Genomic DNA, 72,089 nt, shown 5'->3' with positions numbered 1-72,089 from the left:
AAACAAATTCCATTTATTTATATTAGCATTATAATCAAACATCTATATAGGGTTGCAAATGAATCACTACGCATTTTTACATGGATTACAACTAATTTTGAGGGTAGAATGATGGAAATACATGGTAAAAAGGTCTCAGGTTAGCACATTTTGCCTGAATATCTTTATAATTTTTGCCCGAATTTGATGTTTTGCTCCAGAACTAGTGGGAAGTTGCTCCCCATCCCCTGTCTCGTACACTTATGGCTGACCTGTTGTTCCATAGTTTAACGGCGGACGGAAAGAACTAATTTAAAAACAGTTTTGTTCAACAAAAATATGTGTGCAGATGATCTGCACTACGTGTATGATGAGGATTTATTTCAGCAGTTGTAATGTCAAGAAGGTGGGTAGCAGTTTATGACGTTTTCTCCTTTCTGATAACGGTAAGAATGAATGAATGAATGAATGAATGTTTAACGACACTCCAGCACGAAAAATACATCGGCTATTGGGTGTCAGACTATGGTAAAATGTAAGAAAAGTGTGATGATCATCATCAATATAAAAATTCAACAGTTAAATAAAAACACAGTGTAAAGGACTGTGTAAAAATACAAATATCACAGATATATATAATAAAAATTTTGAATAAAATTCAGTATCTCGAAGAAATTGTAATAAAAGTTCTGGATGGAATCGAAAGGATCCATCACATTTCTCTGACCAAATATATCTTTTCAAATTTCTTTCAAAAACTGACACTCCACCAAAATGTGTCGCACAGTCAGAGTACACTGACAGTGCTCACACTGAGGTGGAGGATCTTTCTTTAAGATAAAGGAATGGGTCAAGTGAGTATGATCAATGCGGGCACGACACAAGACTATTTCATCCTTCCTGCACTGTCTATAGGAGGACTGCCACTCTCCCAAGACTGGCTTGATAGCATGAAGCTTGTTCGCAACCTCACTGTCCCAATCACGTTGCCAAATCGAAAAGATAAATTGGTTGATTTTAGTTTTAAAATCAGTATACGGCACACCAACCCTGGCATGAGACAAATCCAAAGCAGACTTGGCAGCTGAATCTGCCTTTTCATTACCCCTGATGCCAACATGGCTGGGTACCCAACAAAATACAATGTCTTTATTGGCAATAGATAAAAAGACACACTTTCGTATCACCATCCCAATTAAGGGGATAACGGTAAGAAGCTAGTTTCCTTATATAATAGCTGATGGGATGTTCCCCGGACAGCACCACAAACTGTACGGAGTGCATCTAATTGGATAGTTTCAAGAGAATATGCCTGTTATGTACAATTATTATAGATAATGTCTGTGTAATCGAATTTGTTTTATATTTATGTTTATTTTACTTGCTTAATTATGTTTTTGGCACATATATTATACTTATTTCTGAAGCAGCTGCACCATCATTTTTTTTTTTTTTTGTAAGTAAACTTTACTTTTATTGGTGATAAATTAAAATGTGTTTATACTCCGTGTGTATCGATTACCGTTATTGCCCTTAATGGAACCAGACGTCTTGTTTTAGACATGAATATACAATTACATAATTACGAAAAAAAAGCGACATAAGACAAACGTGTAAATATACGTGTAACATGGTATTGCGTCTATACTAATTAGTAAAAGATGTAGTAATAGGTTAGGAATAAATAAAAAGGCGAAATAACAATTTCAGGATGGACACAGTTTAGAATTAATTAGCAAGTTCTCTACATTTGGTACACTGGACCAAATATCTTCCAAGATTGCGTAATTGAGTTACAATTGAAGACTTAAAAAGTGTAATCAGTTTAAATGCAAAAGTGTTTTCCTCAGTAATACTGCTTAATGTATGTAACACGCAGATCAGAATAGAATGGAATTTTCAAAATAAAGTAAAATTCGTCTTCAATACCATTAGTGTCACAGAGATGGGCAATACGTAGCCCAGTGACAAAGCGCTCGCTTGATGCGTGGTCAGTCTGGGATCGATACCCGTCTGTGGCCCCATTGTGCTATTTCTCGTTCCAGCCAGTGCACCACGACTGGTATATCAAAGGTCGTGGTATGTGGTATCATGTCTGCGGAATGGTGCACATAAAAGATTCCTTGCTACTAATGTATCCGGTTTCCTCTCTAAAACTATTTGTAAAAAATACGAAATGTTTAACATCCTGTAGCCGATGATTAATAAATCAATATGCTCTAATGGTGTCGTTAAACAAAACAAATTTCAACTTTTTAAACTTTGTCACACTGACTGCAGGTCGTAAGTTCACGTTAAATATTTCTATAACGACCAGTTTCAAAACAAAGGCTTTTTGTTAAATAATACTGGAGACAGTGATTATTAGTAAGTGCTTATAAATTAAACATTTCGAAGAAACTGAGAGTGTAGCATACATTTCTTGAATAAATCTATTTCTTGAATTGTAACATATGTGATAAATATTGCTTAATTAATGACATGTTATGTGTGCCATAATTATGAAGTATTTTCTTGTAGATCAGCCAACAGACGTGTTCACCAGTCTTGTGATCTTCAGTTTCTTGCTCGTGTCTGCGTTGGAAGGGTCTGTTCCTAAAAGATGTTGTTTGCCAGACGAGTGGTACTCCCACATGAGGAACTTAGTCCTCAGTTGTTTGCCAGACGAGTGGTACTCCCACATGGGGAACTTAGTCCTCAGTTGTTCGCCAGACGAGTGGTACTCCCGCATGGGGAACTTAGTCCTCAGTTGTTCGCCAGACGAGTGGTACTCCCGCATGGGGAACTTAGTCCTCAGTTGTTTGCCAGACGAGTGGTACTCCCACATGAGGAACTTAGTCCTCAGTTGTTCGCCAGACGAGTGGTACTCCCGCATGGGGAACTTAGTCCTCAGTTGTTTGCCAGACGAGCGGTACTGCCACATGGGGAACTTAGTCCTCAGTTGTTCGCCAGACGAGTGGTACTCCCACATGGGGAACTTAGTCCTCAGTTGTTTGCCAGACGAGTGGTACTCCCACATGAGGAACTTAGTCCTCAGTTGTTCGCCAGACGAGTGGTACTCCCACATGAGGAACTTAGTCCTCAGTTGTTTGCCAGACGAGTGGTACTCCCACATGGGGAACTTAGTCCTCAGTTGTTCGCCAGACGAGTGGTACTCCCGCATGGGGAACTTAGTCCTCAGTTGTTTGCCAGACGAGTGGTACTCCCACATGAGGAACTTAGTCCTCAGTTGTTCGCCAGACGAGTGGTACTCCCGCATGGGGAACTTAGTCCTCAGTTGTTTGCCAGACGAGTGGTACTCCCACATGAGGAACTTAGTCCTCAGTTGTTCGCCAGACGAGTGGTACTCCCGCATGGGGAACTTAGTCCTCAGTTGTTCGCCAGACGAGTGGTACTCCCGCATGGGGAACTTAGTCCTCAGTTGTTTGCCAGACGAGTGGTACTCCCGCATGGGGAACTTAGTCCTCAGTTGTTTGCCAGACGAGTGGTACTCCCACATGAGGAACTTAGTCCTCAGTTGTTCGCCAGACGAGTGGTACTCCCGCATGGGGAACTTAGTCCTCAGTTGTTCGCCAGACGAGTGGTACTCCCACATGAGGAACTTAGTCCTCAGTTGTTCGCCAGACGAGTGGTACTCCCGCATGGGGAACTTAGTCCTCAGTTGTTCGCCAGACGAGTGGTACTCCCGCATGGGGAACTTAGTCCTCAGTTGTTTGCCAGACGAGTGGTACTCCCGCATGGGGAACTTAGTCCTCAGTTGTTTGCCAGACGAGTGGTACTCCCGCATGGGGAACTTAGTCCTCAGTTGTTTGCCAGACGAGTGGTACTCCCACATGCGGAACTTAGTCCTCAGTTGTTTGCCAGACGAGTGGTACTCCCACATGCGGAACTTAGTCCTCAGTTGTTTGCCAGACGAGTGGTACTCCCACATGAGGAACTTAGTCCTCAGTTGTTCGCCAGACGAGTGGTACTCCCGCATGGGGAACTTAGTCCTCAGTTGTTTGCCAGACGAGTGGTACTCCCGCATGGGGAACTTAGTCCTCAGTTGTTTGCCAGACGAGTGGTACTCCCGCATGGGGAACTTAGTCCTCAGTTGTTCGCCAGACGAGTGGTACTCCCGCATGGGGAACTTAGTCCTCAGTTGTTTGCCAGACGAGTGGTACTCCCGCATGGGGAACTTAGTCCTCAGTTGTTTGCCAGACGAGTGGTACTCCCGCATGGGGAACTTAGTCCTCAGTTGTTTGCCAGACGAGTGGTACTCCCGCATGGGGAACTTAGTCCTCAGTTGTTTGCCAGACGAGTGGTACTCCCACATGAGGAACTTAGTCCTCAGTTGTTCGCCAGACGAGTGGTACTCCCGCATGGGGAACTTAGTCCTCAGTTGTTTGCCAGACGAGTGGTACTCCCACATGAGGAACTTAGTCCTCAGTTGTTCGCCAGACGAGTGGTACTCCCGCATGGGGAACTTAGTCCTCAGTTGTTTGCCAGACGAGTGGTACTCCCACATGAGGAACTTAGTCCTCAGTTGTTCGCCAGACGAGTGGTACTCCCGCATGGGGAACTTAGTCCTCAGTTGTTTGCCAGACGAGTGGTACTCCCACATGAGGAACTTAGTCCTCAGTTGTTCGCCAGACGAGTGGTACTCCCGCATGGGGAACTTAGTCCTCAGTTGTTTGCCAGACGAGTGGTACTCCCACATGAGGAACTTAGTCCTCAGTTGTTCGCCAGACGAGTGGTACTCCCGCATGGGGAACTTAGTCCTCAGTTGTTTGCCAGACGAGTGGTACTCCCGCATGGGGAACTTAGTCCTCAGTTGTTTGCCAGACGAGTGGTACTCCCGCATGGGGAACTTAGTCCTCATCAGTAAAGGAATCCTAGTATGTTGCGAGTCTAATAACCATCAGGAAAGAAGGACATGTTTTAATTTAACGACGCACTCGACACATTTTATTTACGGTTATATGGCGTCGGACATATGGTTAAGGACCACACAGATATTAAGAGAGGAAACCCGCTGTCACCACTTCATGGTTTCGATCAGCAGCAAGGGATCTTTTATATGCAGCATCACACCGACAAGATAACACATACCACGGCCTTTGATATACCAGTCGTGGTGCACTGGCTGGAGCAAGAAATAGCCTAATGGGTCCACCGACTCGAATCGATCCCAGACCGACTGCGCATCAAGCGAGCGCTTTACCACAGGGCTACGTCCCGCCCCAATAACATTAGGTGATTATGATGTGCTAATGTTCACCAAACTCGACTCTAGATGTCAGTCTCACAGTGGGATGGAACGTAGCCCAGTGGTAAACGACCCAATAACATTAGGTGATTATGATGTGCTAATGTTCACCAAATTCGACTCTAGATGTCAGTCTCACAGTGGGATGGAACGTAGCCCAGTGGTAAACGACCCAATAACATTAGGTGATTATGATGTGTTAATGTTCACCAAACTCGACTCTAGATGTCAGTCTCACAGTGGGATGGAACGTAGCCCAGTGGTAAACGACCCAATAACATTAGGTGATTATGATGTGCTAATGTTCACCACACTCGACTCTAGATGTCAGTCTCACAGTGGGATGGAACGTAGCCCAGTGGTAAACGACCCAATAACATTAGGTGATTATGATGTGCTAATGTTCACCAAACTCGACTCTAGATGTCAGTCTCACAGTGGGATGGAACGTAGCCCAGTGGTAAACGACCCAATAACATTAGGTGATTATGATGTGCTAATGTTCACCAAACTCGACTCTAGATGTCAGTCTCACAGTGGGATGGAACGTAGCCCAGTGGTAAACGACCCAATAACATTAGGTGATTATGATGTGCTAATGTTCACCAAACTCGACTCTAGATGTCAGTCTCACAGTGGGATGGAACGTAGCCCAGTGGTAAACGACCCAATAACATTAGGTGATTATGATGTGCTAATGTTCACCAAACTCGACTCTAGATGTCAGTCTCACAGTGGGATGGAACGTAGCCCAGTGGTAAACGACCCAATAACATTAGGTGATTATGATGTGCTAATGTTCACCAAACTCGACTCTAGATATCAGTCTCACAGTGGGATGGAACGTAGCCCAGTGGTAAACGACTCGCCTGGTGCGCGACTGGTTATAAGATTAATCCTCTTCGGTGGGCCCATTGGGGTTCTTTGTTTTTTCATCCGGTCAGTGTGCGACAACTGGTGTAACAAAAGCCGTGAATTGTATTGCACTGTCTGTGGATTTCTGCATATAAAACATTCCTTGCTGCTAATAGGAAAATCTTTCGATGATCCATTCCAAAAAACGTCAAAGTTATTTCAAGAAATTTGCGCAATCCTTTTACTTTTTGACTTAATCCTACGGGATATTCACTTCAATAGCACCACAAATGTCCCCGTGTGACAGAACATGCTCTTAATTTGTTTTCGCCTGTGGCGATATTAATTGTTTTAGAGGGCCGTGTGCAGTTCCAATATGCACTTAAGCCCAGGTGGGCACTTTGTTACGTAATACCTCCGCTGCGCGACGGTGGTCGAGCTGTCCAATACACACCCAACCCAGGTGTGGAGGCCATGTGGCCAGTAGTTACGTAATAACTCCGGTAGTGCTGTTTATGACCAGGTGATTGCTCGCGGAATGGCGACAACCAGTCTGGTCTTCTAAGAGAAAAATGCGTCTCTGGGAGTTGGGGAAATATCTCATGATACGTGAGGTACTGCGTCGTGCCACCATGCGATATTCAGGTTTTATGATAAATAGCTAGGGTTTTAGAGATATCGGGGAGAACCATAGGAAGGCTCCCAGGGATCGTTGTCCGTCCGGACTGGTAAATATTTTATTTCTGCTCTGTGTATAACCTTGATGTGATTGGTGTGACTTTAAATATTTTAATACTGTATTATACCAATATTATTTAGACGGTGCTGCCGGTAATCTGACGCAGTAACCTGTAGGCTCACTGTCTAATATATATAAAGCTTAACCAGTCATCCTAGAGGACCTAGGTAAACTGTAGGTTATTGTCTTTATTGGGATAGGTACCAGTATTAATTCTGTGTTACAAGGTTACTGAGTGAGTAGTTAAGGGTTAATTAAAAATTAACCAGTTAGGAATAGAGTTGTAATTCCTTTATTAATTAAGTTCCCCTGGCAGCGTTTCTCAATTATCACACGTTACTGAATGAGTAGTAAGGGTTAATTAAAAATAACCAGTTAGGAATAGAGTTGTAATTCCTTTATTAATTCAGTTCCCCTGGAAGCGTTTCTCAATTATCACACGTGTGGGTGTTGTGTCACGGTGAAGTGATTAGAATATTGTGTAAACTAGACACCTAGAGATTAACTAATTAAGTGATCAGTTCTGGGTTGTTATTATTTGTTGTTGTTAATTAACTACTGCGGCAGTACATTTGTCAGCGTAGGTTAATACAAATTCCAAAGTGTATTGTGTTTTTGGTGTGTTTTCTAGTGAACTAAACGTGCTATATTATACATACTTTATATAAGATCGTATCTCTGATCATACCTAGAGACGAGCCACTAGGGTATAACTGCCCGTTACAGAGAGATCTAATAGATATACAGTTAGGAGAGATATTTGGATAATCGTGTTTCATTCAGTTACGGGTATTATAGGATCCCCGTGACACACCGTCTGCTACCAACCCAGGTCGGGCTGCTGGTGCTCTCTTGCTCTCTTGGTTCCCTCCTACAGCAACCCCAATCCTTTTCCTGTCCTGGACGGAGGAGCCGGCTAAAGTCGACAACTGCGCCCTTGACAGGCGTGCACTGCAGCTTGATCGGAATATGCAAATAAACCCTATGCCTTGACCAGACCTAACCTAATCAGAAAGATTAGCCCATTGTGAGGCGGCAGCAGATTTCTTCTCTTCTATCTGTGTGACATTCGACGCCATGTATCCGTAATTAAATTGTGTTGTGCACCCCTCTAACTCGACATATTTTGAGACATACAGTTATATTCATACATAATATATCTCAGTTAGATATACCTACATATATATTGTCATAGTGGAAGATTTACAACTATATTCAAATGTACTTTATATATCTAGCAATCAGACCAATTAGTGTGAAACTAAATCACAGCAATCATGACACTACGGATTAAAAAAAACAATGAAACCGACCTCGGTGGTGTCGTAGTTAAGCCATCGGACATAAGGATGGTAGGTACAGGGTTCGCAGCCCGTTACCGGCTACCACCCAGAGCGAGTTTTAACGACTCAATGGATAGGTGTAAGACCACTACACCCTCTTCTCTCTCTCACTAACTCACTGTCCTAGACAGACAGCCCAGATAGCTGAGGTGTGTGCCCAGGACAGGGTGCTTGAACCTTAATTGAATTAGTTGTAATGAATAAAATAATTGACGCTCCCAGCTGATACCAGGTCTGCCAACAAACATACCTACTAATTATGTCATGTGACAAAATAATGGTATTCCCGAGGAACATTAAGACGTAATCATTTGAGCCGGATCTCCTGCGCGTGCTGTAACCTCACCGTGTTGCAAGGGTGTAACATTCTCTTTGAGAATAGCCAATACAGCACAAATCCCCTTGTTTTCTTCGGGATACAATTAAAATTTTGAATAAAAGTCAGTATCTATCTGTGATATTTTTATTTTTGCACAGTTCTTTACACTGTGTTTTTATTTAAATCTTGAATTTTTATATTAATGTTGATCATCACTTTATTGTTTTTGCATTACCATAGTTTGACACCCAATAGCCGATGTATTTTTCGTGCTGGGGTGTCGTTAAACATTCATTCATGCATTCATTCATTCATTGAGCCGGATCCTATAAAAACAAATAGAGACCGAGAGATAGCCCGAAAGGTGAGACCCAAGAGGAGACCTTTGCGGTTGTCACTCGCAGCGCCAGCTCTATCGTTCACCTAAGAACTTAGATATAATATCTGTTACACCATGTTGTTAACTTGTTAATAATCGTGTATGTTGAAAAGTAAAATACAAGAACCTACATCATCAGCTTGTGACTTCTATTACTTCAGAAAAGAAAGAAAAGAGAGAAACTACACTGTGTTAATATTTTACAGGTGACCAATTCCATAGCATACAGTTACAATCTCAAACAGCTTGCTATGAGAAGATTTAAATTATCGCCCGGTGGTGGCCATCCCAAGCCGATTGCACGAACAGTCTTTGATTACAACCAGGTAAAACTAATTTATGTGTATGTCTCTGTCTGTCCGTCTGTCTAATGTCTGTATATGTATGTGTGAACATGTGCGTTTGTGTGTTATGTATTTATAGGATATTGGGGGCGGGACGGAACCCATTGGTAAAGCGCTTGCCTGATACGAGGTCGATGGGCACATTAGGCTAGTTTTCGTTTACAGCCAGTGCACTACGGCTTGTATATCAGAGGCCATAAAGTAATACCAACCTTCATGTTATCTTACGGAGATGAAATATTACTGGTAACTCTTTCCTTCGTATTGTCTCCATCAGTAAATGTACCCAGAGCCAGTGTGATCATGTATATGCGTGCACATACACATCCACGCACACACGCACGCACGTACACACAAACACAGCCAGACACACACGCAAACACAGCTAGATACACACTACACACACTCACAAACACAGCTAGACACACACTACACCAAACTACACAGAATACAGATATAATAACTACTCTACATTACACAGATACATACATATAGGCTCATGAATAGCATGTGGTGGGGATGAGGAGGGTGGGGGATGGTGTGGAGGGGTGTGTGTTTGCTGGGTGTGGGGGGTGGTATGGCTCACTTAGGACATTAAAAAGACACACCTGTAGATGCAATTTCTCTGAGTGTAATACTGGCAAGAAAAAGAAAGGTTTGAAGGGAAATACAAAACATTGCAAACATGGCGGAATCATAATTGAATATTTATATAATTTATAATCTTCTTGAGAAAAAGACGTTTCTCATAACACCAGATGGAACCTGTACCAGCACACCCAACACGGGTAAAATGAGTGAGCCGTGTATACCAGGTTAGTGATAGAAACACGAAACATCATCATTTCTTCACACTACAGATTTAAATGTTGATTACACTATAAATAGAGGATATCGACATTATCTTGTGAACGTAAGACCATGAAAATTAAAGAGGGGTGGGGAAAGATATTATTTCTGTTGTTTTAGCTACATTGAACGATGACCTAATGAGCGATTCTGTAATGTAGCTATGCGTATGACGTTACATGAGTGACGTTAAAAGTCATGACCTGCTAGTATGTTGTTATGACTTCTTTAATCGGCCAACACTGGTTGGTGCAGGATAAGTACTAAATAGTGTGCAGGTTGACACAAAACAAACACAACTTTACTCATGAACATATTGGTCACAGACTGTGGTAGAAATAGTTTTAGCTCTTACAGAGACTCATTATTTGATATATGATCAGATTTACCTCTGGCAGTAATCAAGTATAATAAACCATACAGGCCTTGGTAGTTGTTATGTCACCGGACTTCAGGTGGGTAGATACTCGCTTCATATCCCACCTGGACCAAAGGGATTTCTTCATTTCAGTACCGGCTCCAACCCAGAGCGAGTGCACAGCTAGGCTCAGTGGGAGTGGGCAGGGAGTGTGTGTGTGTGTGTGTGTGTGTGTGTGTGTGTGTGTGTGTGTGTGTGTGTGTGAAGGGCGGGGGGAGGGTCACGTGTAGGACCACATATACTGAGTTTCTCTCACTTCACATGTGCGATTATGCTGTGTCTGTCGCGTGTATAACTCCACATGGGGGATGATTGCCTGGCATACACTGCAGGTTCCGTGTAGCCCGGGCTCGAGTGATACCGATATAGCTTAAGTGACAGCAAGCATGGAGCACGGCCCAGTCAAGTAGTCTCATACTGAAATGGAAATACTGCGGTACAGAAAATACAGTGTCAATGTGAACTCTAGAAGTGACCCAGTATAGAAGATACAGTGTCAATGTGAACTCTAGAAGTGACCCAGTACAGAATATACAGTGTCAATGTGAACTCTAGAAGTGACCCAGTACAGAAGATACATTATCAATGTGAACTCTAGAAGTGACCCAGTACAGAAGATAGTGTCAATGTGAACTCTAGAAGTGACCCAGTACAGAAGATATATTGTCAATGTGAACTCTAGAAGTGACCCAGTACAGAAGATACAGCGTCAATGTGAACTCTAGAAGTGACCCAGTACAGAAGATACAGTGTCAATGTGAACTCTAGAAGTGACCCATTACAGATTGTCAATGTGAGCTCCAGACGTGACCCATTACAGATTGTCAATGTGAGCTCTAGAAGTGACCCATTACAGATTGTCAATGTGAGCTCTAGAAGTAACCAAGTACAGAATATACAGTATTAATGTGATATACATGTGTGTATATACATAAAGAGAGAGGATATTACCAGAGTGTTTTTCGGTATCGTCAATATCATATATTAGGAATAAAAATTGTATTATGCGAGCCTCCGGCGAGCATAATACATTATTTTTATTCCTAATATATGATAATGACGATACCGAAATACACGAGGGTAATAATCTCTTTATCATATAATATCAAGCTTAATACAACGTGTTTTTGTAAACTGTACACGCAACGTTAATTCCAGTCCGCCATTACTAGCTATTCAAATGATGTAAAAATATGTGGCACGGTGTATTTTTGAATTGAAATGACGTCAAACTCGAATGTCGTAATTTTGGATGTCCTTACATCAAAACAAACTAGGGCTTAACGATTTTTTGTTTTCTGAACGCTGGACAGCTTTCTGTGTCAAATTGCCATTGAAATGTTTTTATTCGATGACTATGAATGCATACGTCAATTATGGAGTGTCACACAAGTACGTTTGCTTAAATGTCAATAAACCTAGTGCCGAGACCTCGACTAATTTACATCTAATTTGCAAAGTTATCAAATTCTTAAAGTATGTGATCTTAAAAATATGACATACTTTGATTGCACTGAAAATGTAAGATATTATATATATATATATATATATATATATATATATATATATATATATATATATATTTATTTATTTATATATATCATTGACCCAGTTTAGCTAATAAATGTTCAAACTAATGACCGAATCTAGACCAGTTACATTTTCAAATTGACTTATACTAGTGAATAGCACCAATGACCCAACTGACCCAATGTAGTCATTGCATTGTCAAATTGACATCTAGTAGCGACTTGGTGTTTTAAATTCATTGGGAAATAGATATCTACCAGTGAGCCAGTGTAGTCAATGTATTGTCAAATTGACCTCCACTAGTGACTCAGTGTTGTAAATTCATTGCTAAATAGACATATACCAGTGACCCAGTGTAGTCAGTGTATTGTCAAATTGACCTCTACTAGTGACTCAGTGTTGTAAATTCATTGCTAAATATATATCTACCAGTGACCCAGTGTAGTCAATGTATTGTCAAATTGACCTCTACTAGTGACTCAATGTAAATTCATTGTTAAATAGACTTCTACCAGTGACCCAGTGTAGTCAGTGCATTGCTGAATTGACCTCTACCATTGACTCAGTGTAGTAGGTATACATTGTCAAACTGACCATTGCCATCGACGAAATGTGTCAATATATTGTCTACCAGTGACGCAGTGTTGCTAGTACATTCTTATACTGAACTCTTCCAATGACTCCTATATCTCGTTCCAGCCAGTACTGCATAACTGGTGAAACAAAGGCCGTGGTATGTACTATCCTGTCTGTGGGATGGTGCATATAAAATATTGCTTGCTGCTAACCGAAATGAGTAGCCAATGAAGTGGCGATAGCGGGTTTTCTCTGTCAATATCTGTGTGGTCCTTAACCATATGTCCGACGCCATATAACCGTAAATAAAATGTGTTGAGTGGCGTCGTTAATTAAAACATTGCCTTCCTTTCTTCTAGTGACTCGGTATTACTTTTGTTTGTTACAGACGATGCTACCTATTTGGCTCAGCCTACCTCGGGTTCTCCCCTGCTCAACTGCCTGTTGAATCGTGCACGTACCAGGACTTCGATTCACTCCAAGTTAACATCACCATTGCGTTCACACAGAAAGGGTGTGTGCCAATAGTGGTGGGTTTGTTCGGAGGTATGATACCACATGATAGATATGATGGCGCTAAATTGGTATATGACAAAGTAGAAAGAAGGGAAAAGGAGTGTTAAGGACAGTACATGGTGAAATAAGCGTGTCTTAGATTGCAGTTTATTGGTAACTGTAGGTTACTGAACTCGTAAAGGGACATTCCTGACTTTAAAGCTAATAAAATAGACAGTAATATGGATTAGTAAACTCACCTGTAATACATTTGTGTAAAAAAATCAATGAAAAGTGCGAAATTGAAATACTTACATAGAACAATACTTTCGGGATTCCCAATGACACGATTATTTGAAATCCTCGCGGAAAGGTGAAGGTCAGAGGTCGCAGTGATGACGAGAACACAAATTTCCCACAATGCAATATTCAACATGGCTTCGGTGAGTACACGTTTTTGGGATGCAGTCGATTCGTCCACTGGACAATTTGTCCACGGACGATTCGTCCACTGAGGAACTCGAGACGATTCGTCCAGTACAAAAAATCAGTTCCGGACGATTAGTCCACTGGGTTTTTATTTCCCCAGTACATTTCCATGGGTGAAAGTTTTCCGGCATATGCCGGATTTTCCGATTTTTGTGGGTCTCTAAGGGTCGTTTTTCCAAATCGTGTAAATCCGTTGAGATTTTTATAGGAGGGTGGGTAGGGGTTATGACCCAACTTCTCCGATTGTTGATAGATGATTACTCCAATGTTCAACAAAAAGTTCGATTCTACAACCTAGTTTTAGCAATGATTCAATCCGAGAAAGTTCCCCGATCTAGCAGATGCACATTTCAGTAAGTGCGCGGTTGTTGTTGTTGTTGTTTTTGTTTTGTTGGTGGGTTTTTTTTTTTTGGGGGGGGGGGGGGGGGGGGGGGCGGGGTTACGGAGATCGCCGATCCTTTCGTTCGATTCCGACAAAACTGACTCAATGCGATCACCAGTCAACGGAAACACAAAATCGCAGTCCGTGAAACGAGATCCGGAAAGTTGAATCAAGTCGCGTCTAAAACAACACGCTTTGTTTGAATGACATTTGTTGTTTTGTTGAATTGTTTTTTAATGTACATTTAATTATATTGGAATTGAAGACAACGAGTTTTTATTTTATTTCGAGGTTATTAGGCATATGGGGATAACATGTGACGAGGGAGGGTACAGTGGATATAAAGTACGCCATTGAAGGAGAACATGACATGGGGGGGGGGGGGGGTAATAAAGTCTTCCGATGCGGAGGCTTGCATTACCTATTTACCACATCGTGACATGCGAAATAATGTAAGAGCGAGTGGACGAATCGTCAGTGGACGAATCGTCCGGGGCATGATAATGAATACAAACAGTTAATAAAAAATGGATATTAATGTTGAATTCTAACTCTATTTTACTTTTTTGGTTATAGTATACCACAAAATAATGTTAAGAAACGATTACAATGTCAAAGAAATAACTATTAATATGTCCAGTGGACGAACCGTATGGAAAGCACGTTTTTAATGTTATTTATTTTTTAATATTGACGTTTGGCATTGATTACCAACGACTTTCCATTTGTTTCCTACAAGTCAGTAGTATTACAAAAAAAAATTTCGTTAAACTAAGCGATACGAATGGACGCATTTTAAAAGAAACAAGTAGAAATGATGCCGATAACAATTCCAAGATTTCATAATAATGTTCTTTTTTTCCTTCATTTTTTTCAACTTCAACAACTTTTTGATCTTGTCTCTTTTCTAATGCCTTCGGCTTGGCAAGCCTTCTGATCGTTCTAGCATTTAGGGTTAGGGTCACTTGTACTTATAGCTATAGAGTCCTTTCGTACCATAGTCATTTCGTAGCTTGGTTCTTTCGTACCATAGTCATTTCGTACCTAATTTGGTCCTTTCGTACCATTGCAAAATTGAAAGTCATATCGTACCCAATCTAATTAGGTATATAAGATGCAAACACCACCTGCAACTGACTTTATAAATCATTAAATATTTAATTTTTTCCCTAAAAAAAGATCAAGTCATTTCGTACCATACATGGAAACAAATTTGTTGTTAATTTAAGGGCGTTTCTGATCAGCAAAAACAAAAAACATATTGTCATTGTGTATAAGTAATAAACATGAGCAATTGGCTGATTTGGTAATCGATAGGGTAGTCAATGTTTTCAGTGGTTTTTATTGTTTATTTCTTAAACAAATAAGATAATAAGTAATAATAAGTAATATTCGACCATTTCAGCTGGTAACTGAAAAAAATTGTTCATATTTATTTATTTATTATTATTAGCATATTTATTAATTTATGAATGTAAAAAATGCACACTTTGGTCAATTGGAGCCAATTTCAGAAAACATCGAAGTTGGCCGTTAGTAGTACATACCAAATACGGCTCTTGTCAGGTAAAATGGAAATAACAGTTGACAGGTGTTATGGTAAATCAATAACGATATGCTGCGCAATAATGTGTTTTGATTTTCAAACTGTCAACGTAAATTTAAAAAACAAAACAAAAAAACCCACTGCTTTTATGCTATGGTCGATTCGTTTTTTATATACTGGTATGAAATGACTATGGTATGGAAAGACTTCTCACAATGGTACGAAATAACTAAGGTACGAAATGACTTTTTACAGTTGTACGAAATGACTAGGGTACGAAATGACCAGGCAGCATAGTATTTACATGTGCTCTACGTCACAAAAAGGTCACGTGATGCGCTTCAAATGCATGACAAGTCGAAGGGAATCCGCCGTCTAAAAATAGACTTTATTTGACGGTTGAAGGGGAAAATAAATTGATACGTACGAAAAAATATTTGGCGAAAATGCATATTGAGCTACTACGAACATTTGGGGGACCAAAAACACATTGGATATACAGATATAGATATTCTGGACAAGGAAATGTAAGTAAATTGTCATTCTAACAATTAAAAAAGGTTTTATTAGCCGGAAACTTTATAGCATTGCAACAAAGTCAGGAATGTCCCTTTAACAATTGCAAACATTAGAAATTGGAAGAAAGAGTTTAATGGAGGTATGATACGACATTTGTCAGCACTACATTGGTATACAACAGAAGAGAATTAAAGGAACGAATAAGGGCTTCACGGGACCTTGATAAATAAGCATCTGTTAGATTTCAAATGTTTGATAATTGCATGTCACTTGTAACTGTTAACTATTGCAAGGAGGTTGAAACTGGAAGAAAGAAATGACTCAAAATACATTTCACATGACATATTATATCAAGTTCACCATAATGTTTTGTTTGGTATCCAAAGGAACCGGTTTCGGTGGTGTCGTGGTTAAGCATTCGGACATAATGCTGGTAGGTACTGGGTTCGCAACCCGGTACCGTCTCCCACCCAGAGCGAGTTTTAACAACTCAATGGGTAGATGTAAGACCACTACACCCTCTTTTATCTCACTAACCACTAACAACTAACCCCCTGTCCTAGACAGACATCCCAGACAGTTGAGGTGTGTGCTCAGGATAGCGTGCTTGAACCGTAATTGGATATAAGCACGAAAATAAACTGAAATGAAATGAATAGTATCCTATTCATCAGCACTAAATTTAGAGGCGCAGATCCTGGTTTCAACGGGTGAAAATGGACATTAGTTTAATTAATATACAAACCTGCAACACACATGGATAAGGTTATAACAGAGAGAAGCTAACATCTATGATGTTTACACAGGGATATACTGCCTAAAAATAACCAGAGCTTGTCTCGATAACTATTACTTCTCAGACGAACGTGTATTTTTAAAAGCAAATTATGAAAAATGCATTTTGGGATATTACAAAAGCTTGGAAGACAAGAGTCGCTTCAGGTGTACGAAAATTAATATTGTAAATAATAACGTATAAGTACTTCGAATTTAAATGACCAAACCGGCTTTATTAGTGAAAAATACGTCGTAGTGTTTAAAAACTAGGGTCTGTCACTTTAATAGTGAAAAAATACGTCGTAGTGTTTAAAAACTAGGGTCTGTCACTTTATTCGTGAAAAATACGTCGTAGTGTTTAAAAACTAGGGTCTGTCACTTTAATAGTGAAAAATACGTCGTAGTGTTTAAAAACTAGGGTCTGTCACTTTAACTAGACCAATATCGATCTACTGTTTGGTATCCAATTCATCAGCGCTGAATTTAACTAACACAATATCGATCTACTGTTTGGTATCCAGTTCATCAGCGCTGGATTTAACCAGCACAATATCGATCTACTGTGTGGTATCCAATTCATCAGCGCTGGATTTAACCAGCACAATATCGATCTACTGTTTGGTATCCAATTCATCAGCGCTGGATTTAACCAGCACAATATCGATCTACTGTGTGGTATCCAATTCAGCACTGGATTTAACCAGCACAATATCGATCTACTGTTTGGTATCCAATTCATCAGCACTGGATTTAACCAGCACAATATCGATCTACTGTTTCGTATCCAATTCATCAGCACTGAATTTAACTAGCACAATATTGATACCAGCATTGAATTTAACTAGCACATTATTGATACCAGCATTGAATTTAACTAGCACAATATTGATACCAGCATTGAATTTAACTAGCACATTATTGATACCAGCATTGAATTTAACTAGCACATTATTGATACCAGCATTGAATTTAACTAGCACATTATTGATACCAGCATTGAATTTAACTAGCACAATATTGATACCAGCATTGAATTTAACTAGGTCAATATTGATACCAGCATTGAATTTAACTAGCACATTATTGATACCAGCATTGAATTTAACTAGCACATTATTGATACCAGCATTGAATTTAACTAGCACAATATTGATACCAGCATTGAATTTAACTAGGTCAATATTGATACCAGCATTGAATTTAACTAGCACATTATTGATACCAGCATTGAATTTAACCAATATTGATACAGCATTGAATTTAACTAGCACATTATTGATACCAGCATTGAATTTAACTAGCACATTATTGATATATTTTCAGCTTACTTTGACAGCTGGTTTTTTTTTTTTGGATACGAGCCTGAAGTGAAAGACAAGTCGGTGTTCGATGTGCCACCTGGCTGCTAGTTGAGTACGTATTCAAAATGGAGAGACTGGTACTAATTATTTCACTGTGTGGCTGTGTTTTGCTGTGCGCTTTTAAAGTGAAAGAATGTACATTATTTGTATTCAAAATGGAGGAGTTTATATTCCTGCATTATTTATGCTATTTGTTAAAAAAACAGTTTGTTTTGTTTAATGACATCTTTGGAGCACATTGATTTATTAATCATCGTCAAATGAATGTCTAACATTGGGTAATTTTGACATATAGTCTAAGAAAGGAAACCCGCTACATTTATCCATTAGTAGCAAGGGATCTTTTATATGCACCATCCCATATATAGGATAGCACATACCACTGCCTTTGTTATACCAGTTGTGGCGCACTGGCTTGAGCGGGAAATAGCAACGGACCATCAAGTGAGCGCTTTACCACTTGGCTACATCCCGCCCAATTAGTTATGCTATTAGAAGGAAGGAAATGTTTTATTTAACGACGCACTCAACACATTTTATTTACGGTTATATGGCGTCAGACATATGGTTAAGGACCACACAGATACTGAGAGAGGAAACCCGCTGTCGCCACTTCATGGGCTACTCTTTTTCGATTAGCAGCAAGGGGTCTTTTATAAGCACCATCCCACAGACAGGATAGTACATACCACTGCCTTTGTTACACCAGTTGTGGAGCACTGGCTGTAACGAGAAATAGTCCAATGTGTCCACCGACGGGGATCGATCCTAGACCGACCGCACATCAAGCGAACGCTTTACCACTGGGCCCATTTAGTTATGTTACCGTAACAGTCCAACTATAGGTTTTCAAATTTTATTTTAGCAATGCCTCAAGATATTGAACTGTGAGTTTGTGTATTGTTTTATCATGTTCTGTTACAAATCAAGTTTGACTTTCATGGTAATTGTCCTATTTTTGACAGAAATATTGCCCTTAAATTTAGAATATATGATTTTTGTTCCTTTTAGGGAACATATTATATTACTTTAGCAGTACTCTCAGAATGCTTGATGTTAATTAAAGTAGTTGAAAATAAGCAATGTAAAGTAAACACGAAAATAGCCGTAAATATCAACCGGATATCACGGTGGTGGAGTTGGGGTCGATCCTACTACCCAGCGCTCTAGCACTAAGACAAGTTTCAACCCCTCTCCTTATCATATTGTATTAAAATTTAATATCTAACGGTTCAAGGCCTATATTGCACGTATTATTTATGGAAAATAGTATAATAATGTCGTAATCCAACATCTACCCACGTATAAATTCTTCCCCAGCAGACTCCCAGTGTCGCCGTTTATTAATTACATATATACTACTGTATTCCAAGTCGTATTTAGAGAAACAACGATGATGCAATCCAAGATCGCCCTGAGATAAAACTAAAATAGAGGTGTCGGGTTCTCATCTCATATATCTAATATTTTATTTTTCAGAAACATACCCAGCAGATGAGATTTAGTCTACCTTGACCCATATTGTTTTCTGAATCGTCTTAGTACCTACGAGTGAAGAGACATTTCAACACTCTAATTTGTAACTTGGCACATTAATTAATTAATGTGGAACAGCATACTAAATAAACATAATTTTTTTCAAGATGCAAGTGTTGTTTGTTATCGCTCCGTCTAGTAGTACGGGGAGGCTACGTCTAGTGGTACGGGGAGGCTCCGTCTAGTGGTACGGGGAGGCTCCGTCTATGTCTAGTGGTACGGGGAGGCTCCGTCTAGTGGTACGGGGAGGCTCCGTCTAGTGGTACGGGGAGGCTATGTCTAGTGGTACGGGGAGGTTCCGTCTGGTAGTACGGGGAGGCTATGTCTAGTGGTACGGGGAGGCTCCGTCTGGTGGTACGGGGAGGCTATGTCTGGTGGTACGGGGAGGCTCCGTCTGGTGGTACAGGGAGGCTCCGTCTGGTGGTACGGGGAGGCTGTCTAGTGGTACGGGGAGGCTCCGTCTAGTGGTATGGGGAGGCTATGTCTAGTGGTACGGGGAGGCTCCGTCTGGTAGTACGGGGAGGCTCCGTCTAGTGGTATGGGGAGGCTCCGTCTGGTAGTACGGGGAGGCTCCGTCTAGTGGTACGGGGAGGCTATGTCTAGTGGTACGGGGAGGCTCCGTCTAGTGGTACGGGGAGGCTCCGTCTGGTAGTACGGGGAGGCTCCGTCTAGTGGTACGGGGAGGCTATGTCTAGTGGTACGGGGAGGCTCCGTCTAGTGGTACGGGGAGGCTATGTCTAGTGGTACGGGGAGGCTATGTCTAGTGGTACGGGGAGGCTCCGTCTGGTAGTACGGGGAGGCTCCGTCTAGTGGTACGGGGAGGCTATGTCTAGTGGTACGGGGAGGCTCCGTCTGGTAGTACGAGGAGGCTATGTCTAGTGGTACGGGGAGGCTCCGTCTGGTGGTACAGGGAGGCTCCGTCTGGTGGTACGGGGAGGCTGTCTAGTGGTACGGGGAGGCTCCGTCTAGTGGTATGGGGAGGCTATGTCTAGTGGTACGGGGAGGCTCCGTCTGGTAGTACGGGGAGGCTCCGTCTAGTGGTATGGGGAGGCTCCGTCTGGTAGTACGGGGAGGCTCCGTCTAGTGGTACGGGGAGGCTATGTCTAGTGGTACGGGGAGGCTCCGTCTAGTGGTACGGGGAGGCTCCGTCTGGTAGTACGGGGAGGCTCCGTCTGGTAGTACGGGGAGGCTCCGTCTAGTGGTACGGGGAGGCTATGTCTAGTGGTACGGGGAGGCTCCGTCTAGTGGTACGGGGAGGCTATGTCTAGTGGTACGGGGAGGCTATGTCTAGTGGTACGGGGAGGCTCCGTCTGGTAGTACGGGGAGGCTCCGTCTAGTGGTACGGGGAGGCTATGTCTAGTGGTACGGGGAGGCTCCGTCTGGTAGTACGAGGAGGCTATGTCTAGTGGTACGGGGAGGCTCCGTCTGGTAGTACGGGGAGGCTCCGTCTAGTGGTACGGGGAGGCTCCGTCTAGTGGTACGGGGAGGCTCCGTCTAGTGGTACGGGGAGGCTATGTCTAGTGGTACGGGGAAGCTCCGTCTAGTGGTACGGGGAGGCTATGTCTAGTGGTACGGGGAGGCTCCGTCTAGTGGTACGGGGAGGCTATGTCTAGTGGTACGGGAAGGCTATGTCTAGTGGTACGGGGAGGCTATGTCTAGTGGTACGGGGAGTCTAGTGGTACAGGGAGGCTCCGTCTAGTGGTACAGGGAGGCTCCGTCTAGTGGTACAGGGAGGCTATGTCTAGTAGTACGGGGAGGCTCCGTCTAGTGGTACGGGGAGGCTACGGTCTAAACTGGAATTAATTTTTGAGGGAAGGAATATTTGTTTAACAACACATCAGCACATTTTAAACCATTTGATGTTTTACATGGGGCGGGACGTAGCCTAGTGATACAGCACTCGCGTGATACAGCACTCGCGTAATACACGGCTAGTCTGACCAATCTCTGTTGATCAATATCGATACATAAAAACAAACCCACCTAAAATTCAAAAGATTCTGCAAAGGTATCACTGGTAAGTATACGAACATTTCGAGTAAAAATCAACATCTCGTGGAAACTTCAAGATAAGTTCAGTGTGGAATTGAAACGATTCTATCACATTTCGTCTTCCAAATATATATCACCTCGTCGGTCCAAGACGATTACGCTTCACCAAATGATTACACTAACCGTGCTCACACTGAGATGGAGGATCCTTCTTCAGAATAACTGAATGTGTCAAGTATGCTAGACCGATACAAGCACGATAAAAGACCATTTCATTCTCCCTGCACCATTTTCAAGAGGACTGCCACTCCCAGGACTGGCATGATAGAAGCTTGTTCGCAACCACATAGTGCCAATGATCTTGCCAAGTTAAACAGATATATTGGTTATTAGCATCCGTTTGAGATCAGTGTGAGGCAAATCCAAAGCAGAATTGGAAGCTGTATCTGCCTTTTTATTACCCTTATGACTGTGCGACTGGGAACCCAATAGAATACAATATCTTTATTGGCAATAGATAAAAAGAGATTCGTATCAACATCCCAGTCAAGGGATGTTCCAGCTTCATATTTTGTAAAGCTTTGAGACACGAAAGAGAGTCCGTAAAAATAATATATTTGAATATACCACAGAATCGTTAATTTGTTCTAGATTTTCAATGATTGCCCAAGTTTCCGCACTAAAACAAGATGCCGAATCCGGCAATCTCATAGAAATGATTGCATCTGATGGAATAACTGTAGCACAAGCCACAGAATGCCCATCCCGTGATTCGTTCATATGAACAGGAATATAATCACGACATCTCTCATTAATTTCCTTGAAGTGCTGTTTATAATTATAACTGGATCCTTTTTCAGATGGGCAAGATCAAATACAATTTTGGATGGTTTGATACACCAAAGTGGCAAAATTAAATATGACTGTAAATCAAGAAGGTCTGTTAAATCAATGTCGAAAGTTGATTTGCGTGACGGGTGGTAAAGCGTTCGCTTGATGCGCGGTCGACCTGCCCATTTGGCTATTTGTCGTTCCAGCCAGTGCACCACGACTGCTATATCAAATACGTGCTATCCTGTCTGTGGGATGGTGCTTATAAAAGATCCTTTGTTACTAATGAAAAAATGTAATGGTTTTTCTCTAAGACTACATGTCAAAATTACCAAATGTTTGACGTCAAATTGCCGATGATTAATAAATCAATGTGCTCTAGTGGAGTCGTTAAACAAAATAAACTTCTAACTTTCAACTCCACTCTCACATCCCAATTAAAAAAATTCTACATCGGGCCCGGACTCCTCTCATTTCAACTTATTTTCGTGCTTATATCCAGTTAAGGTTCAAACACGCTGTCTTGGGCACACACTTCAGCTATCTGGACAATGGGTTAGTTGTTAGTGGTTAGTGAGAGAGAAGAGTGTGTAGTGTTCTTACACCCAGTGGCGTATCGTGGGTTGCCAGCGCTCGGGGCAAGGCAAGTATTGCGCCCCCTAACCAGTGGACCGTTAGCACTCCTCGAGTCCCTTCCACCAGTCCAGAATTTTGCGCCCGCACGCTACGTCACTGCTTACAACTACCCATCGAGTCATTAAAACTCGCTCTGAGTGGGAGCTGGTACCGGGCTGCGAACCCAGTATCTACCAGCCTTATGTCCGGTGATTTAACCACGACGCCACCGAGGCAGGTGGACTCCTCTCAACTCATCTGTCAAACAGCGAGTAACTGTTTGCATTTAGCAAATATTCATACATGAGTTATCTCCCGTTAACCATATCGCGGGAATTTTGTTCGGAGTGATGGAAACGTTTGTCTCTTCGCCCAAGTCGGAAAAGTGGACAGCAGTATATTTTCTGTACGATAAAGTTTTAAAAGCCAAGAGCGCTAAACTACGGGGATCTAACACAAAAGAACTGCTTTCTTTGGATACATGGCAAGTTATGTTTAAAAATATTATTAATAGTAAATTCCTCATTTCAATATTGGTGCACCACATTAAGGTTGCACTAGAACAAATCAGTTCTATTTGCCCATAATGTTAACGTAATAAAACTGACGTTAAGTGTGTCAGTTATTACTTATAAGTACACGACGCTATTACACATATTAAAGTGTGCCAGCTTACAAATAATCTAATTTAAAAGGGTTAAATTCATGTCACATGAATACGACATTTAAGAAATGTAAAGGGACAGTCCTGCATTTTCTGGCATTGTAAAATGTTTCTAACGGAGCGTTTTAAGAACTAAAATTACACACTAAATATTTTTCTTGTTTAGAATATTAGTCTGTATATTCAATATGTTTGTGGTCGCTCTAATATTTGCAATAGCTAAAACTTCATTATAATTCATATGTTTGTTTTTTGTACGAACGAAATTATTAAAAAGTAAAATTGTCTTAGCTTCTAGAAACATTCATGCTTTCAGAAACACTTGTTATATATACACATATATTACTATGATGTCAAACAGTTTCTCCAACCAGTTAAACTTAAAAGGCGAGTCATGCTCCCACGGAAAATATATTAAAAACTATTCCTTTGAGCGGGGATGGTGGGGTGGGGGTGTTTCAAATCCCCAATCCCCATGCACACGCGCCTGTTAAAGTGACAGTCTCAGTGGTGTATAATGAAAATATATGTATACATTTTTCTTGTTAATGAAAAGGTTACATGTCCAGCAAGCATTATAAATTTATATTATTGCACAATCCAATATGGCTGACCAACAGGGTAACACGTGACTTCACAGTTTGAATTAAAAGTTGTGTTTTGTTTAACAAAACCACTAGAGTACATTGATTTAGTAATCATCGGCTATTGGATGTCAAACATTTGGTAATTTGACCAATAGTCTTGGAGAGAAAACCCGCTATATTTTCCCATTAGTAGCAAGGGATCGTTTACATGCACCATACCACAGACAGTATAGCACATGCCACGGTCTTTGATATACCAGTCGTGGTGCAGTGTTGGAACGAGAAACAACCCAATGGAGTTAAGTTGCATATCCATATTGACAAAGCTGCTACTTTAAGGGATCATATATGCGATGAAGATTTTGTTATACATGTACTTTATATTTGTTTTACCAGTATAATGATACTCGGGGAAACCACTGTGTACGCCCACTTGCAGCACATTACACTTTTAATATTCATAAGCTATATGATATCAATTATATGCAGCTTTTATAACACACACATATATGTAATAAATGACACTTGCAATTTTGAGAAAGAACCTTTAATGATTAATACAATAATGCCAAAAACGTCAAAATCTGAAAAATTGACCAATACTAGCATTTGGATCGACAGTAGTTATCAATTGGCAATGTTAATGTATTGTGACTTGTCAATGCTTTGCAAAATATTGATTTTAAATTAAGTATGTATGTATGTGTGTTTTCCGTTCATTGTAAGTTGTTAATAGTTTGTTTACCGTTGTTTCATCATTTCCGCTGAACGAACCACGGGCAGATATTGGCTGCCCAATGCTAGATGAGCAGTTCTACAGATAGTAGGCCTACTTGGATTCCACCGAGTAGTGTTGGGAATCGCTTGGAATTCATCATTGATTATCGGCTATAATCGGTTGGCAACAACCGATCAACTTTCGATTACACAGTCGGTTAGAATTATAGAAACATCAGAAGGATTGGAGTTGTAAAGATCACACCTACTTTCGTGTCCATGGGAAGCTAAACCCTAAAATGGGGGAAGGGACGTAGGCCAGTGGAAAAGCGAAGGCCTCATGCGCGATTGGTCTAGGGTCGTACCCCGTCGGTGGACCCATTGGGTTATTTCTTGTTCCAGCCAGGGCACCACGACTGGTATATCAAAGGCCGTGGTATGTGCTATCTTGTCTGTGGAATGGTGCATACAAAAGATCCCTTGTACTAATGTAGCGGGTTTTCTCTCTATGACCATATGTTTGACATCCAGTAGCCGATGATTAATAAATCTAGTGGTGGCGTTAAACAAAACAAACTAAATCCTAAAATATTTAATTTTACCCTTAATAACTATTTAATTTCGTTTTCTTTATGTACACAGGAACACAAACAGAAACTCCAGCAGTTACATCAATTCCGTCTTCTAAACTGGTGGGACAATTCTAGTTAACATTCCCCCACACAATCGATTATGGACTTTTATAATCGATCATCACATCGGTAGAGACTAGGTGAATGACTGAAAGTACAAATGAAGGAATGAATGAATGAATGTTTAACGACACCCCAGCACGAAAAATACATCGGCTATTGGGTGTCAAACTATGGTAATGCAAACAAATAAAGTGATGATCAACATCAATATAAAAATTCAAGATTTAAATAAAAACAATGTAAAGAACTGTGCAAAAATACAAATATCACAGACAGATACTGACTTTTACTCAAAATATCAATTGCATCTCCAAGAAAACAAGGGGATCTGTGCTGTATTGGCCACTCTCAAAGAGAATGTTACACCCCTGCACCACGGTGAGGTTACAGCACGCGCAGGGGACTGACTGAAAGTACGGCCCTCAAAGAAAAATACCCCACTCACACCACTCAACCCCCACCCCCACCACGCCACTCCAACTACGCCACCACCACCACTCCACCCCAAATATACCACCCCCACCACGCCGCCCCAGCAGTCCACCCCAACTACGCCACCACCACAACCAAAACATAAAATTTACAAAATATTTGACATCCAACAACCGATGATTAATAAATCAATGTGCTCTAGTGGTATCATTAAACAAAATAAACGTTACTTTACAAGACCCCAGAAGTCCCGCCTTACATAGATCTCTGCGGAAGTTCATGACACGCCATGACTATTGCAGTTTTTTAGAAAATGTCGCCCATTTCAGGTTTCAACGGGAGCTTCCATCGTCGATTGCTGAGAGAACAGACAAACACATCACACATACAGAACTTACCAAGCTGATGAAATGGAAACTGATGGTATATAAAAATATGATTAAAAACAAAACCCAACTAAAACCAAGATCCCCAAACAAAAAAACAACAACACCACAGTAAACACCCGAATACCCCCAAAAATCCAACACACAAGAAACCCACACGCCCCCCCCCCCAAAAAAAAAACAACAACACCCCAACCCATCCCACAACAATCCAACAACAAACAAGAACAAGACAAAGGAAATAACAACAACAAAAAAAACCCTCCTAAAAAATCGCAAACAAATAAAATAAAACAGCAACAACAAAGAAAGAAATAAACAAAAAATATGCGATGTTATATAAGCCATATTAGCCACCATTAGGTAGTTCATAGTTAGGAAGCTGCATTCCTCACCTGAACTTACACTGTAAGAAAACGTTCTCCATTAAATGTGGACACTGTTCTTTATTAATATATCAAGACAATTTTTATATACTGTGCCTATACTCATGGTTTTATTTCTCAAATTTGATCCCCCGAGGTGGTTCGATCCTGCGATGCAAGCACCTTAGACGAGCACTCAACCGACTGAGCTAAATCCCGCCCCCACATTTAATAACGATCATGATATAGCACTTTAGATATCAGGTAAAATGTTTTTCATGAGTACCTGTAACATGTACATTCCTTTTATTAATAATGTCATCCGTCTATATGACACTATTTACGGTCATATTTACACTGTATATACATAGTATTGTTTGGTACTGTTCCATAGTCGCCTTTTATGCATATCTGAAATGATTTCGTGTATTCGTGTATATCTCACGCGTTGTGGTGTCCAGATATACTGAATATTCCTTTTCAACTCTTATCATATGGTGTGATACATTATTTAATTTAATACGTGCTTGGTGTCGTTGTTGTGGTACCTGGGGATGTCAGCGGTGTTTCTGAATCCTTTGATTATTATTAGAAGATATTATATTGTCTCTGTTTTTATTGGAATGTCCATAAACTGAAAGCCACGAACGTCAACAGAGGGTTGTTCTACCAAGTGATGTGTGATGGATGCTAAAGTCGATCCCCCTGGAGCCGTTTGATTTTCCCCGGTCCCAACCAAAAGGCATGTTTTGTTTTGTCTGTAGAAAAGTGCCTATAAAACTCGCCGTTTTACTGATCATTCAGTGGTCAACATTCCAACATTTGCCGTTATTCCTGTAGCAAATTAATATTTAATCTACTCAGTTCGATTTAATTCGCTACAATTCAAACGACAACAACCCCGCCAACCCCCTAAAACCCAAACAAACAACAACAAAAAACCCACCCCAACAAAACAACAATAACCAAAAAAAAACAAAAAAAACAAACAATCCCCACATTAAAGTAAATTTAATAATTTTCTTTTAATCATTTTTTATTTTCATAAATCTTAGTCATACATATTTACTTTCAAATTAATAGGTCTCTCTCTCCTTCACTCACTCTTTCCCTCCCTCCCTTTCCCATTCAATTGATTTTTTCCCCGTTACAACAAGTGCATTACAACTGGTTAAAGACTGGTGTGTGCTGTCCTGTCTGTGGGAAAGTGCATATAAAAGATCCCTTACTGGTAATGAAACACTGTGGCATGTTTCGTCAAATAACGTGTCAGAATTACCAAATGGTTGACATCCAATAGCCGATGATTAATTAATCAATGTGCTCTAGTGGTGTCGTTAAACAAAATCAACTTTTAACTGTTATTGTCAAAACCATTTTCCTTTGAGTAATAACTAAAATCAGTACTTTTAAGTATTACATGTAGGCCTACTATCATTATTTTTATTTATTATTTTATTTTTAATGAAACATGTTTGGGAGGCGTAGACCTAATGGTCGTACCTGGACTAAAATAAGTGGGATAGCAGTACTAAAATAATTAAGGCACAACAGTAGAGGCTTTTTTTCAAAGAAAAAAGACACTTTCAATCCAAAATGGCACGTTTTGGTATTTTCTATCGCTAAACTGCCCCCCCCCCCCCCCCAACCTACCCTTGCACGCCCACTAGATACGGTCCAGTGGCCCGTTCAACAAAACGATCTAAGCGCTAAGATCACCTTAAGTGCATTAGCTTATTGTGCATTTAAGTTGACCTTAGCGCTAAGATCGCATTGTGAAACGGGGTCCTGGACCTAATATCGGTGACTGTTTCTTCTGTAGCGCGGAAAGTTTCGACCACGTCTGCAACAGCTGGTGGAGACGAACTCGACAGATGACGTCATTGAGGCAAGCAAGGAAGCGTTCCAGTCTCTTCCAGATCTGTCGTCTGCTGTCAAACGCCTAACAGTTCTGAAAGCTGTCGGGCCTGCAACTGCCTCAGGTTTTAATAAAAATGAATGAATGCATAATTAATTAGTGAATATCCTTAACATGGTTATGGATAGGTGCGTGCACATATCCTTCATATAATTAAGCTCTCGAATGTTCTAAAAGGACAGCTAAGTACTATGTTAATTATGAAGAAACATTAGTGCAGTGCTGATGTCCAAAGTGTCATGTTGATTAATATAAAAGACATTGTGTGTTAAATTTTACAACAATAAAAACATGAAAAAAGAGACTAAACCCCAATAATGATAAACAGATTTTGGTTAAGAGTCGATGGGGAGGGGATTAACTATTAGATCCAAAGATGACTGTCACATCTTCTTTCCATGGAAACTGTTTTCTTTTTCAATTAAATTATTAATTAATATTAATTTCATTGGTTATTTCAGCTGTGTTGGCTGCGGGAGCGCCCGCGCATGCTCCGTTCATGGCTGATGAGGCTATGTTGGCGTTACCAGGGTTCCAGCCGTTGCAGTACACACTTCCAGCTTATATCCGATTTGCTGAACAGGTCAGCATTATCTCAAAACGTTTGGCAGAACAGGGTAAGTTCAGACACGTTGTTTGTTGAATATTGTACCACCAAAACAGTTTTATTAATGAATTATCAAATTTGTCGGTACATTCATTATATCTTATTTTCGTACGCTGTCCTTGGCACACATCTCGACTATCTGGGTTGAGTGTCAGTGTGAGTGAGAGACAAATCGGTATAGCAGCGCACAATATTTCACGCGAACCGCCGTTCTGTTCGCGTGTCGGTTACGCAAAATTAAATTTACGCGAACCGCAAATCGATTACGTCGTGACCTGTAGACGTTCAGAAATTAAAACTTGCAGACTTCACGATTACAGTAAGTTTATTCATGCAGACATACTACTAGTATTCCGACAAATGTTTTAGACTGATTTTTAGATACTTGAAGTGCAGCAAACCTGTAGCCAACGGTATATTGCAACGGTTGTAACTTGTGACCGAAGACTCGGTATAGAGTCGAGCTAAAAGTTTTAAAGAAATGTGCACGGATCGCTAAGGCGCCTAAATTATCTGCTGCTATTCTATCTCTAAAGGAATATATGTAGACATAATATTGGATTGCCTATAATTTTACAAAGGTTGAAAACGGTTTTAACGTAAACAAAAATGCAAAAATGTCACAAAAGCTGAAAAATACTAACATCGCATAATGAGCTTTAAATAACAAACATTAGGAACGTCACTGTAGTATAGAAGTACCAACGATAAAGTGAAAGTAGCATCGCCACCGCAAAGTATCGGTGTCAAATTGTGGTCTTTCTTTTTATGTTATTATAAGATTTATTTTTATTAATCTAATCATGCACCAATGAGTACCTGTTTTATAGTTCAGAGGAACTGGACATTTGTTGCTTGGTTGTTGTTTTTTTTTGTTTTTTTTTTAATCTGCTGTATACTAAATTTTACATATGTTATATCAGTGACAAATGGTAGCCTTTATTTGTTATTTATAAAAGAAAATTATTAGTCTAATCATACACCAGGGAATGGGAATTTTTCCTCCAAATGTATCTATTTTGTTTCAGTACTGGGCTGATATTTAGTCCTTTTACAATAGTGTTAACTTCCGCAAACTGCACAGAGGTTCTAGAATACGGTGGCCCGATGTCCGAGGACAGTGGTTTTTAGATTCGGGCAACTAAAAATTACTTTTTGCGATCCCGATGGCAAGTGGTGAATAATAATAATAATAATAATAATAATAATAATAAAAAATCTACAACGCTACGATCGTACGAAAACAAAAGAAACATCTACAAGTCACTTCTTTCGATTTGCAAGCATTAAAGAAACTGTTTTATAAAACGTTTTCTTTTGTATTTTGTTTTAACTTTATGTTTGAGCTAAAAATTATGTATTTAAAATATAATTTCAACGTAACTTTGAGGTAACCGATCAGGTAATCCACAGGTTACGCAAATATAATTCACGTAACCGAAAAATTGGTTACCTAGGTAAAAACCACGTGAACCGACTTCGGTTACCTCAGATTTCGAAATATTGTCCCCTGTATAGTGGTCACACACTTGCCCATTGGAGTCATCAATTCCAGTATATCACCATGGCTGGGCAAATGGTGGTACAAGGGAGATCCAAACGAAACGGTGTAATTAGGTTTATTTTCAAATCACCCACTATAATACAACATGACCCATGTTAAACGTACTGTTGACTGCCGTGTACAGATATTGAAAATGTTCATAGACAAGGCTAGATATAGATTTGTGGAATCAATAACTATTTTATCAAATGTCCATTCGACTCTGCATTGAGTAGGGATACGGTTTTGATGATGGATAACGGTTTTGTCAGATTTGTAGTTCAGGTCAGATTAATATAAGCAACATCTTGTTAGAGATTACCGCACCATTCCATCAAGTTATTTACAATAATACACTGAATGTTTTAGGTCAATCTAACCATAGTATTATGTTAAGACATCAACCAGCCGCAGTCCTGAATGTACTGGGGTGTCTGGAAAGAAATATTAATTTCCTGTCGTTATCAGTGTTTCTGTTAGTTATAAAATAATTGTGTATGGCGCTATGGAATTGAATACAACCACAGTCAACAGGGTAAGCGTGTGTGTGTGTGTGTGTGGGGGGGGGGGGGGGGGGGGGCTCCTCCAGAAAGAAAATGGGTTGAGTTTAGGGTTAGGATTGAGAAAATCATACAGTAATGATAGAGTAATTAATTTGGTCAAAATGTTAACTTTAGAAAACGTCTGCAAAACAGTTTGGGTATTGCGCCATACCCACGTTACCCTCTGGCAGAAACTGGTTACGCTGTTATTTTCAGACCCTCAGTTCCGCTGGACGCCGCACAAGGTTGAGCTGACACTGTGGACGTATCACGTGGGACAGACTTTATGCCCGGACCTGTTTGGAGACTCTCTCTCCTCTCCACTCAACTCTCGGACATCAGATGCATGTTGTGACGAACCTGTGGTTAAGAAGAAAAAGATCTAATGAAGACCAGCGGATCAATCTATTTTATATGTTTATAAGATGTAACCTCTTGATCAGTAAAAATAACTATATTTGTATTTGGTTTGGTTTTATGTTCATTCATTTCATTTCAACTTATTTCGTGCTTATATCCAATTAAGATTCAAGCACATGGGCACACACACCTCAGCTATCTGGGCTGTCTGTCCAGGACAGTGGGTTAGTTGTTAGTGAGAGAAGGTGTAGAGTTATTACACTTACCCGTCGAGTCATTAAAACTCGCTCTGGGTGGGAGCGGTACCGGACTGCGAACCCTGTACCTACCAGCCTTATATCCACAGTCCGATGTCTTAACCACGACAGCACCGAGGCCCGTTTTATGGCATCGGTCTCAATGGTGTAGTTATTAAACCATCGGACATAAATCTGAACGACAAAACCGTTATAATGAATGAACAAATGTTTTACGACACCCCAGCACGAAAAATGCATCGTCTATTGGGAGTCAAAACTAAGGTAAAGACCGCCAAGACCATATCTCTGCACAATGCAGTGGGATGGGCATTCGGCAAAATAGTGGTTGATAACATGAATATCTGTCTTTGTGCCTCGTCTATAAGAGGACTGCCACTCCCTTACTGGACAATGATCCTTTGTGCACCGCCACAAAGAGGACCGCCACTCTCAGTCTAGTTTACTGGATCAGAACTAGCGCAGGACAGAGCTCATTGGAATACATATAGCTGTGATGACATGCACTCATGAATCATTGTCAAAACAGTGATGATAATATTTGGTGTTCGTGAAAGGTGAGAATTAGAGGTGTGCGGTATTACCGGTATACCGGTATTTGTTTCTGTCGTGGTACGTACCGGTACGTTGTTTACTGTACCGGTATACTTCGGGACTTTCCGTGGACGATAACTTTACGGAAATTTCCGAGAAATAAATTATCAGTGTCATGAAACAAAATACATAATTTCGAGAAATTATTTAAAAAGCATCCAATGTTAATGATTGTTTGTGTTCCATTAACACATCTTTGAAAAAATAACGGAATTTCCCAAAGTATCTTAGAATCTAAAAACGTTGCCAATAATAAAAACATGGTAGATGACGAGTTTGTTGTTCGCAACACACGTGCGATATTGGACATTTACAGGGCTCGCCCTGTTGTTCGTCAATGTCGCAAATTACGAAAAATAATAAAAATTGGCAATAGAATTTTTGATTTGGTGAAAAAAATGGAGAAAGTTTTTTAATGTTGATTTTTAGTCACCAAACATACTTTCAACCAATTTTGTTCGACAGATATGCCTCGCGGTATGCATAAGCGCCATTAGCATGTCCGGGTGACCAGTCTACTATTCAATATTGAACTGCTTCTCGTAAAGCTACAAAATGCGATCAAATAATATGAAATACTGCGCAAAACAAGGTGCACCTTTTATTTGTCACGTTTCTAGCGTTTTGTCATATCAAATATTGTTGTAAAATCTAGGTCACATGGTTGAGTTCATTTTACTGAAGTGAGTGCGTTGATAAGGATTGCATAGTTTCTCACATATATACAATCATTATTAGTAAAAAAAAAAAAAAAGTTTACAGATTTAATTTTAAACATATTTAGTGGGGGGAATTATAATTTATTGATGCTATGTCTACTGGTATAATATTAGCATCGATATGATACATCCCTCCGCCCCTGTCAGAGAAACATACAAAAGTCTCAGATCACGTTGCAATGAATTTATGAAACTGAAAGAGCTCTTTTCCAGTTGTGAAAGTCTGAAAGACAGTCACACGCCAGTGTTTTGAGACCAATAACATATAATGACGTTTTCTTTATCTTTGTTTTGGGTGACTGGCTATAATCTTGAGTTGGATACGAACACAATTATAAACAGTATTCAGTTTAAAACATACATATTATAAGTTAGCAGGAGGGGAGTTACGTACTTAACCCCCCCCCCCCCCCCCCCACACACACACACTATTTGGCTATTTTGTTTGTAAATTGTTTTTCTTCTATAAACATGAATTCATTACTAAAGAGATTAAACATACAGGCCCATAGCACGATATCTGGAGGATTGGGGACGTATGCAGAGCCTCTAGTGGGGTGGCACAGGTTACATTTTTTTTTATCTTTATATAGAGCAGAACAAAAACATTGGCTACTGAATATCAAACGTTTGGTAATTTTGATATATAGTCTTAGAGAGGAAACCCACTACATTTTCTCATTAGTAGCACATACCACGAACTTTGCTATTCCAGTCGTGGTGCACATACGTGAATGAGAAATAGCCCAATGGGCCCACCGACTGGAATCGATCCTAGACCTACCACGCGTCCGACCGAGTGTTTTACCACTGGGCTACGACCCGTCCTAGACATCAGGGGCTATTCAAATACTACGTAACGCTGGAGGGGTGGGTGTGTACGTTTTGTTGCCTTACAGGTAGTGGGTGAGTGTACTGAACAGCGTTACGTAAAACACTATTTTTTATCACTAAATTGATGTTAAGACGATTTAACTTGAACTAACTTAAACAATACGAGTAATACACTGTAGCAAATTGAAAACATAAAGGGACCTGTTTGCCTGGGTCATCAACTGAAATAAAAGTAGCTATATAAAAGTTACTGGTAGTTAATAGCTACTGGTATAATTAAAATGGTGATAATAGAATACATTCGTTTAAACTTTGTAATTTTCATTATTTTTCCAGTTCAATTGAACTACAGAATTTATTTATGTTATGTTTATTTCATTTACATTACAAGGTCTTAATATACAACAAGGCTCTACAACTATGTTCTACCTATAAGTATTAGCTGTTCTCTAAATGAAATGTTTAATCCTGCTTAATGGTGTTACTCAACTTTAGAGGGAAATAGAGTGTAAACTGAATCAGTCAAAATCTCTACTGGTAGGTATTTCATTGTAGTATGTCATATTTGTTTGGCCCCTAAGTTTAAAGGTACATAGATGACATTGTATGTTGAGCAATTATTGTATCACTGATTCGCAGTGATTAGTATGATGTCATTACTAATTTGGTATACCGTGGTATACCGTGGTACATTACAAAAAATCGCAGTATACCGTGGTACGTTTTGTTTCGCGGTACCCAACCCTAGTGAGAATATCCTGCCCCACCAGTGGAACCCATAATGAGTACTGCCACCACAGCTGTAATGTCCGTCACTTCGTCACTTCATCTAAAACCCCTGCGCGTGCTGTAACCTCATCTTGGTGCAGGGGTGTAACATTCTCTTTGAGAATGGCCAATACAGCACAAATCCCCTTATTTTCTTCGAGATACATTTGAAATTTTGAGTAAAAGTCAGTATCTATCTGTGATATTTGTATTTTTGCACAGTTCTTTACACTGTTTTTATTTAAATCTTGAATTTTTATATTGATGTTGATCATCACTTTATTTGTTTGCATTACCATAGTTTGACACCCAATAGCCGATGTGTTTTTCGTGCTGGGGTGTCGTTAAACATTCATTCATTCATTCATCTAAAACGACGAAGACGTAAATATGCAACAGTTTAACCAAAGAGATGGAAACAAGTATGTACAATTTAAAAATATAGAATAACATCAGTCATCATTTTGGTCAGTAATACATCGTATTTAGTAGATATAGCCTCCAAATGTCCACCATAAAACGTTTTGAATGCCCTCAGGAGTTCCTGAATATCATAACCCTGATGGAACAACTTCTGTGCCAGAATGATAAGGTGTTGTTTGAAATCTGCATGCAGTGAGCATGCTCTAGTATTTTAGAAGTTGTGATATGTGATATAAAAGCTGGAGAAGAAAGTATATTGCTCGTCGTAAAGGGACAGTTAACTATTGGAAAATTAAGTCGCCCTTTTTGTCATACAGCTTGGTTTGGAGACCAGCGTCGCTTTGAATCTATGCATAGATCGAGGTGTGGAAGTGATTTAATTCCTTCAGATGTTTCTTGTGTAATCTGCAATCCTGCTGTTATTCAATGATCACCAATATAGCGGAAAGTTAAAAGATTCCTTTGTTTTGTTTTACCACATTAGTAAAAAAAAAAATCATATACTTTGAGAAACAAACCAGCGAGTAGAAGAGCAGTTGGTGCACATGGGGATTCCCATTGCCTGTCTGTATGTCATGTCCCCACATTTTACTTATATGTCCTTAATGAGGAAGTCTGGCTCATACACATAACTATTTATCACATGAAGGCGAACTTAAAGGAATATTCCTGAGTTTGCTGCAATTTTTAAGATGTTATCGACTAACAGATACTTTTTAACGATTGTAATTAAATATCAAATATATGTATCTGCATAAAATATTAGTGGCTGTATATTAAACGTCTTCCTGGTCCTTCTAATATTTGTACTAGGTTAAATTTCATTTTATTTCCTAATTTTTTTTGTTTTGTTCGTACGAATTTATTTGAAGACAAAATCCAGTTTGGGTTTCTTACAAATATTAAGATCACCAGAAACACATTGAATATACAGATACTGATATTCTGAACAAGAAAATATATTTAATATGTAAGTTTAATCGTACAATGCAGCAATCTCAGGAATGTTCGTCCCTAAGTCCCAGATGTTCCTGACTAAATTTAGTCCGCTACATAATATAGTCCATGAACCAGACCACAAATGTTTGAGTTTGAGTACTACATTGATGAACATAGATTTTTAGTTAGTATCATGTATGAAGTGTCCCCTGCGCGTGCTGTAACCCCACCGTGGTACACGGGTGTAACATCTCTTTGAGAATGGCCAATACAGCACAAATCCCCTTGTTTTCTTCGAGATACAATTGAAATTTTGAGTAAAAGTCAGTATCTATCTCTGATATTTGTATTTTTGCACAGTTCTTTACACTGTTTTTATTTAAATCTTGAATTTTTATATTGATGTTGATCATCACTTTATTTGTTTGCATTACCATAGTTTGACACCCAATAACCGATGTATTTTTCGTGCTGGAGTGTCGTTAAACATTAATTGATTGATTCATTCATTCATTCGTACGTACGAAAAAAAACATATTTTAGGAAATAAAAGGAAATTTAAAGGGACATTCGTGAGTTTGCTGCAATTTTTAAGATGTTATCGACTAAAAGAGACATTTTAACAATTGTAATTATATATCAAATATATTTTTATGCATAGAATATTAGAGACTGTATATTAAACGTGTTTCTGATCGTTCTAATATTTGTACTAGGTTACATTTCATTTTATTTCCTTAAATATAATTTAATATAATTAAGACGACCAAAACCACATTGAATATACAGACAGTGATATTCTAAACAAGAAAATATCTTTAATATGTAAGTTTAATCGTAGAAATATTTTATTAGTCGGAAACATCTTACAATGCAGCAAACTCAGGAATGTCCCTTTAAGACGACCAGAAACACATTGAATATACAGACACTGATATTCTAAACAAGAAAATATATTTAAATTGTGAGTTTAATCGTAGAAATATTTTATTAGTCGGAAACATGTTACAATGCAGCAGACACAGGAATATCCCTTTAATTAGCCCGAGTACTCTGACTGTAAGAGAGCTAGACGGACATTTGGACAGTTATACGCTCTCATTACAGTCAGAGACCAACCTATGTATTTTTTGGGCAATTCCTGACAACCAAAAAGTTGGCAAAGATTCCCGCTCTAATACCACACCAATCCTATGTTTGACGTCAAATACCTTTACATCGATCATTTTCGAGTTAACTGATAAAGAAAATCCACATATTAATCACTAATACACATACTACAGAAAGAAATCCGACAGCACCCACATTCAGCTACGCTTCGTGACACTCCGTCGCCATAATGACAAAGCTCGGCGATCTATTTCGAGACGTAGATCACGTGATCGCCCACTGGGTGATTCCGCCTTGTGCAGCAGTTAGAGGGGCCGTCTCATACCAAGCGGCGATACAATGAAGTTACACTAATCTAAAACTTGTAAAAGTAACACACACACACAGAGAGACACACACAGAGACACACACACACACACACACACACACACACATATACACACACACACAGACACACACACAGAAACAATATTATATTCACCTTTTCTCCAGGTGAAAAAGTCTTTGATCTACGACTGGTATGCTTGTTTGGCGTGTGTACCACTCTCTGTCGCTTTGGTGTTTGTTGGGCACTTGGGGTGGCTGGCAGTTTTGTGGCTATGTATGAGCCTGTTTTTTTTTCACTTTTCTAAATTTTATCTCCACAGTTGTTTTTTGTGTCCAAGGATCGAATCGTCAAACTACATTGGAGACAGACGAATAATTCTTTTTCGGGAGTGACAGTTAGGCCTACATCAAAAACATCACTTAATGTCTGTGCAGCACTGGGCCCACCTTTGAATTATGTACAAATTCCTGTTCTACGTAACCGTCCACTTTTATCCTCGAAACATTCTTTACAGCATGCACATTCCATCGCAGAAACACAAAACGAAACTAATCCATGTTGTAACGTCGCTTGGTATGAGACGGCCCCTCTAACTGCTGCACAAGGCGGAATCACCCAGTGGGCGATCACGTGATCTACGTCTCGAAATAGATCGCCGAGCTTTGTCATTATGGCGACGGAGTGTCACGAAGCGTAGCTGAATGTGGGTGCTGTCAGATTTCTTTCTGTAGTATGTGTATTAGTGATTAATATGTGGATTTTTTTTTTATCAGTTAACTCGAAAATTATCGATGTAAAGGTATTTGACGTCAAACATAGGATTGGTGTGGTATTAGAGCGGGAATCTTTGCCAACTTTTTGGTTGTCAAGAATTGCCAAAAAAATACATAGGTTGGTCTCTGACTGTAATGAGAGCGTATAACTGTCCAAATGTCCGTCTAGCTCTCTTACAGTCAGAGTACTCGGGCTACCCTTTAATGTACATGGTATAAAATTTCCAGTTACACTGAAACAAATCGATTTATTTGAAAAAAATAACTTGTCAATAAATGTTTATGGTTATGAAGAAATTGCAACGGTGCCCAACAGTAATTCACCACCACAAAGGGTCGTGTATCCCATACGAATAAGCAAAGTGCACAACGTTGTAGTGAGCAATAGACACGTCGATCTACTGATGTTAACGAAAAATACTCTTAACGATACACAAAAGGTTCATTTTTATTTGATTAAAAGTTTGTCGGGGCTAAAATCGTGCACGGAATACAACGATCGTCAACATTACATATGTAGCAAGTGTCTGTGGTCATTTATCAGCGAAGATCTATTAGACAAACACAAAGACTACTGTTATAACAATGCACGGAAATAGCTATGCCACCGTTTGAAAAGGCGATACAATGTTTTGGTGTCAAACAAAAGTCGCAACCGAAGGAAATGGAATACAAAAGCACGTATCGTGCGGGTACGCATACAAGGTCGCAAGTATACTGGATAAATAGACTAAACCTCTGAAAGTCTACACTGGTAAAGATGCATCAGAACATTTTATAGAAAGCATTTTAGAGGAATATGAAAAAATAATGGAGATTTTTGATAATCCCGTTGATACCCCAGGTTAGATGGGATATTTGCCAATGCCACTCACCGTTATTTGTGCGGGAAAGAGTTCGATTACAGCAGACACGTTGACCTCTGTCACCTCACGGGGGAGTTTAGGGTGTGGGGTGTGTGTGTGTGTGTGTGTGTGTGTGTGTGTGTGAGAGTGGGGGGGGGGGGGTCTGTCATGGTTACTGCAATTTAAATTTCAAACTGGAAAAAGAAGTGGTGTGTGTTTTGCATAACGGCGAACGGTACGACACGCATTTAATTCTACAAGCGTCCACTAGGTTTGCAAATAGAAAACTCAGATGCATTCCACATCTCCATTGACGTTCTAATTTTTGTCGACTCTTTTAAATTTCTCATATCTGTCAATTCATTGACAAAAAATCTTATGAGCAAAGGAAAGCACTGTTTGTACATTTAAGTAAACATTTTCCCGATCACGTAGACATGCTAACCCGTAAACTTCCTTATTGTTATGAATACATAGATTCATTCGATAAATTAAATGACACACAGTTACCCAGCCACAAAGACTTTTATTCGCAGCTCGCAGCCGTCTGTATAATATGTTTGTAAACCACCTCAATGCATCACCGTTTGGTGATCTGAGTTGAATAAAGTTCTGTTCTGTTCTGAAAGTAACATTTCTGACGAAGAATACACCTTTGCAAAACAACTTTAGAAGAAAGAAATGTTTTATTTAACGACACACTCAACACATTTTATTTACGGTTATATGGCGTCAGACATATGGTTAAGGACCACACAGATTTTGAGAGGAAATCCTCTGTCGCCACTACATGGGCTACTCTTCCGATTAGCAGCAAGGGATCTTTTATTTGCGCTTCTCACAGGCAGGATAGCACAAACCATGGCCTTTGTTGAACCAGTTATGGATCACTGGTCGGTGCAAGTGGTTTACACCTACCCATTGAGCCTTGCGGAGCACTCACTCAGGGTTTGGAGTCGGTATCTGATTAAAAATCTCATGCCTCGACTGGGATCCGAACCCAGTACCTACCAGCCTGTAGACCGATAGCCTGCCACGACGCCGGTAACAACTTTAGAAGGAATTTCATATCACAAACTAGACGAATTCATGGGACTTTTATGTTTCTGTCAACGTACTCTTATTGTGTGATGTCATGGAATCATTTAGGGACATGTGCCTTAAAAGTTACAAACTAGATCCGTTACATTACAAGTCTCCCGGGTTTTGCTTTAGATGCTGCTTTAAAAATGACCAATGTCGAACTCGATCTGTTCACGGACCTGAGCATGTACGATTTCGTTGAGAAAGGTTTGCGGGGTGGTGTGTCGATGATTTCGCACAGATATTCCAAAGCCAATAATAAATATATGAGTGATTTTGACACACAAAAAGAAACGAGGTACCTCATGTACTTCGATGTTAATTCACTGTATGCCACCACCAAGTTAGAACCGCTTGCTCTCTGTGACTACGAGTTCATGTCACCAGAAGAGTTTACTGATATCGACTGGACGACTTTGGACACTGAGCGTGACCTGGGGGTACATTTTAGAAGTCGATCTGAAATATTCAAGAGAACTTCACGCAAAACACGCTTCTTTTCCCCTTGCATCCGCTGACGATAATGTAGCAGCAGATGAGTTTTCACCAAACTGTAAACAGTTAATCGAAGAATTCGGTCTAAATTTAAATAAATCCTCAGGCAAAATGTTTTTGTACTTTAAAAGATAAAAACAACTACGTCATTCACTTTGCAACTCTAAAGTTATATTTAAAACTCGGTTTGAAATAGAAATGCATTCACAGAGCTTTAAAGGGACACACCCTAGTTACGGCTATTTGTTAACCATTACGGCGTTGTTTTTCGCTATTAAACCCCATTTTTCACAAATAAAATTGCACTTTACTTACATTTTATTATTTAGAATACACATTTCCATTCACCTGAAGTGCTTTTTGGTAATCCTGATGTTTGTAAAACCACGAAATGCATTTTTTTGCATTTTTTCACAAGACGTGCTGTCAAGAAAAAACCGTTAAGCAAGCGAGGTCCAATCTATTTTTAGAGAGAATATTTCCATTTCAATGTCACAGACGTTGGTATATCACGTGACCGTTATCATTTTGGTTCGGTTTGTTTTCTCGTGCACGGTTCGCGCAACCAACATCCGATTTGTTGTTCATTTGTGAGATTTTTCTTCACAGTTCGTGAACATTTTCAGTAACAATAAAGTTCAGACAAGTAAGTGTCTCAATACAAAACGTTACAAACCCTTAAAACCAATAATTTTGCTAAGTCTTACGATATCTGAAGAGGGGATACAACCAGGACAGAACAGTTGGAACATGTCCAGGAGAGGTGAAACGAACGCACCGCAAGTCTGTGAAATTTGTCGTGACGTAGGCATTGTTGTGCTTCGAGCGACATCTACCGGTGACATCAGAATACAAACTTTCAAAATTATTTCAAGCAATTGGGACATGGGGATTCCCATGGTATTTATCGATATAAAACCTTCTTTTTCACTCCATTTGATAAAAACGTGATCTAAGTGTGTTACAGGTTTGTAGAATAACCAAATTATAATTTATTTTCGCTGGATGGAACTAGGGTGTGCGGCTTTAAGATTCAAAGCAATCAAAGTGGATAAAACCTTTTCTAACTCGGAACATAGAAAAGCACAAGCATGCTAGAGACAAATGTTCATAAGATCTGTACAAAGCAATGTCGAATGTGTGTTACGGAAAATTCATAGAGTCAGTCAGAAAATACAAACAAGTCGAACTGGTCGCACAGCGAGAACGATTAAAGGGACATTCCTGAGTTTGCTGCAATGTTTAAGATGTTATCGACTAACAGAGACTTTTTAACGATTGTAATTATATATCAAATATATTTTTCTGCATAAAATATAAGTGGCTGTATATGAAACGTGTTTCTGATCGTTCTAATATTTGTACTACGTTAAATTTCATTTATTTCCTAAAATATGTTTTTTTCGTACGTATGAAATTATTTGAAGACAAAATCCAGTTTGGGCTTCTTACAAATATTAAGACTACCAGAAACACATTGAATATACAGACACTGATATTCTAAACAAGTTAATATATTTAATATGTAAGTTTAATCGTAGAAATATTTTATTAGTCGGAAACATCTTACAATGCAGCAAACTCAGGAATGTCCCTTTAAGATGATACACTGCCAAATCAAATTTGAAACACGTAATTATTTTTTCAGATGACTTAATGGCAACTGAAATGCAAAGAACCATGGTTACCGTAAACAAACCCATTGCAGTAGGATTTTGTATTTTAGAACACGCTAAACGTCACGTTCTGTCTTTCTATTATGAAACCATGGTCAAACAGTACAACGCCCGCTTGCGACTTCTCATGACCGACACTAACAGTTTGTTCATGGAAATCAGGGCAGCTCCGAGTGAACATTTGTTAGACCCTTACGAATTCATGCAACAAAACAGTCACTTGTTTGACGTCCAACGTTCCCCCAGGCCATGCATTATTTTGTATGTCAAGGCACACAGTTACAGGACTGATGAAAGACGAAGCTGGCGGTGCAGTCATTGAAGAGTTCCTGGGACTTAGAGCTAAAAATTATAATTTTACCATCATCGATACAAATACAAATTACAAAATCGAGCACAAAAAAGCAAAGAGTGTCAAACGGGGCTTCCTTAAAAAGTCACTGCGTCACGAACTATTTAAGGTGCAGTTCTATTGTACTAATGTCAACAATCAGAGACATCTCCACTGTACTAAAGACGAACCATTGGTGCATTTCTATTGTACTAATGTCAACAATCAGAGACATCTCCACTGTACTAAAGACGAACCATAGGTGCATTTCTATTGTACTAATGTCAACAATCAGAAAGAAAGAAAGAAGTGTTTTATTTAACGACGCACTCAACACATTTTATTTACGGTTATATGGCGTCAGACATATGGGTCAGGACCACACAGATTTTGAGAGGAAACCCGCTGTCGCCACTACATGGGCTACTCTTCCGATTGGCAGCAAGGGATCTTTTATTTGCGCTTCCCACAGGCAGGATAGCACAAACCATGGCCTTTGTTGAACCAGTTATGGATCACTGGTCGGTGCAAGTGGTTTACACCTACCCATTGAGCCTTGCGGAGCACTCACTCAAGGTTTGGAGTCAGTATCTGGATTAAAAATCCCATACCTCGACTGGGATCCGAACCCAGTACCTACCAGCCTGTATACCGATGGCCTGCCACGACGCCACCGAGGCCGGTATCAACAATCAGAGACATCTCCACTGTACTAAAGACGAACAATAGGTGCGTTTCTATTGTACTAATGTCAACAATCAGAGATATCTCCACTGTACTAAAGACGAACAATAGGTGCATTTCTATTGTACTAATATGAACAATCAGAGACATCTCCACTGTACTAAAGACGAACAATAGCCTCTATTAGAAATTCGAAAAATAAATAGGCAGAGTTACGTCCCCTAACCACTCTCTACTTCTGGCGCGTTCCGGTTTGAATGAACATGGACGATCATGGTATAAATTCATGGATCAGCGGCGCGTTCCGGTTTGAATGAACATGGACGATCATGGTATAAATTCATGGATCAGCGATGAAAATGTAACTCCAGAAAAAATTACAAAGGCTAGGTTGCAGGAATGTTTACGAAAAAGGGAGCTTCCAACAACGGGAACAAAACCACAGCTGGAAAAACGATGGTCACAGTTGCTTGTGAATCTTCAGCTGAGATTTATGCATGCCAATCCCTGGCATCATAAATGTCCCCATCTATGCTTTAAAAATAAAGAATGATACAGGTAAAAATTAAGTTGATGAAATTGCGTTTTGTTATAACTGATCATGTGTTAAATATAGGAGATGAATCTAGCGAGCTGTCACACACACAGATTGTTTTGGTTTTCTTGCATGGAAATTTTAAATTTTTTGCTTCAAAGCTGCAATCTCGCCTCACATTAATTATCATAATTTCATTTAAACATACAAAGACACCTGCAGTTTTAATGAATTGTGTGTGACAGTAACACCGTTGTAATAGATAATAAAAACTTTATGTTTATAGTACGTCCCACGGGGGATGTACGCACACACACACACACACACACACACACACACACACATGTATGTATATGTATAAATACACACACACAGTTGTATGTATGTATGTATGTATGTGTGTGTGTGTGTATATATATATATATATATATATATATATACACACACACACACACACAAACACAGACACACACACACACACCATGGAATGCTTAATGTCTGTGCATAATATTAATAATTGCAGGTAGATAGTCGATCTTAACTATTAAATTACACATGGAATTGTGTCCGTTACACTATGTCCGTCTGACAATGACACTGGATTCGCTGTTCCGATTTATTTGCGAGTCAGACAATAGAAACCTTATCGTAGGCGAGGAAGTGAATTTTTTATCGTTAGTTTCATTATTAACTACTGCATAGGTCGTAGTTAATAATGCAGCTAGCGGTACAGGAAATCGCAGCTAGTCATTTAGTCAAATTAATGTACACTTCCGTTCGTACACAGAGATATATACACAAACACATGCATATTACTTGCAAATATCAAAACTTTATTAAGGTGCCGTTTTAACGTGTTCGTAAGTATTTTTGTTGAGCACAAAACATATTGTACATTTTCTTTTCTGTAAAAGAAGGAGATTGCACACAATCTGACGAACAATAATAGTAATAGAAAACTACTCCACAATTCAGTAGTAACAAAGGGCCTTTGTTTGAAGCGACTGGAGCGTAACTCGCCGGAAATAATTTAGTGGCTAATTGGGACCGCTTAGCACGATGAAAATCAAGGGCAGATAAGTATGTTTCTAATAGAGGCTATAGGAGACATCTCCTTTGTAATAAGACGAACAAAAGGAGACATCACCATTGTTCCGGAGGCAGGGACACATTGTTCCGGAGGTGCATATCCATTGTACTGGACACGTTTACATTGTATTCCCATTGTTATTCACGTTACGTAAAACAATATACTACTTATTTGCAGACAAATTAGTTTTTGCCCTTATATTAGTGAGAAGGATGTTGGTGTATTGGTCTTACACATCCCCATTGAGCCATTAAAACTCGCTCTGTACTAGGCTTCATTCAGCTCGATGGTCGAACTACTATTTCACCGGGGTCGGCATTTACAAACGTTCGACACCCAATATAGCCGATGTGACGTTAAATATATAGAAGGTGAATCTAGCGAGCTGTCACCCACCCTGATTGCTTTGGTTTTCTTGCAAGGAAAGGAAAAAAAAGAAAAAAATCATTAATTACCATTATCATTATCATTTGAACATACAAACCTACAGTTTTAATGAAGTGTGTGTGACAGTAACACAGTTGTAATAGTTAGATAATAGAAACATAATGTTTATATATTTATTTATTTTTGTTTTAATTTCCACTTTCTTTCTTTCAATTTTTTATTTTTTTATTGCCTCAGATAGTTATATACTGATAATGTCAGGGTTGGGGCCCTGAAATCATTATCTTACAATAGATACATAAATATAAAGTGCATTCAATAAAATTACTAGTTAATTGAAACAGTCAATTTTGGAGCACAAAATTAATGACAGAATAAATATATAATAAAAGAGAAATTAAACAGATATACAGAGAGAAAAGAAGAAAAAAAAATCCATATTTCCAAATATAGAAAACAACGTTATTGGCTTTTAGTTACAAAAACACAAAACAAACAACAACAGTATGTGTCTTATATTGGAGTTATTTTTAACTATTAAGGCTAAGTTTAATTTTCTAGACATCTTTGCCAAGGTGCCCAGTTTTCATCAAACTCTTTATTTGAACAGTTTTTATTTCTCTATTTGTAATTTATCTGTAATTACATTTTTAATTCCAGTTATATGAAGTATATTATTTTGAAGTTTTGTTCTATATATATAATGCTTTACATTGATAATAAGCCAATTCACAAACTTATGATTTGCATGCATGCTGCCGAATATAACCATACTTTTATTAAGCTGAATATATTCGTTTTTTTTGCTGTAACCATTGTTCTATAGTTTTCCAAAGTTCACTGACCGTTTGTTTTCTAAATTACAGACAACAATAGTATATTTTTGTTATATCCAAAACACGTTTATTTTAATTTTTACGTCAAACCAAACTGACATTATTTACCACCCCCCAACATTTTTGTAGGAGGATGGGACGGACTAGTATATGTAATATTCCGATCAGAACAGTCCCCTTCCCCACACGTGTGCTATGTTTTCAATGTATTTCCGGGGACGCATGACCCGACCCCTCCCCTAAAAACACCACTAGCCAGTCTAAACAGTTTCCTGCACACGCGCCTGTTTGACTAAATATTTCGTTTGCTGCAAATTAAGTAGGCCTATATAGATTGCGTTATAAAGTGTAAATTTTGCTGTAATAACAGCTAAATACATAATTTAACCCAAAACATCTACCTAGTAACAGTATTTGTGCATAATATTAATAACAGCTAAATACATAATCTAACCCAAAACATCTACCTAGTAACAGTATTTGTGCATAATATTAATAATTGCTGATGGATAGTGACCTGGGCGAGTTGCAGCCCAGTGGTAAAACGCAAACTTGATGCGCGGTTGGTTTGGGATCGATCCCCGTCGCTGGTCCCATTGGGCTATTTCTAGTTCCAACCAGTGCACCACGACTGATATCAAATACCGTGGTGTGTGTTATCCTGTGTGTGTGTGTGTGTGTGTGTGTGTGTATATATATATATATATATATATATATATATATATATATATATATATATATATATATATTATGGAATGCTTAATGGTTGTGCATAATATTAATAATTGCAGATGTATAGTAGATCGTGACTATTAAATTACATATGAAATATTGTGTCCGGTCAACTATGTCCGTTACACATTGTCGGACAATGACACTGGACTCGCTGTTCTGATTTGTTAGCGTATTTTCACCAAGAATGCATTTATTTGCATCGTCAGTATTAAATTAAATTTAATATACGTCATAATGTACGATTTGTTACCTGTGTTTATTCCACTGAAAAATATGTGCATACGTGCTCCCGAAACTGTCTTTATTACCGAGTCAGACGGAAGTGAATTTCTGTATCGTTAGTGTCATTATTAACTACCGCATAGGTCGTAGTTAATAATGCAGCTAGCGGTACAGAAAATCACAGCTAGTCATTTAGTCAAATTAATGTACACTCCCGTTCGTACACAGTCATATATACACAAACACATATTAATTGTAAATATCAAAACTTTAAGTTGCCGTTTTAACGAGTCAGTCATCAATGACCCCTCAATGAGGTCTATACATATTGAAACTGGTCATCTTACATTTTTGCTACACAGCTGGGATAGCCGAGCGTGGTGTGAAATACAACTTTCCCATCCGCATTTTCTATTTCACAGCAAACTGTTGTGTCGTCTTCTGCACTTCCCCAGCTGTGAACGATCAACTCAACGCCTTCAAGACTTTCTCTCATAAACCGCATCCTGATTTTCCGCAGGCCTCTTCGCACGACCTCTTCATTGACGTTCTTGTAGAAATTCTTCCTTATCCCATCATGCATAGCGTTGATAGAGAACTGAACATATGACGTCCAGGTTGCGTGATTGTTATTGTCCGTATCAGTCCACATGACTCTTACCTTGAAAACATGAGTATCACCTGGTCTGGGAGTTCTCTGTACTATCAAAGGTTCCTTAGCAATGACGTCATTACAATGTTTTTCTCTCCACCAATCAGGTAAAGGCATTGATCGTCTAGTTATCGGGTTGACGTGAACAAACCGGTAGCCGGTTCGGAACAACGTCTGCCCAGTAGAAGCAACTGTTAGTTCGCCAGTGGTACCTATAGATGAGTTTCCAACATCGTTAAGTTTCATCTTATAATCAAGAGGCCATTTTGGTACCGCTCCATCATACATGGCCTCGTGTATCTCTAATTCCGTTGACGCCATAAAGATGACAGCAGCTCGTAGTAGTTTTTCGTAACCATAAAATGTCCGACCCGAACTGTCCAGAGCCTTGTCTTGCACAAAGCAATTCATGGAAGAAACGATATGCAGCAGGCTTGTAATTTTTGGATTACCTGAGAAAAACAACAACACAATAAACAATTTAAAGGTGCTGTGTCAAAGTTGCAATTTAATGACGGTTCCCGCCAAACATAATTATTAATTTTTGCTTTGAAACATAAAGTTTATTCCTTGAGATATATGCCTGTAAAAAATTACAATCAAATAATTCCATTTACTAGCAGATAACTATTTCAAGAGAGAAATCTTGAGAGTGTGTCACACGTATTAGGTGGTGACGTCACTGTCTTATGCGTACACACTCTACACACTAAGTTTTCCCAGAATAAATTTGCAGTCAAGTGACAAAAGAAACAACGGTGGTGGCCATGCTCATTTAGGTCTCATAAGACAATTGACTTCCGGGTGAGAGTTCATTGATCACGATCCACTGTAGTTCCTAATTGTGACATATATTGAAGTTAACATACAATTGTAGAAGAATTAAAACAATATGAATTTTTAATGGTAAGCCTTCTTGCTGTATTTTGCCCTTGTTATTTTGTAATATTGTGCATTGACCTTTTGTAACATGGGTAAATAGCGGAAGAGACAGCTGGATTGAATCGGTTAATGAACCACCTGTTGAGATCGGTACTGAAATGTTCTCAATTTTGGAGTACAAATATATGTTTATATAATGTATGTTCTCAGTGGTAAATGTTGTTAGTGCCAACGAGAACCCGTTCTGTTGGTAATCTTCATTTTAAGTTAGGCAGTTTAAAATGGGTTTCAATGGCAGATGACATCTGTGTAGTGAGACCTTAGCCCTAGTCGAACAACCAGCGAAGTCCAAACAGTAGTTCGTCCCTAAGTCCCAGATGTTCCTGACTAAATTTAGTCCGCTACATAATATAGTCCATGAACCAGACCACAAATGTTTGAGTTTGAGTACTACATTGATGAACATAGATTTTTAGTTAGTATCATGTATGAAGTGTCCCGTGCGCGTGCTGTAACCCCACCGTGGTACACGGGTGTAACATCTCTTTGAGAATGGCCAATACAGCACAAATCCCCTTGTTTTCTTCGAGATACAATTGAAATTTTGAGTAAAAGTCAGTATCTATCTCTGATATTTGTATTTTTGCACAGTTCTTTACACTGTTTTTATTTAAATCTTGAATTTTTATATTGATGTTGATCATCACTTTATTTGTTTGCATTACCATAGTTTGACACCCAATAACCGATGTATTTTTCGTGCTGGAGTGTCGTTAAACATTAATTGATTGATTGATTCATTCATTCGTACGTACGAAAAAAAACATATTTTAGGAAATAAAAGGAAATTTAAAGGGACATTCCTGAGTTTGCTGCAATTTTTAAGATGTTATCGACTAACAGAGACTTTTTAACGATTGTAATTACATATCAAATATATTTTTCCGCATAAAATATTAGTGGCTGTATATTAAACGTGTTTCTGATCGTTCTAATATTTGTATTAGGTTGAATTTCATTTTGTTTCCTAAAATATTATTTTTTCGTACGTACGAAATTATTTGAAGACAAAATCCAGTTTGGGCTTCTTACAAATATTAAGACGACCAGAAACACATTGAATATACAGACACTGATATTCTAAACAAGAAAATATATTTAATATGTAAGTTTAATCGTAGAAATATTTTATTAGTCTGAAACATCTTACAATGCAGCAAACTCGACAATGTCCCTTTAACTTAGTACAAATATTAGAACGACCAGAAGCATATTTAATATACAGCCACTAATATGTTATACAGAAAAATATATTTAATATATAATGACAATCGTTAAAAAGTCTCTGTTAGTCGATAACATCTTTAAAATTGCAGCAAACTCGGGAATGTCCCTTTAACATGAAAATAATTAAATGTCCGTTACATTCATTTAAGAATTGAACGTGAAATGTTTTGAGTTTCATGCTAGTATGAAACGCAAAACCGCTTTACACACTGTATGAATGGCTTCGCGCTAACGCGCTACGCCATTCATACTAAAGTGTGTAAAGCGGTTTTGCGTTTCATACTAGCATGAAACTCAAAAATATTCATGTTCAATTCTTATAATTCCAAACACATAACCATGTCATTAATGTAAACCTCTTTAAAATAAAAAGTGAACTCTATTTTCCAACTATTTACTATTTTATTAACACGAAATTCATACTCAACATTAGCGGAATGCCTATGGTAGTTTCGGCTTTTTCCGTCAATAGCCGAATGAGAGAATGACAATGTTACAATCATTAATACAATTCATATTAATTTTTTGCATTAAATATCAATACCAAGTAGAAACATTTTGAATTCACTAGAAACATATAACGTAAGTAATTTTAATAACTTTTAACATGTAATAAAAATGTCTGAAGCGATCTATTTTGTATGGTATAATTTATATGTGAAGCGGTTGGTGTATGAATATTTAACTACGAACTGTGGATGGGCGCCATTTTTTTATTACTGTCCAGATTTACCAATTACGACGTTGAAATTACAATTATAAAATATTTGAGTGCGTGAAAATTCCATGTGTTGATAGATTTGACATGGAGGAAGTGGTTTCAATGTTTCCGGAAATGGATGAAACAGGTGTGTCGCGAGTTTCTGTGTTTACTGGCCTTGTAATTGTGGAAGTGGCAACACAGGATGGTTTTGGCATGTGTGACTTCAAGTGGTGCAACACAAGTATTCGTGACATTTGACAGTGCCATGCTATTGTTTCGTTTTTGGAAAGTGGAACATTCTCTGTTGTAGCTTCGAATTGAAGCTTCGTGCCTGTGTCCCGACATGTACATGATATGCCTAGTTTCAAAACCCGAGTCGTTTAAAGATTGGATCGCAGTGGCTATGTGTTGTGTACCGTGTACGTCATACTACAATGCCGTTGAATGCGCGTTACTGCTAATGGTTGGCATGAACTGACTGAATTTTGTTTTTGAAATCGCTTTTGTAAAAGACCAAATTCCATTGGAATTATACACTTTTTTTGGATCGACAAAATAGATTTTTAGCTGTGGGATTTTGAATTCACTATAAACATGTAACGTAAGTAATTTCAATAACTTTTAACCTTTAATAAAAAATGTCTGAAGCGACCTATTTTGTATGGTATAATGTATATATGAAGATTTTTAGTTACAAGTTTGACGGCAGACGATTACTGTTTGATGTCTAAAAATAGAATCTCAAGGAAATTCCTCGGGGATTCCTTTGTTGACATAATTCATAAAGTAGTTCCGGCTATATAGCCAAAAATAGTGCTAAACTGAGATTCATGGTGCTATGAATGTCAGTTTTTATCATCACGTGATACGAATTTAACCAATCCAAGGGTTTATAATAAAGGGATTTTTAGAGATTGGAATTATTACAATATAACGTCATCCCATTGGTCCAGACGTTGCAACGGGAGTTTGTTCAAGTCTCGATGAACGAAACAATTACGTCGTCAGGGAACGTCATATCTCATGACGTCATTTTATATGGGCAAGTTGTCTTTTTTATTTTTTTTTTTATTAATTAATTAATTATTATTATTATTTTTTTATTATTATTATATATATATATATATATATATATATATATATATATATATATATATATATATATATATTATTATTATTATTATGTTTTTTTTTTTGGGGGGGGGGGGGTGTTTATTTTTTTTAGCAACTTTTGAGCTTTATTTCACGGTATTGCATTATCTTCAGAATATATGTGGCAAACCAAGCGAGTTATAACAAGCTATGATGTAGGGCCGTTAATTAAGATCCGTCTTTAGTTAAACATCAACAGGTGAATGTGTTTTTAATTACCATCTCTATCGAAGTCTTCAATAGACAATCCAGGCATGCGTACTGTGGCTACAGTCTCGTCATCGCTCAGCGCCAGTTTGTAACCCATCTGCTCGAAGTTCGCTGGTCTTTGAAACATACTGAAATAAAAGTAACTGGTACATGTACGTGTAATTTTTGTTGTTTGTAAATAAACAAAGACATATCCTTATTTAGAACATAGACTCACTTCAAGTGAAATCTGTCTGGGATACGATACGTAAAATCAAGGGGAAAAAATCCAATAATACAGTTCGCTATTTGTCTGTCAATGACGTCTCATCGTGACATTGCCAATGCACTGGCAGACAATTTCTCTCATAACTCTTCTTCTTCTTTCAGTACAGATGCTTTTACATCTGTCAGAAATAAAGCTGAAAAGCAACCTATTAACTTTCAATCTGAAAATGCTGAAGTATACAACAGGCACTTCTCTTTGGAGGAGTTGCAGGACGCTCTACGTAGAGCCCATGATACCTCAGTAGAACAACACTTACCTGAATCATCCTTAATGGTTCTATTACATATCTTTAACCAAATCTGGATTTCGGGTGACTTTCCCTCCGATTGGAGAAAAGCCATTGTCATTCCTATTCCTAAGCCTGGTAAGGATCCAACAAATCCTACCAGTTATCGCCCTATTGCTTTGACAAGTTGCATTTGTAAAACCATGGAAAGAATGATCAATCGTAAACTTGTCTGGTATCTCGAGTCCTACACATTGCTTACTAACGTGCAATGTGGGTTCAGGCCTAGACATAGCACGGTCGATCATCTAGTTAGATTTGAAACGTTTTGTAGGGATGCTTTTATCCATAACCAGCATTTGGTACCGGTCTTTTTTTTACCTCGAGAAAGCTTATGATACCACGTTAAAGTATGGGATTTTGAAAGACCTCCATGGCATGGGCCTAAGAGGCTGTATGCCTGAATTTATCTCAAATTTCTTACAGAATAGGTCCTTCAAGGTACGAGTGGAGCTACGTTATCCGATTCTTACTCCCAAGAGATGGTCCAGTATGAGTATCATTGAACGTTGCAGCTTTGTTTGAATAAACTTCAACAATGGGCAACTGACAATGGATTTCGATTCTCAAAGTCAAAAACCGTCTGTATGCATATCTGCCAGAAAAGAGGTCACCATTTAGATCCTCAGCTGTTTCTAGACAAAACTCCGGTTCCAGTTGTGGAGGAGACCAAATATCTGGGGGTTATTTTTGACAGGAGGCTATCTTTTGTTCCTCATTTAAAGTATGTGAAAAAGAAGGGCTTAAAGGCCCTCAATATCTTAAAGGTTATTGGCAAGACTGAATGGGGAGCAGATCGAAAGGTTATGCTCCGACTTTATAAATCTTTAGTTCGGTCTAAACTTGATTATGGGTGCATTATGTATGGGTCAGCACGTAAGTCTTACTTGCAAATGCTAGATCCTATACACAACCAGGGACTTAGGTTTTGTCTTGGTGCTTTCAAAACATCTCTTGTGGAGAGCTTGTACGTCGATGCACACGAACCTAGTTTGGGTGCTAGACGTGCAAAGCTTTCTCTGCAGTATGTTACAAAGATTAAATCAATGCCAAAACATCCTGCACACAATGCGGTGTTGATAATAAATATATAAAGTTATTTGATGCGAAACCGAATGCAATTCGAACATTTGGTCTTCGTATTACGAAGTTTTTATTAGTTTCCAACATTGATTTAATAGACATTTTGGAAACAAATTCATATTTTATTTTGCCACCTTGGTGTATCAAACCACCAAACATTGTATTCGATCTTGTGCATCTAAAAAAAGATCGCACAGATGCCGTTATATATAAACAACATTTCATGGAAATCCAAGAGAGGTACTGTGATTACATTCCTGTGTACACAGACGGATCACGGGATGGGAATTCTGTGGCTTGTGCTACAGTTTTTCCATCAGACGCAATAATTTCCATGAGTTTGCCCGATTCAGCATCAATCTTGACTGCTGAAATTTACTGCATCCAAGTATATTATTTTTACAGACTCACTTTCGTGTCTCCAAGCTCTACAGTACATGAAATTGGAGCATCCCTTAGTTGGGATGGTGATACGAAAGTGTGTCTTTTTATCAATTGCCAATAAAGATATTATATTTTGTTGGGTACCCAGCCATGTCGGCATTAGGGGTAACGAAAAGGCAGATGTTGCTGCCAAGTCTGCTTTGAACTTGCCCCGTGTCCATGTTGGTGTCCCCTACAGTGATTTTAAATTTCATATTAACCAATATACCTTTTCGACTTGGCAAGATGATTGGGACGGCGCGGTTGCGAATAAGCTTCATTCTGTCAAGGCAGTCCTGGAAGAGTGGCAGTCATCCTACAGGCGGTGCAGGAAGGATGAATTAGTCTTATGCCGTGCCCGCATCGGCCATACATATTTGACGCATTCGTTTATTTTAAAGGACCCTCCTCCTCAGTGTGAACACTGTCAGTGTACACTGACTGTGCGCCATATTTTGGTGGAGTGTGATAATCTCAAGCCGACGAGATATGATATATTTGGCAACGAAAATGTTTTGGAATCGTTTAAATTCCATCCAATGTTAATTGTAAAGTTTTTAAAACACATTGACTTCTATATAAAAAAATTAATATATACTGAACTTGATTTTATATATTGTATTATACTTTCCCGCCACATCTCCTTACACTGTGGTTTTACATAACTATATATAAATAATATGTTCATATACTTACCATTTGTGACACCCAATAGCCGATATGTATTTTTGTGCTGGGGTATCGTTAAACAAACATTCATTCATTCCCAAGAGATGGGTGTGCCTCAAGGTAGCATACTGTCAGTAACTTTATTTTCCGTGAAAATTAACAGCATCACCCAGTGTTTAAAACCTGGCGGTGATAGCACGTTATATGTCCACGATTTTCAGATTTGCTACAGGTCGTCCAGTATGAGTATCATTGAACGTCAGTTGCAGCTTTGTTTGAATAAACTTCAACAATGGGCAACCGACAATGGATTTCGATTCTCAAAGTCAAAAACCGTCTGTATGCATATCTGCCAGAAAAAAGGTCACCATTTAAATCCTCAGCTGTTTCTGGACAAAACTCCGGTTCCAGTTGTAGAGGAGACCAAATTTCTGGGGTTTATTTTTGACAGGAGGCTATCTTTTGTTCCTCATTTACAGTATGTGAAAAAGAAGGGCTTAAAGGCCCTCAATATCTTAAAGGTTATTGGCAAGACTGAATGGGGAGCAGATCGAAAGGTTATGCTCCGACTTTACAGATCTTTAGTTCGGTCTAAACTTGATTATGGGTGCATTGTGTATTGGTCAGCGCGTAAGTCTTACTTGCAAATGCTAGATCCTATACACAACCAGGGACTTAGGCTTTGTCTTGGTGCTTTCAAAACATCTTCTGTGGAGAGCTTCCATGTCGATGCACACGAACCTAGTTTGGGTGCTAGACGTGCAAAGCTTTCTCTGCAGTATGCTACAAAGATTAAATCAATGCCAAAACATTCTGCACACAATGCGGTGTTTGATAATAAATATATGAAGTTATTTGATGTGAAACCGAATGCGATTCGAACATTTGGTCTTTGTTTATCATTTTCCAACATTGATTTAACAGACATTTTGGAAACAAATTCATATTTTATTTTGCCACCTTGGTGTATCAAACCACCAAATATTGTATTCGATCTTGTGCATCTAAAGAAAGATCGCACAGATGCAGTTATTTATAAACATTTCATGGAAATCCAAGAGCGGTACTGTGATTACATTCCTGCTTACACAGACGGATCACGGGATGGGAATTCTGTGGCTTGTGCTACAGTTTTTCCATGAGACGCAATCATTTCCATGAGATTGCCCGATTCAGCATCAATCTTTACTGCTGAAATTTGGGTATCATTAAGAGTTTGAAATTATTATGCTCCAAACGTAGCTTTTGAACGGGAAGGAAGACATGGGTTTGTAAGTCAGAACAACTAATTATATTTCAAGATAAGCTATTTTTAATAGCCGTACATCGAACAACTATCAAATGAAAGCACTTGAAGTATGCCAACAAAAACATTTCACCCCGAAAATTGTACACCCTAACACAATTTGAACACATTTAGAAGTCACCAATCATGCTTTCGTGTTATGTTACACATTGTTATGTCACTATGACAGAGATGCGATTAGTCCTCACTTGAATCATCAGATTCCGATGAATCTCCCCTCCTCCTAGGTACATCATCATCTCCCATCTCCTACTCATCCTCCTTACTCTCGTCGTCCTCGCTCTCGTCAGCTGGCCTTGATGCTGGTAGATGCGTCGGGAGAGCAGGTCGCGTGTGACGCACTGGGCAACAGCTCCCACCCATTTCCGAGGGGTGGTGCTTCATGGAGGGGTAGCGCACTAGATAGGCGAAGTAGTTGGCAGGGAGGCAGTGTTGGCGTAGGCTATCTGCATCTGGAGGTAGACGGATGAATGATTTGTTCTTCATTGTCTTCCACTTCGCCGAACGGGCCTCAGCCATGGTGCTACTCTTTTTGTTGCCATAGATGACATGTCGTGTGAACTGGAAGAGCTCCTCTTCCACATCCTCCTCAAGGTAGAGGCTATCTCCGCAGGGCTTTTCGCCACCTGCTCATACACCGACTTCTTACCCTTACCTGTCATACAGTGCAGCTGCGCAATACAGTCTGACATCTCGTCAGTCACCAGGCCACGGCAGAAATATTTCTGATGCTTTCTCTTGATACAGAGCATACCGGGTAGCTGATGCGAGATGAACGCTGCCGCGACATAGGCATCGGTATCAGCGGCATCAATGACAACAGGACCACTGTAGCCTGACTCGTACAGAACTGCGTAAGCGGAGAAGAGGATAGTGTCAGCCTCAGACTGATCGAAGCTGTAGGTCTGCATCGGTTGCTGGGTTGACAAGTTGGTGCAGTGTGAGCCAACAGAGTAGACAATTTCTGCAGCAAAACTCTGTGCAAGGTCGGTTAGGTAGTTGCATATCACATTTTGCAGCCGCCCCTTGTTGCTGACACTACACAACAGTGTTTTGTACGCTTGGGCAGTGGGGAAGGGGTCGCCCAATTTCATGTAGGTGTTGGGGACATGTGCCTTACTCTGTACCCGCAGGTCTCGCTCGTCATCTTTAGTCGAGTATGCTGCGTCGTACGGGTCGTTCACACAGATGATACGGTCAGCATTACCATGGCGGGTAAGGATGATTGATTGCACCTTGTGGACGTAGTTTGACCACTTGTATGGGGTGCCATCTTGCGTCTGGCAATCTTCTGCTGATGGAGTTGCCACGGAGGCCACGGGATGGGGTTTGATTGACCGACCGCGCATCGAGCGAGCACTTTACCACTGGGCTACTTCCCGCCCGGTAAATCAGTTAGGATTACAAAACTCTCTGCTGTCTTAGTACCTATTGTACAAAATGAGGGCTTACTGTCAAAAACAAAGATTATTGTATTCAACAAAGGTAGCAAGCTCATAAAAAGATTTCGTTTTACATACGATACAATTGCTATTAACATTGTTTAGTCTTATTGTTACTTAGGTATTTTGTTTACTGCCTCCGGTAATGTTAACAGCGCTTGTGATCAGGCTACCAAAGGCATCTTTAAACTCAAACAAATTGATGTTAGAAACAATACTATTAGTTACGCGGTTTTTGCCAGGGCGTACGGGATTGTACGCCCCTTCAAATTCTGTATTTCCTGAGGCGAAGCGAAAACGAGTGTGGTATTTTATTTATTACCCTCCTTTAAATCACGCAAATTATGAAAAATAAATAAATCAATCAATCAATTTTGTAGCCTATTTCAAGACCGGATGTTGATTTGCATAACTAGCCGGTGCACGACTACGTACCGCCGCATTGAGAAATAGTTCGTTGTACTTCCGCTACTTCTCAGTGACGTTTTCAGGGGAGTGGTGTAGACGTACTTCCCCATAAATTTCCATCGGGTTTCATTTTTTAATTTAAAGAAAGCTGTAAGGTACATGCATCTATATATGTTTATTTTCATATTGGGTGAAAAATGGGTAAAACTAATGCATAATTCCATATTTTAACAAAACGCCCTCAAGAAAGAAATGTTCCCGTTACCCCACTGGTTATGCTAATAATGATGAATTCACAAATCACAACTGACAATAACAATTTGTTGACCAAAAATCCAACCAATAAGAGAATAACAAGTGTTTTTGCAGTTAAAAACGTGTAGCTTCCAAAAGCAGCTGAGTTCACGGGAAAACTAAAGTTATAACTTTAAGGTCGACGACAGTCACTTTTCGCTCCCTTGTTTTGGCTTTCTTTGTACACAATAGATATAGCATATCTTACCGTAATTTCACTAGAAATCCATATTTCGTAAAATGTACAATTTTTCAATCACAGAATTTTCTTCAAACACATTCAGGTGCTTCAGTAATGTTCGAAAAAAAAAAAAAATCAATAGGAATTTTGCATTGGATTTTTTCCAGTTCTTAAAACGGAAACGTCATGTACCCAGTTTGTGGTTATTGTAAGGAGGTGCAAAGTGACGTCATTGGAATTCTGACGTCATTCAAATTCAAAATTAGCTATATTATTACAATGCATCGCCACATTAAAATAAAAACTGGTCTACTAACCTTGACCCCTGTTAAATTTCTACAACAAGCAAACAACGCTGTTTACAGGTCAGTATATTTTACTTTTTCATAATTCTACAAAAAATATTAAGTTTAAGTTTTAAAAAATTAAAAAAACTACCTTTTGTCAAATATATCATATGAAAAAAATTAACGTTGGATATGTTTCATTTATTGTGTACGAAGCCAAACAAGGGTCCAAAAAGTGACTGTCGTAGACCTTAATAATGATGAATTCACAAATCACAACTGACAATAACAATTTGTAGACCAAAAATCCACATAATAAATAAAATGAATATGTTTAATTATTGTTCTATTCATTCTTTTATTTTTATTTTTTATTTAAAAATATTTCTCGCGCGGTCCAGTTTACATCAACTTTTAATGAATGACATTTGTAGTAAAAGTTGTGGATGTTACTGACCTTGACATTAATTATGAATGAAAAAAATAGTCCCGTTATGCTAATAAGGTCGCTGTCCAACCAATCGAAATTAACTCTGTTCCCTGTTGACAAATCGAAATACAGTTTGTAATACGCACCTGGTGGTGCGTACGAAATTTGTACTACACCGCTATATCTTCACCAGGACGGTAATAAATATATATATCTTATATTTTCAGTGCAATCAAAGTATGTGATATTTTTCAGATCACATACTTTAAGAATTTGATAACTTTGCAAATTAGATGCAGGCCAAAATTAGTCGAGGTCTCGGCACTAGGTTTATTGACATTTAAGCAAACGTACTTTGGTGACACTCCATGATTGACGTATGCATTCATAGTCATCAAATAAAAACATTTCAATGGCAATTTGACACTGAAAGCTGTCCAGCGTTCAGAAAACAAAAAAACGTTAGGCATAATTGTATTTTGATGTAAGGACATCCAAAATGACGTCATTTGAGTTTGACGTCATTTCCATTCAAAAATACACCGCGCTACATATTCTTACGTCATTTGAATAGAATGGCGGACTGGAATTAAAGTTGCGTGTACAGTTTACAAAAACACATTGTATTAAGCTTGAGCTTATATGATAAAGAGATTATTACCCTCGTGTATTTCGGTATCGTCAATATCATATATTAGGAGGCTCGCATAATACAATTTTTATTCCTAATATATATTGACGATACCGAAAAACACTGGTAATAACCTCTCTCTCTCTCTCTCTCTCTCTCTCTCTCTCTCTCTCTCTCTCTCTCTCTCTCTCTCTCTCTCTCTCTCTCTCTCTATATATATATATATATATATATTTATTACCCATATGGGTTTAAATATACGGGGTAATATTTGTTCGATCTCTGCACAGTGTGCAGATTGCTTCTACAGCCACTGATTGGCTGGCTTAAAAATCACGACGTTTGATTGGTTGCTTGCCATGGCCGGAACTTCACTTTCATTCATATAATGTTACCATTCATGAGTCAGATTACACATACGTTATATGATCTACAAAGATTTACAAAAACAAATGGACTCATTTGTTTCGTAAACATGAAATGGTATATTTTCATAAGCAGCGGCTTTAGTAATATATAAAAATAATTATTTTCAAATGCAGATACAGTTGTATTATTTTGTACTGTAAACATTTGGCTGTAAAAAGAACGCCGTTGTGCTATGACGTCATTTACATTACGTCATGTAATGCACGTAATGGCTGATAGCTTTGTTGTAGACTGCAGAGGAATTTTTACATTAAAAATCTGTTAAAATTGACAATGGGTAATACAGAGAATAACCAACTCGCTACGAGGAGTTACGAATTATCTGTCCCTTGTGAATGAATGTTGTAAAACCCTCGCCAAAGGCTCGGGTTTACAACATTCATTCACTCCGGACAGATAATTCGTAATTCCTCGTAGCTCGTTAGTTATTCTCTAAATATTATATTATTACCCAGCAGTCACTCATAACAGGGAAAATATTTTCCATATTTTCTCAGTGAGAAATATTCTGCATTGGTCTAACGAACAATACTATTGGGCATTTTGACGCTTACGAACCAATGACCTTGTCGGTACTAAATATGACGTCATCACGATTTGGTACACACAATGACGTCATGTAGTTGAAAAAGTTTGCGTTTAGGGCTCTGTTTTTGGTGTTAAATTTATAACAAAATGTCATTTTAAAAGTAAAGTAAAGTTTGTTTTATTTAACGACGCCACTAGAGCACATTGATTTTTGATCTTATCATCGGCTATTGAATGTCAAACATATATGGTCATTCTGACACTGTTTTTTTAGAGGAAACCCGCTGTCGCCAGATAGGCTACTCTTTTACGACAGGCAGCAAGGGATCTTTTATTTGCGCTTCCCACAGGCAGGGCAGCACAAACCATGACCTTTGCAGCGCACAATATTTCACGCGAACCGCCGTTCTGTTCGCGTGTCGGTTACGCAAAATTAAATTTACGCGAACCGCAAATCGGTTACGTCGTGACCTGTAGACGTTCAGAAATTAAAACTTGCAGACTTCACGATTACAGTAAGTTTATTCATCCAGACATACTACTAGTATTCCGACAAATGTTTTAGACTGATTTTTAGATACTTGAAGTGCAGCAAACCTGTAGCCAACGGTATATTGCAACGGTTGTAACTTGTGACCGAAGACTCAGTATAGAGTCGAGCCAAAAGTTTTAAAGAAATGTGCACGGATCGCTAAGGCGCCTAAATTATCTGCTGCTATTCTATCTCTAAAGGAATATATGTAGACATAATATTGGATTGCCTATAATTTTACAAAGGTTGAAAACGGTTTTAACGTAAACAAAAATGCAAAAATGTCACAAAAGCTGAAAAATACTAACATCGCATAATGAGCTTTAAATAACAAACATTAGGAACGTCACTGTAGTATAGAAGTACCAACGATAAAGTGAAAGTAGCATCGCCACCGCAAAATATCGGTGTCAAATTGTGGTCTTTCTTTTTATGTTATTATAAGATTTATTTTTATTAATCTAATCATGCACCAATGAGTACCTGTTTTATAGTTCAGAGGAACTGGACATTTGTTGCTTGGTTTTTTTTTTTAGCAGTCAACAGCGCATGCGTCTGGATGTTGTAGTTCCTTCACTGGCCGCCAGATGGAACTGGTGATGGTTTAACCCGTTACGGTGCTTACGAAAGTTGAATTGCTGCTGTTTTATTTAACGACGCAGACATAGATGAATCGGGGAATCGCAACACTAGCCATGCAATCCTTTCGTCACCACACTTGTCATGTTGGTTGTTAAGCGACTATCGGTAATGATCTTTCAAGTACAGCTAGTGTTACTGCAACTATTAGATGAACCGTGATATCAACCAAACAATTAGTGCACAAACGGGCCTACGCATAAAGCGTTACGGTTGATTCATACTTCACTCGCCAACGTCCATACGGAACGGAAATTTAGGTCGCCGCAAGGTTGCCGACAACTAAAATCCGTCGAACAAACTCGCGCGGAAGGCGCACACAAGATGACGTAGGGAAGCGAGTGAAACTGACATGTTTTCAGTGTTCGCACGAGTGATCCGTTTCCAATCCGCCCGAGATGAATTTTATTTATCTTTTTGCGCATTGCGTTTCTGCTTTGTTGAGGTAAAAATAAAGATGGCTGGCGTTAAAAAAGTTCCCCTTTCTTCAATAGAAGACGAACTTCTCATTAACGAAGTGTGTAAGAATCCAAACCTGTATGATACTAGTTTACTAGAATACAGGGACCATGGACGGACAGAACAATCGTAGATTGCTGTAGGCAATATTGTTGAAAATAAAGATCGTGGAGGGAAAGTATTTGCGGGATCAATACGACCTACTGAGTTTCCTATCCGACCATGTAAAACATAGAGAAACACATGGGGACCTATCCAGGTATATCAAATCTAAATTCTATTCTACAGTTCAGTGTTGAATTATAACTTAAGTCCCTTTCGTATGAAACTACATTGTAGTTAGTGACAATTCTACTGTTGACGCCCCATTCACACCTTATTTCCCTGCATAAATAATTGTGTTTGTATAATATTATGTAATACTGCATACCTAAAACCCTTTGAAATGACAAACGTTGCACATCTATGTCATTAAGCATACATGTTAAATTGTTTAGGTATGTAAAACTATATTAAAATGTCGGTAAGCATTCACATGTCTTACAAATATTACATGTAGGTTAAAAAATAATAATTCATTTAAACACTATGGATAATATGTTTTTCACACATCCATAGAAATTTGGTAGACCACTGTCAGTACCAAGTAGTTATATACATGATCTGCGGTCATAAGAGAAAAATAGAAACCGTGCAAATATGCATACATGTATATAAACACTGTGTGTGTGTGTGTGTGTGTGTGTGTGTGTGTGTGTGTGTATATATATATATATATATATACATATATATATATATGCATACATGTATATACATAGTGTGTGTGTATATATATATATATATGTATGTATGTATGTATATATATATATATATATATATATATATATATATATATATATATATATATATATATATATATATTACCCATATGGGCTGTGAGATGCGGGTGAATATATTTTCTATCTTTCCCTAGGGAAAGACAGAAGCTACATTCCCCGCTGATGCCATGACGTTAGTTTGGTGACGTCATCGGTTTCCTGATTGTCGTCTCTCGTTGATGAGATTTTACAAAGCATTTAGCTCCACCAGTGTTCAGTTTTTGTTGAAATGGTTTAAGCAATTTGTTCTTGTTAACAATTAAACATGCTCTAAACTAATTTCATTCACTTCCCACTAGAAACATCAGTTCATTAGGAATGTGACCTCTCTTGCTTACATTTGATTTGTGTACCTTTTGAAGTCATTGCTTTTCATTCATGACGTCATCAGTTTCCTCAGACTTTCTCGTCTTGTGTATTATATAGTTTGTGTCATGTAAGAAGTTCAAAGTTTATGTTTCTAAACTCTTTACACTATGGGTAATAAATACAATAACCCACTCGATACACGGAATTAGGATTATCTGTCCCTCGTGATATTAATCTATATATATATACATATATATATATATATATATATATATATATATATATATATATATATATATATATATATATATATATATATAATATATCTGATGATGAATCCATTTATAACGCGGATCACGACAACATGCAAAGTATGAATTGTCAGCCGTAAAAAAACGCACGTGAAAATTCCGAAATGCACTCGTTTGTTGAACGGCGAGGTTTAGGAAAGCGGACCGAGTATGAACACAATCACGACGGAGTGTGACGAGTACCCGCCGACCAGTGTCGGCAGAGAAGTATGAACCTAGCTTTACTTTGAAAACGACTACATTTCTAAAAAGTGAACAGTGCTGCGTTTTTTATTGTTGAAATATTAAAATTGTTTAGTAATAAATTCATGTAAATACAGATTAAAAATTTGCCATTTATTTATTTTATTTCAGTGCATTTACATTTCTAACTGATGTTACGGAAATGTCCGATCGATGTAGACCGAATGGGTCGAACACTTTCTCGAGCACCGACGGGGTTCGAGTCAATATAATATATATATATATATATATATATATATATATATATATATATATACCGCTATCGAAATAAGTCGGCCGATTAGGGACTCTCCGCGGATTTCGACACTTGTATAGCTTCTTTCGGACTGAATCGGGTTTATTAAAAAAGTACTAATCAAAATTATACCCAGGTGAGTTTCCAGTCTTATATATTAGTTATGAAAATCCCTGGAATAAAAAACATAAAAGTGTGTCGGTATTATCATGACCTGTTACGGTATTCGAACAACCGGTACAAAAAATGACAATAAATGACCTGTTATAGATAGAAATATGAGATGTATTTACAATTTTACTGCAAAACATATGTAATTTGAAACAGACTATAACACCCAGGTTGATATTGATTACACCTGACAGGTGAAATCACAAGTACTAAGCTAAGCAGAGGGGTAATGCAAACACAGGATATATTCTGGAGGTAGATCTTGAATATCCCACAGAGTTACATGGCTGTCATAGTGACTATCCTCTGGCCCCTGAATCCATGCTAGTCACTAATGATATGCTTTCTCCTCACACACATCATTTGAGAGATAAGCTTTGTCTTACAGGTGGGTCTGTGAAAAAACTAGTTCCAAACCTCAATGATAAAGAGAAATATGTACTACATTACAGAAATGTACAATTCTATTTAAGACAGGGATTGAAGCTGACAAAGATCCATAGAGCTATTCAGTTTAAACAGTCTCCATGGTTAAAGTCCTATATCGATTTCAACACAGAGAAACGAAAGCAGTCCAAAAATGAAACTGAGAAAGCTTTCTTCAAGTTGATGAACAGCTCCTGCTTTGGTCGAAGCATGATGAACGTTCGAAAACACGTGACTGCAGAGCTGGTAAATTCAAAGAAACGTTTAAAGACACACTCTGCGCTAAGCCTACTTTTGAAGGATTCAAAATCTTCAACCCCGATTTGGCTGCAGTTCACCTGAAGAAATCCACAATCTTTCTCAACCAACCTATCTATGCCGGTTTTTTCAATTCTAGACATGTCTAAAGTAGTTATATATGAATTTCACTATGATTTTATGAAAGCAAAGTATGGAAATAAAGTCCAGCTTTTGTTCACGGATATAAATTCACTGTGTTATGAAATACAAACAGAAAATGTCTGTTCTGATTTTCAGAAGCATGCCGACTTGTTTGACACAAGCAACTACAAGCCCTCTCATCCTCTATACTCTCCTGTTAATGTCAACGCTTTAGGTAAAATGAACGACGAGCTCGGGGGATCTGCCATGTAAAAGTTTGTAGGTCTTAGGCCGAAAATGTATTCCGTCTTGTATGAGGGGAATGAGAAGAAAACAGCTAAAGGCGTTAGCAAAACTGTGATCAAAAAGATTCTGAGACATAATATGTATAAGAAATGTCTGTTTGAACATTCCCAACTGAGACATAACATGAATAACATTCAGAGCATGAATCATCAGCTTTATAGCGTAGCCACCAACAAGATAAGTTTATCTCCATATGATGATAAGCGCTATGTCCTTGAAGATGGAGTCCATATTGTAGCTCATGGACACTACTGTACTCGTCCTAGAATCCTGGGCCCGGTTGTTCGAAGTCTGGGTCATCTTAATCACTGATTAACACTAACTGTGAGTTAAATTCCTTAACCCAGGGTTGGCTAATCACTGGTTAAAAAACCGTTGCTGAAACACACTTTTAACTCTGGGTTAGTAAACTCAGGATTAGTTTTCACTAACCCAGGGTTAGTCTTCAATAACTCAGGGTTAAGTGCAGTTAACCAATCAGTGTAAAGTAAATGTACTTCCTGTTGTCAACATTAAATTTGCCTGTCCTTACTGCTAGTGCTTCTGTAATTTTCAAAAATGAACAGCAATAAACAGGAAAGGTGAGCAATACGATTTGCTGATAACGTTAGATAACTGTAGATTATGATGCGTAAAATATTGAGACAATTAGTGAAAACAATAAGACAAAAACTAACGGGAGAAGGCAGTTGCAAAAACATGCCACATTATATTACTAGAGTTGATGACAGGACATTGCGGCATCATCGTTTTGGTTTCGCACACAATAAATAAATCACATATTACTGTAATATTTTATATGTCATGTTTACAGCTTGTACAGTTTTTAGCTTTCATCATTTGAGCTTTGCTATACATTATGAAAAAAATATAAATATACTAAGTGTCCTTGTCTGATCAATGTGGAACAGACAATTGTTTTGACAGGGGTGAAGATTACCTAGAAAGCTATGTCCCATCGTTCACACGTGTTTTAATTTCAATGACGTCAGTATTCGAATGACATCACTTTACATGTTCCTGCAATAATAATAATAAACTAATCTAGATATTTCAATTTTTAAAAGGCTCAAAATCTTTCAGTGTAAAATTGCTTTTTGTATGTGTGTTTAATAGTTATGAAAGAAAGAAATGTTTTATTTAACGACGCACTCAACACATTTTATTTACGGTTATATGGCGTCAGACATATGGTTAAGGACCACACAGATTTTGAGAGGAAACCCGCTGTCGCCACTACATGGGCTACTCTTCCGATTAGCAGCAAGGGATCTTTTATTTGCGCTTCCCACAGGCAGGATAGCACAAAGCATGGCCTTTGTTGAACCAGTTATGGATCACTGGTCGGTGCAAGTGGTTTACACCTACCCATTGAGCCTTGCGGAGCACTCACTCAGGGTTTGGAGTCAGTCTCTGGATTAAAAATCCCATGCCTCGACTGGGATCCGAACCCAGTACCTACCAGCCTGTAGACCGATGGCCTGCCACGACGCTACCGAGGCCGGTTAATAGTTATGAAAACATATGGCTGTAATTAAAAAGCTGCCATAATTTAGGAAATTATACCGTTTGGTAAAAATGGACCTTAAGTGAAATGTTTGATATTGTGTGTAAAAAAGGCTGACCTTGAGCTAGGAATGTCTGATATTTCACCCCCAAGTTAGTTCGTCCCATACCATTTCGACTGAAACACATTACCAGTTAGCCCAACAAAACAAAGTTCTGTTCGCCTCCACTTGGGGTTTGGTGTATGTTCTTGAACGACAATAAGAATAAACAAACATGTATTATACAGCTAGGTAAAATAAGTTTAATGTCACGTAGAAAAACAAATCAAATTATATTTTGGTCCTTACTTTAAATAAAATGTATAATATTCATATATTAGTACACGTATATATGTAATGCAGATTTTAATAAGCTGGAATGAGATATTGCCCATTACGGCCGTGACACGACAGGTGCTACTAAGTCAAAAGCCCTTCGATATACACCGACAAAACTGCCGTGCTGATAATTACTAGTTAACTGTAAATTAATCATTACATGCATTTCCTAATGGCGTTTATCTTCTTGATACTTTATTACTAATAACCGCAAATTACCCCATTCGTTAATCTCACCAGTAAGGAAAAGGCATAGAAATACAAATAAATTTTGCACTGTTAATTCTAAAACTGTTACTTGATCACGATGAGTATCCTTTCGTGACCCATAGCTAAATGGCCGATTATAAGCTTTGATTTTTACGTCAGTCAAATAGTTACTCATTCGTGTAATTTTCGAGAAGCCCTGCGCCCTTTCTCATGATGAATAAATTCAACATATCAAGATGTCGAACTTATAAAATAATATTGGGTTACAGTTAAATCTCGTTGGCTCGAACCCCGTCGGTGCTCGAGAAAGTGTTCGACCCATCGGGTAGTTCGACCGAACCATTCGGTCAACATCGAATATTTCCGTAACATAAGTTAGAAAGTTGAATTAGATAGGTGTCAGGACGTGTTCGCGTATACAGATATATGCTGTAATTGGTATAGTAACACCGGTAATAATATAAATAAAATACAAATTTGTAACATTAATTTGTCGAATAACATTCATTGCGCGCGCGCACACACACACATACGCGCGCGCGCATGCATACAACAGGCCTACATGCATATTATACACCGTGACACGCACACACATACACATATAAACATGTACGTCAGCGCGTTCATGTAGAATATCACTGATAAATGATATGGTGATAAAATAAGGAAGCGAAACTTACGCTTAACGATTCAAACGGTAGAGAGTGATACAAGACAGAACTTACCTAACCCACGATGCCATCACAAACAACTCAGACTAGGTTCAGGAATTGTGCATCCATGTGTTTTTGCTGTTTCTTTTAAATGCTAGAACACTGAGATGTGTGTCCAGGATAGCTTGGTTGAACTTTAATGGGATATAAGCACGAAAATAAAGTTGAACTGAACTGAACTAGAACATGTCTTAATGATGCTACTTTCAATTTACCTACCGGCCTCAGTGGCGCAGTGGTTAAGCCATCGGTCTCCAGGCTGGTGGGTACTTGGTTCGGATCCCAATCGAGGAATGGGATTTTTAATCCAGATACCGACTCCAAACCCTGAGTGAGTGCTCCGCATGGAAAACATTCTTTGTGATCGTACTTAATTTCTGTACATATGTAACCCCTACTGACGTCAAACATCAGTGGTTCCAATTCTAGCCACATGTAAAGCGCCTCTATTATGGGAAGGGTCTACATAATATAATTAAGTAGAACAAACGCAAAACAATTTATTGCAATTTATTAAATTGTATTTACACAAACAAGAAAACCAGTTTTGGATTATCAAAGCTAAATACAGTTTTGGTTGGTTGGCTCTTATTTATTCTTTAACACTCGGATATTATGTTCAATTAAAAATAATAATAATAATCACAAAAAGAGAGAAAGAAAGAAAAAAAGAAAGAGAACGAGAGAAAGAAATTACAATACTTACGATAAAATTTAATAACAAAACACAAGTGACTGAATAATTTGATTTATAAAATAACAATAACCGGGGCCGAAACGTCTGGGGTCGAATGTGTAGCGGGGCCGAAACGTCGCGAAAGCATTAGATACATACTAGTATTATTCGAATCCGGGTCGTTTCGCCCTAAAACCATTTCGAACTCTGCGTTGTTTCGCCCTTAGTCCTATTCACCCAGAGTTGGTTCGCCCTAAATCTCATTCGTACCGAGTCGTTTAACCTCAGCTGGGTATGTAGTATATTTAATAAGAAACCACAGCACATAGTAGTATGCAGTGTGACTGTTCATAAATTAATTATTAATGTGAATACATTGTCTGTATATTATCTAAGGCCTGTACGTACTTCATGTATATGGCTTGAGTAAATGATACTGGAAATAAACAAAATTATAATATTATATTTATCTGTAAATATAAACACGCAATGTGTGACATCTAAAAATCAATGGATATAGGACAAATCAATAAATAAATGTACTTTATTAACAAAATAAAAATTAGTGCGAATGGAAACATGGGGCGAAACGACTCGGTTAGAGGTACGAATCAACCCTATTCAAAACGACTCGGGTGAACTAGTAATAAGGGCGAAACGACCTGTTACCATATTATTTTGGTAACTGCAAACTTAAACATTTCATCAATGTGTTATATAACGAAATATCAGAGTGAAAGGATTTATTAGAAATTACTCCGATTGTGTGATGCAGAAGCCCTTGCCAAAGTGATGATACCTGAGTACCTCGCCCCTGGTTTCATTGAAAACTGGTCTAGTAGACGTGTTCAGTGTAACGTCCTGCCGAGGCCAATTGTTTGATTGGTATCACGGTTCATCGAAAAGGCACCGTGACACTAGTTGTACTTGAAAGATTTTTACCGACAGCCGCTGGCTGAACACACAACATGACAGGTATGGTAAAGAAAGGATTGCTTGGCTAGTGTCGCGATTCTCCGATCCATCTATAACTCGTTCCGCCTAAATTATTACAATCCAAAGGTTGTAATAACCAACTGCGCAAGCGCGGCAATTGTTGGTCCTTTTCGGTGGTTTTCCATTTGATATTTGATGTATCACCAGTTCGAGGGAAATATAGCTAATAACACAACACAGAAGGGACCGATAATTTAGTTCGAGCGAAGCCTTATAGTCGACTCTGGACGTATTCGACCAATCATCCGTTAATATACGGGTTTACCGGATAAAAAACTCGGGACTTCGTTTTTGGTTCGAGTGTTGCGGTGTGATCGACCCTTCTGAGGTCGAGCAAACGAGATTCTACTGTATTTTGTTGTTATCTTCAAATGAAAAATAAATCAAGGCTCCCTCTTGTTAAAAAATTCGCCCTCTCAAAATTTGTGAGAGAAGTGACTTCGCTCTATTTGGACCTCGCGTGAGCAACCTAATTTCTTGATCCTCTTGGTGAAACGAACAAACAACTTTCACCAAAATCATCTTTATTTAATATTGGACATATTAACGGGGGATGGGGAGGGGGTGGGGGCGAACTCAGAAATATTTGAGACAGCAAAACATATATTTAAAAAATCGGAGAATGGGTCTACTGAGGTGATTCGATCCTATGACGCAACTACCTCAGGCTAGCGCTCAACCGACTGAGCTAGATCCCGCCTGGGAAAACTGGGAGCGAACTGACTTGGGGCGAACTGGCTTGGGTACGAAACGTCTGGTACCTTTGACGAATGACTTGGATCATGTGTTTTAATTCTTCATACAGTTATTTAATGGACAATTTAATGATAAGAGACGCTTAATACAGATCGATGTGTTTCCCGATACTGATCACCTTCCACCCTACCAATCCAAAAATAAAATCAATGAACCTGCTATTCTACGTCATTCATTATTTTTTCGCGGGAATTTGACGTCACTGTAATTTATGCCGATACTCTATTTCAGCACAATTTTACATTTAAAATGCATCTAAACATACAAATGGAATAAAATTCGCCACTCTTAATCACTGGTTAGACATTTAACCGCAGGTCACAGCTGCTTTAACTTTAACCCAGGTTTAGGGTATATTTAACTCATGGTTAGCGCTAACCAACGTTCGAACAACGCATTTTTCAATCGGTGATTAAATTTAACTCTGGGTTAGGCACTTAACCCAGGGTTAACGCTAACCCAGGTTTCGAACAACCGGGCCCTTGTTTAGGCTATAAACCCCCAGTACATACTATTTTATATTGTAAATAAGAACCACTTCATACATGTACCTTTATTATGTTTATTCTATGCAACTATGTTAAATTACTTTGTATATATATATATATATGTATATATATATATATATATATTACCCATATGGGCTCAAATATACGGGGTAATATTTTTTCGATCTCTGCACAGTGTGCAGATTGCTTCTACAGTCGGTGATTGGCTGGCTTTAAAAAGACAAGATTTGATTGGCAATTACATACTGCCGGGACTACTTTTTGTTCATTCATGATTCCATTCATCGGTCAAACTATTAC

At 38.7% G+C, this 72,089-nt stretch overlaps 2 protein-coding genes and 1 long non-coding RNA gene across 3 annotated transcripts; 2 read left to right on the top strand and 1 right to left on the bottom strand.

Annotated features, from left to right (window-relative positions):
* Positions 1 to 13,078: 13,078 nt before the first annotated feature.
* On the top strand, positions 13,079 to 19,764 carry LOC121378561. Its single transcript, XR_005958745.1, has 3 exons — positions 13,079 to 13,125; positions 18,111 to 18,200; positions 19,628 to 19,764. It is a non-coding gene; the product is annotated as an uncharacterized LOC121378561 (long non-coding RNA).
* Positions 19,765 to 23,447: 3,683 nt separating this feature from the next.
* On the top strand, positions 23,448 to 32,031 carry LOC121379279. Its single transcript, XM_041507816.1, has 5 exons — positions 23,448 to 23,606; positions 26,547 to 26,640; positions 28,791 to 28,950; positions 29,348 to 29,503; positions 31,795 to 32,031. The coding sequence occupies exons 1-5, from the start codon at positions 23,473 to 23,475 to the stop codon at positions 31,962 to 31,964; spliced, it is 714 nt and encodes a 237-aa protein (XP_041363750.1). The 5' UTR covers positions 23,448 to 23,472; the 3' UTR covers positions 31,965 to 32,031.
* Positions 32,032 to 47,465: 15,434 nt separating this feature from the next.
* LOC121380250 lies at positions 47,466 to 52,611 on the bottom strand. Its single transcript, XM_041509085.1, has 2 exons — positions 52,498 to 52,611; positions 47,466 to 48,706 (listed from the first exon to the last, which is right to left on the bottom strand). The coding sequence occupies exons 1-2, from the start codon at positions 52,583 to 52,585 to the stop codon at positions 47,946 to 47,948; spliced, it is 849 nt and encodes a 282-aa protein (XP_041365019.1). The 5' UTR covers positions 52,586 to 52,611; the 3' UTR covers positions 47,466 to 47,945.
* Positions 52,612 to 72,089: the final 19,478 nt, after the last annotated feature.

Source organism: Gigantopelta aegis, chromosome 8 (assembly GCF_016097555.1).
Source record: "Gigantopelta aegis isolate Gae_Host chromosome 8, Gae_host_genome, whole genome shotgun sequence".
NCBI classification, from domain to species: Eukaryota; Metazoa; Mollusca; class Gastropoda; order Neomphalida; family Peltospiridae; genus Gigantopelta; species Gigantopelta aegis.
This window is presented reverse-complemented; position numbering and strand designations above follow the sequence as displayed.

What these genes read in the sequence shown, in the direction of transcription:
- LOC121379279 (XM_041507816.1), top strand. Translation starts at nt 23,473, where the DNA reads ATGGAAACGTTTGTCTCTTCGCCCAAGTCGGAAAAGTGGACAGCAGTA. An exon ending in TGATGAAATGGAAACTGATG is followed by an intron (nt 26,641 to 28,790) that starts GTATATAAAAAT and finishes TTTCTTCTGTAG; the next exon opens with CGCGGAAAGTTTCGACCACG. An exon ending in CGGGCCTGCAACTGCCTCAG is followed by an intron (nt 28,951 to 29,347) that starts GTTTTAATAAAA and finishes TGGTTATTTCAG; the next exon opens with CTGTGTTGGCTGCGGGAGCG.
- LOC121380250 (XM_041509085.1), bottom strand. Translation starts at nt 52,585, where the DNA reads ATGGGTTACAAACTGGCGCTGAGCGATGACGAGACTGTAGCCACAGTA. An exon ending in TGAAGACTTCGATAGAGATG is followed by an intron (nt 48,707 to 52,497) that starts GTAATTAAAAAC and finishes TGTTTTTCTCAG; the next exon opens with GTAATCCAAAAATTACAAGC.